Source organism: Eriocheir sinensis, unplaced genomic scaffold (assembly GCF_024679095.1).
Source record: "Eriocheir sinensis breed Jianghai 21 unplaced genomic scaffold, ASM2467909v1 Scaffold436, whole genome shotgun sequence".
Lineage (NCBI taxonomy): Eukaryota > Metazoa > Arthropoda > Malacostraca > Decapoda > Varunidae > Eriocheir > Eriocheir sinensis.
In genome coordinates this window covers 49506-121594 of record NW_026111761.1, presented here as the reverse complement: position 1 = coordinate 121594, position 72089 = coordinate 49506, and the positions used below count along the sequence as shown (strand labels likewise).

Genomic DNA, 72089 nt, shown 5'->3' with positions numbered 1-72089 from the left:
TTCATCGAACACCTCAAAAATATAATGAAAAAAATCAAGTTAGTTAGTTAAACACGAACGTTTACTACGGAAGCCATGTTGCGAATTATTTATTATATTATTTTCTTCGAAGAATTTCACCATATTGTCGCGAATGATAGTCTCAATTAACTTACAAGCAATCGATGTCAGGCTAATTGGTCGATAGTTTCCTGGATGAGACTTGTCCCCCTTTTTGAAAATTGGTGTGACATATGCTAGTTTCCAATCCGACGGAACTTTTCCAGCTGTTAAAGATTTATTGAATATGATGGAGAGCGGACAAAGTGAACTCTTCCACAGGGACGGAAAACACCTGTCTCCCATCGGGGAAGCCAGGGCCCGTATTCTACATACCGTCATAACTTCTTCTGACGGTCATAGCGGAACAAAATGGCGCATTTCAGACATAACTCCGTCAGAAACTCTTATGGTCGACCATAAACTCTTATGGACGACCATAAAATTGCGCGGGACGCTAAGGTCGGGTTCACCCTGTCATAACTCTGCTTATGACCGTCAGAAGCGCGTCAACATGGCAGCCCCACGTCAACACGCTCCCCAGCCTTTTCGAAGAAGAGACGTACTGAACGAGCTCAGCGATGCTGAGCTTATCAGGAGATACAGACTTGACAAGGAAGGTATTTTGTACGTCACTGATCTTGTGAGGGAAGCCTTGTCAAGTGACACCAAGAGGAGAAGCCCACTCACCCCGGAGATGAAGGTGATCATCACACTGCGGTATCTTGCCACGGGAAAAATGCAAATGTGTAGCAGCGACGACCTCGGCCCATCACAGCCCAGCATCAGCAGAGCCATCACCCAGACCATTGACGCCCTTGCAAACGTCAATATTCTCAAGCAGTTCATCAGCTTCCCCACCACCCAAGACGTTACTGAGGCGAACAAGGCAGACTTCCTCACCATTGCAAATTTTCCCGGGGTTATTGGTGTCGTTGATGGGACACACGTAAGGATTGTGGCACCAAAGGAGGAGGAAGACGTGTTTGTCAACCGCAAGGGATATCACAGTATTAATGTGCAGGTCATATTCGATGCCAACTATCGAATACTGGATATCCTAGCGAAGTGGCCTGGCTCAGTGCATGATGCACGTATTTTGAATGGCTGTGGAGTGGCAGAATTGTTCCGGAGAGGGCATGTGCCACCAGGTAGTCACTTGTTGGGAGACAGTGGCTATCCCAGCAAGCCATGGCTCCTGACACCTTACCTGCGACCTCTGCCTGGACCTCAGTCACGCTATAGTAGGTGAGTAGATTGTCTTTATTTTTCTTTGGGGTATCAGTATAGTTTCTTACAATAAACATGTTGAACGTGAGATCCGCTAAAAATTTTGTAGAGTTGACATGCCATGCACTACCAGGTGCAATTAGCAAACTGAGCCAATCACAACATTTACCTATTATATAGAGAGTTCGGATAATAGGTTAGGCTAAGTTTCGACTGATCGAAAAAAACTTAATTATTTAGGTTCATTTTAGAATAATAATAAAAAATGAAAATAGCAAATAAATCAGGAAAAAACTCAACCTAACCTAGATTAACTGGCAACAAAAAATACACATATTATATCAGCTTAAATAATAATTAATGATGTTAATAATAAGTACATCAGATTTAAAGAAAATAATACACCTTTGCACCTTCAAATTTAAAGAAAAAGATCTTTAAATGAAAAAAAATTGTCAGAATTTTAAAGAGTTGATTTTCCTAGTAAAAAAGTTGACCTTCAAATTTAAAAAGTTGACTTTTAAATTAAAACACTTGACTTTCAAATTGCAAAAGTTGACTCAAATTTTAAAAAATAGATTTCAATTTAAAAAATGTAATTAACCCAGTAACAGCGACGGGCCAAATTTGTGGCTTTACCGTGTACCAGCGACAGACCAAATTTGTGCCATGATATAAACCCCTCAAAATAGATGATACATAATCTGATCACAAATGCTTTGATATATATTATGAAATGGTTTGTGTGAGGGGTGATTTTTTCTCATTTTTCTCGCCTGGAGGGACCATTAACCCGTGGGCTTCGGCTATGGGAAAGCCGAGAAGTGCCCGAGAAATGACAAAATTACTCTGCATTTTGAGACTAAAAAAAGAGCATGGAATGTATATTAGAGTACTCCTCTCATAACCACAGCCACGACTCGTCAAAGCCCTAAAAAGGATCTGTCGACGTTCTCGGGTTAAGAAACATGGTCCCCGCTGCTACCGGGTTAAACTGAAAAAAAATTGTCAAGGACAGTCAAATTTAGTCAAGCAAAGTCAAATTTAGTCAAGCTAGGTATGGCAAGTAGTGAATTTACCCATAGTTAATGGAACATAAGTACTTAATATTGACTGCCATTATCATTTGTATTTTCTTTTAGGGCCCACAAACGGACACGGAGTGTTGTGGAACGAGGAATAGGACAGCTCAAGCGCCGCTTTCATGTCCTACACAGCGAGGTCCGAGTAACTCCCCCGGTGAAGGTGTGCAAGCTGATACATGTATGCGGCATGCTCCACAACATCTGCAAGGACAGGAATATTCCCATTCCTCTCGATGCGGCTCAACCTAACGCTGAAGAAGTGGATCTTGCCATGGCACAACCTGAAGGTGTGCAAGTTGTGCCACTTCCAGCTGGTCAGCGGAATGAAGGTCGCCTGTATCGAGATGAATTCTGCAACTTGCATTTCCAGTAAGTTGGATATTTTATATATATATGTTTTTCGAATTGAATCTGGGAAACACTCATTTCTTAAGAATCTGCATTATTCTGTATCATTATTATTATGAAACTACCTACTAGTTAATTTGTTTTTCGTTCTAGCAATGAAGACTGAAACCCGTTCCTCAGCACGACTGGACAAGTACATGCCAAGGTACTGTTCCACTTGCATTAATAAAGTAATCAATCTATCAATCAATTATAACCCATATTCCTTTTGTAAACATTTGCAAATTAACATTCCCCTCTTTGTTGTCAATACTCTAAAAACACTCATAGTACTCCTTCAATCTCCTTATACCTTCCACACTTACAATTACATTCCTATTCACACCCTTTACATTCATAGTTCATACACACCTTTTCATTCTTTTCTCAAGCTCCCTTCACTTCCTTCAAGAACATCTCCCTATTATTCTGAAAGTCATTTCTCACCTTCCTTCCTAGCTCTTTACACATTGCCTTTTTATTCTCCATTAGTGTTCTTTTTGCATTTTTTTTACATATTCATTTTAATCTCTTTTTCCAGTGCATTTGTACACTGTATCATTCCTGCATAAGCATAATTAAATTAGTACAACTAAGGTTTCACAATCATAGAACTATGTGCATCCTTTTCTACTTTTATTAGGTATATTATTTGTTTTTCCTTTCCTTTTCAATTTGTAACTTGATCAAAATTTGTTTAAGACGCATGGCTTCCGCTTTTTCTTTGGCAGCTGCCTCCCGTGCCCTTTCAGCTGCCTCCTGCGCCCTTGCAGCTGCCTCCTGCGCCCTTGCAGCTCCTGTGAAGGTCCGAGCACAAGCCGCCACCTCCTCTGCTGCTGCCTTCATGGCCCGTGCAGCCTCCTCCCCAGCCTGTGCAGCTGCTGCTGTAGCTCTTGAAGCTACAGCCTCCTCCTCAGCAGCTGCCACCTTTGCTTGAGCAGCTGCTGCATCATCCTCAGCTGGCACCTTCCCCCAGGCACCCCCCTCAGTCTGTGGCTGCAGGGTGGGCTCAGGCACAATTATTACTGTTGGTGCCTCAGCACCTCCCTGACCTACAATGAGCTGGCTCGCTGGCTCTGCTGCGTCTTCACTGCAAGTAATGTATAAAGTCATGAAATGGGTGTACAAATGAGCAGTTATAAACTAATGCAGATCTGCCATAGGGTATCTTTTTCCTTTCATATACTAGGGAGTAAATATGGCATAGTGTTATGGAAATGGAAGGCATACTCATACTAAATTAACGACAATCAATAAGGTCTAGAAGAGTTGCATATCTTTGAGGGGATTGATATTAAGAGGAGGATTCAATGAGTTCTCGGCCTAACAAAGAAGGAGTGGAGACAGGAGCCCGCCAATGCTGTAACATGTTGGTATAGGTTCCAACAAGTAATGCATGGGCTGGCATCCTTTCAGCATTTTCTATTGAGTTACAAGGTGACTTTTCATAAGTTATTCACCCACCATTCTTCAGGGACGGAATTTCAAAATTGAAGACGAGATTGGAGAAGTGCATCACACTCAAAGGCGGTTACGTTAAAACATAAAAAAAGTAAGTGGAGTGAACCTTTGCTCTATTTTTCCTCATTCTGAGGTAGGCCAAGAACTCATTGAATACACCTTAATTGAGAAGTACTATGAACCAAGGTAGGATTGCATCAATTGACAGAAGTTGCTGTAGCTTTGACGTTACCTGCAGGTATAGTTAACTTGAACTAAAGCCTTTAATTAAACAATCTATTCCAACAGTAAAGATATATCTCTCATATGTTCTTTCCAAGTGATGAGTTATGTTTCTAGTGTTTTGTAACATACTGGTTGAAGCAAATGACAGGCTTTTATTACTTTTGCTAAGCAGAACTGACTATATTTAAAAATGAGAAGAATAGAACTAAAGAGTGTACTTCACAAATTAAACAAATAGATACATACATGTCGACAGTCCTTTGATGTCCAAGGTCATCAATCTCCTCAAATCCCGTGATGACCTTGCTGTCTTGCCCCAAAACGTCCCCGACAAGTTCATCAATGGGGTCAAGGGGAGGGGGTGGAGGGCCGCCACCTGGGAAAAAATAAAAATTCATGTATTTTTTGTTTTTTTCCCCTTCTACTAAAGCATTACATTAGTGTCTTCTCAGAATGTAATGCTAAAGTGGATTATGACAGGTACTTTACTGAGATGTTATAAAACTTGTTTTTGTCTCCTGCCTGTAACTTGACCTCTCTCAACGAGTGTATCAAGACACCTCTCCACCCGGAATTGACCTCTCTTTTGGCTAATCTATAGTATCTTCTGTTGTGAGAGTGGCAATTAGTGGGCTTTTTTTCTACACTTTTTGTTGCCCTTGAGCCAACTCTTTGTTGTAAAACAAAATTATATAAAAAAAAAATAGCTGCTGCAACCCCACCACTATTCAAGGTTGTGTGTGTCAGAAAGGAGCATTTCTTCCTCTTTCATACTTTATCTTACAGGCATCTCTGATGAAAGAAAGTACGAGTAATAAGGGTAAGAATGGACTCTACATAATATTCATTACAAACTTAAACTGATTTACCCATATATATCAACTAAACGAAAATTTATGGCAAATAGCATCCTGTTTCTTTCAATACAAAACTATTTCAATGTGATTGATTTCCATCAAGCAGTTGTCTGTTGATGGCAACAAGTATGGGTATTGCAACATACTTCTATAAATATCCATGTTTGTATATATATATATATATATATATATATATATATATATATATATATATATATATATATATATATATATATATATATATATATATATATATATATATATATATATATATATATATATATATATATATATATATATATATATATATATATATATATATATATATATATATATATATATATATATATATATATATATATATATATATATATATATATCAGAGCTGGGCGCGTTACTGGATATCGGGTAGTCCGGTACCGCTCCTCCGCACCTCGAAACACATATAGTCCGTACCTGTACTTCCGCGCCTAAAAATTTTTCACTCGTTCCGGTACCGCACCTCCGCACCTCCGGTACCGTACCCAAAACTATTAAAGCGCGCCTGAAAAATCTAGTCCGTACCTTAAAAAAAAGAAATACAAGGCAATACTGCAGCAGCATTATTATTATCATTATTATTATTATTATTATTACCATTATTTTTGTTATCATTATTGTCATTTTAACGCATAGAATCTCCACCACCTGAAGTAAAGTAACTACTTTTACACTCATCATAATTATCATACCTCAGTACACATGCAACATCGGGCCGTAAATCTGAATGAGTGACGTCACTCAAGTGGCGGGAAAACATGCCCTGCAGCACAGACCGCGTAAACGACCGGAAGTATTACTGCAGAGCGCGGACTGTTTGTCGTTTTCATTTTTTTTATCCTTGAAAACCTCAGGTGCGGAGGTACGGACTTAAAATACTGCCGTTCCGCACCTGTTACTTCCGCACTTTTGAAAAACTTTCCGCACTTCGGACCTCCGCACCTCGTTTAAAGGTCCGCAGGTCCGGAGGAGCGGAGGTGCGGACAGAGGTACGGAAGTGCCCAGCTCTGATATATATATATATATATATACACACACACACAAGACTCATTTTAGTACCGTGCCAGTAATTCATTACCTACCAAATGAAACATCACTAGCTCTGGTTAGAAGTTAGAAGGGGGCGTCGAGGGGGGTGATGCCCCCCCCGTTAGCAGGTCGTAAAGTTCGGTTGTAGAAGTTTAAATATGCTCTCCCACCCTAAACCCTCTGCGAGATATTTTGCAGCTGCACCGTCGCCGCGGCCACCGCTAAAGGATGCTACTCTTCCGTCAATATTATCCCCTATTTTCAATAATAAATAGTAATAAATAGTCCTTGAATTGGATTTTGAAAGCATTTCCATGATTGTTGAACATTTGAAGAAAAGATTTATGAAGAGCTAGTGATGTTTCATAAGGTAGGTAATGAACATAAGAACGTTGGAGTCTGCAAGAGGCCGGTAGGCCTAAACAAGGCAGCTCCTTTGACCCTAAGCTCCCGTGTATCTAACCCCACCTAGTATCGCTGTCCATGAATTTATCTAATCTATTTTTGAATGTGACAATTGTATTGGCACTCACCACATGACTGCTAAGCCTATTCCACTCATCCACAGCCTTGTTGGTAAACCAATTTTTGCCTATGTCCCTGTTGAGTCTGAATTTATCCAGTTTAAACCCATTACTTTGTGTCCTACCCATACATACTGGCATGGTACTAAAATGAATATTTACCATATATATATATATATATATATATATATATATATATATATATATATATATATATATATATATATATATATATATATATATATATATATATATATATATATATATATATATATATTCAAAGTGCTCAGAATGAGACAAAAAATGTGTAATGGGTGTTTATCAGTTAAAGCTAATATATGAAAACTTACTTACCAGTTCCATTCCGATGATCTCGAAAGTTCTTCAGCTTCATCCTTGACTTAGAAGTGATGATGAACCATCGCTTCTTTACCTCTACGGCCGTCCTCATGGTGGAACTGTCCATTCAGGTCGGCCGTAATCTTCGTCCAGACATCGTGTTTCTTTTGGTTGGAAACACCAACCGTCTTGAAGTTCCTCTTCAAAACGTGGACTTCGTCCCTGTATAACATAGCCAGCTGGAGAGACTCGTCGTCTCCCCAGTTAGCCTTCCTTTGACGTTTAGGTTGAGGATCCATGCCGTGAGTAAACACTGCCGAACAGCTGAGAGGGCGGTACATTTGTTTACACACTTTTCAACGGGAATACGTTTCAGCGCATTTTCTCATAACGAATTTCTATTTTACCATTTCTAACTTCCCCAAAAGTCGTAATATGAGGTCAAAATAATGTAAATCAAAGAAAATGATGTCAATAATATATTATATTCCATAAATTTAAAGTTAACAAATTGTGAGCCGTGCGTTCTAGCGGCTCACGGTGTTGTTGATTTACTGCGCTATGGCCGACGACAAGAAGAAGAAGAAGAAGACTTCTGACGGTCATTCTACTGACGGTCATAAATTCTGTTAGCTATGACGGTTAGTTATGGTCGACCATAAGCACTATGTAGAATACGGGCCCAGATTCGGAAGGCTCCTAAACGACGCAGTACGTGACACCCGATCAAAAAACGACTCTCAGCCACGCCCCTCCACCCCGCCCGTGTAAATAGACGCCATGCATCGCAACAAACTCGTAACCGTGATTCCGCAAGTACCACCACCTCTATTAACAAGCCTCTAGATAACTTAAAAATCCTTAGTTTCAATGCGCGTAGCATAAAAAACAAGTTTGATTAGCTGAGATGTCTTGCTCTAACAGAAAATATTGACATAATTGCTATAACCGAAACATTTATCGACACCACATATATTGATTAAAGTCCCGAATACAACATAGATGGCTACAGACTCTTCAACAAAGATCGTGTATACCGTAGAGCCGGTGGCGTCGCCCTTTTTGTCAAAAGCTATTTGCAACCCACTGACAAAACACCAAGAGACAGTAACGTTGAACATTTGTGCGTGCGAGTAAACATTGCAAAAGTCAATTTAAATATATCTGTCACCTACAGACATCCAGGGCAATCACTCGATGACGATCTTGAAATTTACAGTGTTTTAAGGGAGTCAATAACAACGACTCACTGATATTAGGAGACTTTAACCTCCCCCATATCGACTGGGCGACACTGTCAGGTACAGAAGGCGAGCCACATAAGACCTCTTCTATTTAGAACACTGATCAGCTCTGGATCATTGGCCCGGATCTGAATCTGATCTGGATTCGCTCTGGGTAAATAGAACGCCTCTGGAAGAGCGACAGATCAAAACAAAGCGTGCGCGCACACGCACACACACACACACATACAATGGTAGGGCAGGGTCCGTGCATGCCGCAACTATTTCAAGCTTTCTTTGACCGGAGGAAAGATAGAAGAACCCAAGACAGTGACGAGGACGTTCTACCGGCAATCCTTGGCTGGACTGTGGACTCTTGCTCTTGCTGTACTAGTGACCCGTTGGAGAGTCCCGTTGGTCTTGGTCTTAGCTACAACCTACCTCGGGGTCTGGATCAGGCAGATCAGGATCCGGATCCACCAGATCACGAGAATCCAGATCTCGGTGGTAAATAGAACACGGGTTCTCTGGCCAGATCAGTGATCTAAAACGGATTCTTGTAAATAGAAGAGGTCTATAGAATGATCGAATTTTTAGAAGAAAATTATGTAAGCCAAATGGTTTCTGAACCAACTCGACAAAAAAACATACTCGACTTTGTTATAACTACCCAAGATGACCTGGTCAGTAATGTCACGGTAGGAGAACACCTCGGTTCTTGCGATCATAAATTAGTCCGCGTCGACATTAGAGCTCAAACATCAGTGACGGAAAATAAAGCAAAGGTGCCCAATTTCAAAAGAGCTAACTTCGTAGAAATCCGACAAAAACTAACAGAAATACAACTATCAGATGACGGCAACGTAGAGGAAGCCTGGCTAAGCCTTAAAAATCACTTACTCACTCAGCAGAACACATTCGTCCCCTTGTGCGAGAAGCGAAATAACACTAATAAAAGCCCACCTTGGTTTAATAGCGAAATTAAACACTCAGTCAAGGAGAGAAAATTGTCTTACAGGTTAAAGAAAGAACAAAGCACGCCCGAAAACATTAGACTTTATAACGATGCCAGGCGACGAGTAAAAATATTAGTATGTCAGGTACAGCGTAGATATGAAGAAAATATTGCAGCCAACTGTAAAAATAATCCAAAATCCTTCTTCAGTTACATAAACAACAGAAAGGCGATCAGAAGTGGAATTGGACCTTTAACAAACAGCGACGGTGCACTAGTGACTGACAGCCAACACATTGCAAACCTCTTAAACAGTTACTTTTCCTCGGTGTTTAATACTAACAATCTTCCTCCCACTACCACCAACACCAGTATTAATGTAAATCTCGAGCATGCATTGCCTAGTTTTGAAATAACAACCGATGAAGTCCTTAAAGCTCTCCAATCACTTAAAACAAATAAAAGTCCCGGACCCGATAAAGTATATCCTATACCGCTTAAAGAAACAAAGAGCAAAATAGTCTCCTCCCTCACAACCGTATTCAATATGTCCTTGCGACAAGGCATCGTCCCTTCGGATTGGAAAAAGGCTAAAGTGACACCGATTTTTAAGAAAGGAGACCAAAAAATACCAGGTAATTACAGACCCATTAGTCTAACTTCAGTTGTAGGTAAGCTACTTGAGAGCATAATTAGAGACAAAATTGTGAGTTACCTTGAAAGGCACTCATTAATTGGGGATTCACAACATGGCTTCCGTAACAAAAGTTCCTGCCTATCAAACCTATTGACCTTTTATAACGATCTCTTCTCAGTTTATGACGTAACCATATCAGTGGACGTAGTCTATCTTGATTTCCAGAAAGCGTTTGATAAAGTCCCACATCATAAATTACTTTATAAATTAAAGCAAATAGGTATTGACGGTCAAGTAAACCAATGGATCGCGAATTGATTGAGCAACAGACAAAAAAGAGTGGTGATCGATGGATTTAACTCAAGAGTGGGCGCCGGTCACTAGCGGCGTCCCTCAGGGCTCGGTATCTTGGCCCAGTGCTCTTCATTATTTACATCAACGATGTGGATGTTGGACTCAATAATCGCATTAGTAAATTTGTAGACGACACAAAGATTGGTAACTCGGTTCTCACTGACGAAGACAGGCAAAGCCTCCAAGAGGATTTGCACAAAATTTCAGCTTGGTCGGATAGATGGGAGATGCCCGTTAATGTAGACAAGTGCCAAGTCCTTCAAGCTGGAACAAGAAATAAGAAGTTCGATTACGAGATGGGCGGCGTTAAACTCACAAGCGTTCAATGCGTTAAGGACCTGGGGGGCAAAATCGCGTCAAACCTCAAATTCTCACATCAGTGTATTGACGCAGCAAATAAAGCGAACAGAATGTTGGGCTTCATGAAAAGAAACTTTTTATTCAAGAATAAAGATGTAATACCTCCGCTCTACAATAGTTTAGTCAGACCCCACTTGGAATATGCGGTACAGTTTTGGTCTCCCCACCATGCAAAGGACATTGCTAAATTAGAAGGTGTTCAGCGTCGAGCAACAAAAATTATCCCTTCCTTGCGCAACAAATCTTACGAAGAAAGGCTTTCCACTCTTAACATGTTCTCTTTTGAGAAACGTCGCCTCCGAGGAAAACTGATCGAATGTTTTAAAATACTTAATGGTTTCACGAATGTAGAGAGAACAAAATTGTTTATGATCGATGACACTCTGCGAACGAGGAACAATGGCATAAAACTCAAATATAGACAAGTAAATTCAGACTGCACCAAACTTTTCTTCACCAACGTTGTAGTGCGAGAATGGAATATGCTCCCACCTTCAGTGGTCCAGTGTAACACGATTGACTCCTTTAAAAACAAGCTCGACCGACACTTCCTTGAACTTATTAATAACTAAAGTAGAAATGGAACGTTTTGGAGCCATCTGATTAATGTAGAATCACTTAGGTTTAAGGACAGACCACCAAGTCTGGACCATGGGGTCTGTGTGGTCTGGTTTTCTTTGTAGATCTCTCTCTCTCTCTCTCTCTCTCTCTCTCTCTCTCTCTCTCTCTCTCTCTCTCTCTCTCTCTCTCTCTCTCTCTCTCTCTGCTCATTCACACCCGACCTCTGCTCATTCACACCCGACCTCTGCTGAGAGAAGGTCGTGACCTCACCCCGCTGCGCTCCACAACATCGCTAGCCCTGTGTTTACGTCGTGCTCTTGGGATTGCGTTTGCTTTCACGTGCGTTTGTGTGTTTCCGGTGTTTTTGCGTGTGATCTGGCTGTTTCCGGGTGTTCTGCGTGGGTTTCAGAGTGATTCAAGTGTGTTGTGTTTCCGGTGTTTTTGCGTGTGATTTGGCTGCTTCTAAGTGTACTGCGTGGGTTTCAGAGTGTTTTGAGTGTGCTGTTTTGTTTCCGGTATTTTTGCGTGTGATTTGGCTGTTTTTCGAGTGTTCTGCGTTTCGAGTGTGTTGTGTTTCCAGTGCTTTTGCGTGTGATTTGGCTGTTTATAGTGCTCTGCGTGGGTTTCAGAGTGTTTTGAGTGTGCTGTTGTATTTCCGGTGTTTTTGCGAGTGACTTGAGGGTGTTTAGTCGTGCTTGTGCTTGGGTGTCTGAGTGTTTCGTGTGTCCCGAGGGGGACTTTGTGTTCCCGAGTGTCTCACGCGTGATTTGGGTGTGTCGACAACCCACCCTTTGAATTCCCTGAGGATTCAATCTGCTCCTCCTCACTACACCCTCTTTAAATCCCCTTGAGGATTAACACTTCCTACACCCCTTTCCCTCACCTCACCTAAGCCCCCCCCACCCTCGCTCACCTCACATCCCTTTTGCTCCTCCTCATCCCCTAGAGGATTAGCCCTTCCTACTCCTCCCTCACCTCCACATATTTCTAAGCCCTCCCCCCCTCACTCACCTTACCTCACATCCTATTTACCCATCCCTTCACCCACCTTACCTCGCCTCTTTCTTAACCTTTCTTATTCTCACACACCTCACTCACCTCACATCCCAAATGGTTTCTGAGCCAACTCGACAAAATAATATACTCGACCTTGTTATAACGACCCAAGATAACCTAATCAGTAGTGTCACGGTAGGAGAACACCTCGGTTCTTGCGATCATAAATTAGTGCGAGTCGACATTAAAGCTCAATCATCAGTGACTGAAAATAAAGTAAAGGTGCCCAATTTCAAAAGAGCTAACTTCGTAGAAATCCGACAAAAACTAACAGAAATACAACTATCAGATGACGGCAACGTAGAGGAAGCCTGGCTAAGCCTTAAAAATCACTTACTCACTCAGCAGAACACATTCGTCCCCTTGTGCGAGAAGCGAATTAACACTAATAAAAGCCCACCGTGGTTTAATAGCGAAATTAAACAATCAGTCAGTGAGAGAAAATTGTTTTACAGGTTAAAGAAAGAACAAAGCACGCCCGAAAACATTAGACTTTATAATGATGCCAGGCGACGAGTAAAAAGACTAGTAGGTCAGGCAAAGCGTAGATATGAAGAAAATATTGCAGCCAACTGTAAAAATAATCCGGAATCTTTCTTCAGTTACATAAACAACAGAAAGGCGATCAAAAGTGGTATTGGACCTTTAACAAACAGCGACGGTGCACTAGTGACTGACAGCCAACACATTGGAAACCTCTTAAACAATTACTTTTCCTCGGTGTTTAATACTAACAGTCTTCCTCTCGCTACCACCAACACCAGTACTATTGTAAATCTCGAGCATGCATTGCTTAATTTTGAAATAACAACCGATGAAGTCCTTAAAGCTCTCCATTCACTTAAAACAAATAAAAGTCCTGGACCTGACAAAGTATATCCAACTCTGCTGAAAGAAACAAAGAGCGAAATACTCTCCTCCCTCACAACCGTATTCAATATGTCCTTGCGACAAGGCATCGTCCCTTCAGATTGGAAAAAGGCTAACGTGACACCGATTTTCAAGAAAGGAGATAAAAAAGTACCAGGCAATTACAGGCCCATTAGTCTAACTTCGGTTGTAGGTAAGCTACTTGAGGGCATAATTAGAGACAAAATTGTGAGTTACCTTGAAAGCCACTCATTGATTGGGGACTCACAACATGGCTTTCGAAACAAAAGATCCTGCCTATCAAACCTTTTAACCTTTTATAACGACCTCTTCACTGTTTATGACGTAACCAAATCACTGGACGTAGTCTATCTTGATTTCCAGAAAGCGTTTGATAAAGTCCCGCATCATAACTTACTTTACAAATTAAAGCAAATAGGTATTGACGGTCAAGTAAACCAATGGATCGCGAATTGGTTCAGCAACAGACAACAAAGAGTAGTGATTGACGGATTTAACTCAGAGTGGGCGCCTGTCACTAGTGGCGTCCCTCAGGGCTCGGTCCTTGGCCCAGTGCTCTTCATTATTTACATCAACGACGTGGATGTTGGACTCAATAACCGCATTAGTAAATTTGCAGATGACACAAAGATTGGTAACTCGGTTCTCACTGACGAAGACAGGCAAAGCCTCCAAGAGGATTTGCACAAAATTTCAGCTTGGTCGGATAGATGGGAGATGCCCTTTAACGTAGACAAGTGCCAGGTCCTTCAAGTTGGAACGGGGAATAAGAAGTTCGAATACGAAATGCGCGGCGTTAAACTCAAAAGCGTTCAATGCGTCAAAGACTTGGGGGTCAAAATCGCGTCAAACCTCAAATTCTCACAGCAATGCATCGATGCAGCAAATAAAGCGAACAGAATGTTGGGCTTCATTAAAAGAAACTTTGTATTCAAGAATAAAGATGTAATACTCCCGCTCTACAACAGTTTAGTCAGACCCCACTTGGAATATGCGGTACAGTTTGGTCCCCACCATGCAAAGGATATTGCTAAATTAGAAGGTGTTCAGCGTCGGGCAACGAAAATGATCCCTTCCTTGCGCAACAAATCCTACGAAGAAAGGCTTTCTACCCTTAACATGTTCTCTCTTGAGAAACGTCGCCTCCGAGGAAAACTGATCGAATGTTTTAAAATACTTAATGGTTTCACGAATGTAGACAGATCAACATTGTTTATGATCGATGACACTCTGCGCACGAGGAACAATGGTGTAAACTCAGATGTGAACAAGTAAATTCAGACTGCACCAATTTTTCTTCACCAACGTTGTAGTGCGAGAATGGAATAAGCTTCCACCATCAGTGGTCCAGTGTAACACGATTGACTCCTTCAAAATAAGCTCGACCGTCACTTCCTTCAAATTAATATCAACTAGATTAGAAATGCAACGTTTTGGAGTCTTCTGATTAATGTAAAATCACTTAGGTTTAAGGACAGACCACCAAGTCTGGCCCATGGGGTCTGTGTGGTCTGATTTTCTATGTAAATCTATGTAAATCTCTCTCTCTCTCTCTCTCTCTCTCTCTCTCTCTCTCTCTCTCTCTCTCTCTCTCTCTCTCTCTCTCTCTCGCGCTCTCTCTCTCTCTCTCTCTCTCTCTCTCTCTCTCTCTCTCTCTCTCTCTCTCTCTCTCTCTCTCTCTCTCTGTGTTGGCATCAGCTTTCGACTTGTCATCAGGTTCTCGAAATCCGCGAATATTTGAGAATATAAGTCTACGGATATAACAGGCAGCCTTTCAGTTGTTATTGGCAAATACAACAAAAATATAGTCATTAAGCTTGTATAGAGAGAATTTGGAATGCACGGTGCAGCTTTACCCTTTTGACCATTATCTTTATACTTTCAATTATTTCTTATGAGGTTGATGAAGTGAATAATACTTAAAACGATATTGCTTTGGAGGTTGACGATGCTGAACTTCACAAAACACCGTATCCAAAAGAAAATGAGTCCTTCTCAAAATACAATCCAAATTACAATCACGAACTCGTTCTTTGGTACTTCCTAATGGAATATTCATTTTTTTCCATAACTTGTAAACGTGTTCGTGGTTTGTGTTGTTACAGTGGTGGCGGCGTTTATTTCTTTTTTCACCGCGACGATCACCCTCATCATCAGTTGACGTTGTTGTTGACGACCACTCACTTATCAGTATTGCCACTAAAGAGTCGTATAATTCAGGACATTTCTCAAGTAGCTTCAAGTTGGGTTGTGTGACTTGAAGATGTCAACCAAGAGCAACTGTATTTCGTTAGAGTTTATCAAAACAGTTGTTGTTGTAATGGAGGAAGAACTCATGCGGGGTGATGGTGATGGTGATGGCGTTGATGATGACGGTGGTGGTGGTGGTGGTGGTGGAGCACGCTTACTAAAGAATATCACAAGTTCTGGATTTTCTTCTTGAGGTAGTGGTGGTGGTGGTGGTGGTGGTGGTGGTGGAGCACGCTAACTAAAGAATATCACAAGTTCTGGATTTTCTTCTTGAGGTAGTGGTGGTGGTGGTGGTGGTGGTGTGGTGGTGGTGGTGGTGGAGCACGCTAACTAAAGAATATCACAAGTTCTGGATTTTCTTCTTGAGGTAGTGGTGGTGGTGGTGGTGTGGTGGTGGTGTGGTGGTGGTGGTGGTGGAGCACGCTAACTAAAGAATATCACAAGTTCTGGATTTTCTTCTTGAGGTAGTGGTGGTGGTGGTGGTGTGGTGGTGGTGTGGTGGTGGTGGTGGTGGAGCACGCTAACTAAAGAATATCACAAGTTCTGGATTTTCTTCTTGAGGTAGTGGTGGTGGTGGTGGTGGTGGTGGTGGTGGTGGAGCACGCTAACTAAAGAATATCACAAGTTCTGGATTTTCTTCTTGAGGTAGTGGTGGTGGTGGTGGTGTGGTGGTGGTGGTGGTGGAGCACGCTAACTAAAGAATATCACAAGTTCTGGATTTTCTTCTTGAGGTAGTGGTGGTGGTGGTGTGGTGGTGGTGGTGGTGGAGCACGCTAACTAAAGAATATCACAAGTTCTGGATTTTCTTCTTGAGGTAGTGGTGGTGGTGATGGTGTGGTGGTGGTGTGGTGGTGGTGGTGGTGGAGCACGCTAACTAAAGAATATCACAAGTTCTGGATTTTCTTCTTGAGGTAGTGGTGGTGGTGGTGGTGGTGTGGTGGTGGTGTGGTGGTGGTGGTGGTGGAGCACGCTAACTAAAGAATATCACAAGTTCTGGATTTTCTTCTTGAGGTAGTGGTGGTGGTGATGGTGTGGTGGTGGTGTGGTGGTGGTGGTGGTGGAGCACGCTAACTAAAGAATATCACAAGTTCTGGATTTTCTTCTTGAGGTAGTGGTGGTGTGGTGGTGGTGTGGTGGTGGTGGTGGTGGAGCACGCTAACTAAAGAATATCACAAGTTCTGGATTTTCTTCTTGAGGTAGTGGTGGTGGTGGTGGTGTGGTGGTGGTGGTGGTGGAGCACGCTAACTAAAGAATATCACAAGTTCTGGATTTTCTTCTTGAGGTAGTGGTGGTGGTGATGGTGGTGTGGTGGTGGTGGTGGTGGAGCACGCTAACTAAGGAATATCACAAGTTCTGGATTTTCTTCTTGAGGTAGTGGTGGTGGTGATGGTGTGTCATCTTCGAATGATTAAGTAACTGGCGGTGGTGCTGAAGGCTGCGAACAATATTCCTCATCTTTTGTTTGTACACCGACAAATTCGCCCACAAATCTCCTCCTATTCCACACAACTTTCAGATAACACGCCAGGAAAGTCATCACATTCACTAACATCTCCACGACAGTTGCCATTGACACGCTCACCACACAAGTTTAGAATACACTCCAAATGTAAGTTGGTGGTAGTGGATGTAGTGATGGTTGATGATAATATGGCGGTGCATTATGACGACTTAATTTGTGTTGTGTTGGTTTTAAGTTCCCTGTCGATGCCACCGTCATCTCTGTCGCCAACACTGAGGTCCATAATTGTTCTGTGACGATGCTAAATATCTTATTGTGGTGGTGGTGGTGGTGGTGATTATGTGGTTGGTGCATGCGTGCTTAGTAAGCCAACCAGCCGCTACCCGTTACGATTTGAGGTGAGGCGGGACAGGACGGTATGGATCGGACGAGTCGACACAACCCACCCAGCATCTGGCGACGTTGAAACTCTAGTGTGTGAATACTAGACTTGGGGTGGTGGTGGTGGTGGTGGTGGTATTAGTCGTGCTGGTGGTCATGGTATTGTTGGGAGACATTATAGTGCACACACAGACACACGCACGCACGCGCAAGTAGTTTAACGAGATTTGAGAAGAGATTATGATAATTCTAGTGTTGCGGCTGTGCTGTGGCGGATCTTAAACTCTAAGCCTAGAGGGCGAACTTCTAATCCACTACCTTCAATAGGTTCAACAGTTATTACTACTAACAGCAAACTGCCATCACCACCTAGTCTCCAGGCTGGGCAAGTTAAGACATATAAGACAGTTCCTCAGTACATTGAACTTCCGCCGCCTCTCGTGTTTCACGCATTTCCTCAACAGCCGTTCCACGTAACGGAATGGAAACTCCGCCATTGGAAATCTAATAAAAATGCGATTCCCCGTCAGCGTACCCGGTGAAAGGTTTTCGGAAAATCCTCTGACCTGAAAGGCTTTGAAGCTTTTTAGTTAAATTTCGTGTTTTTCAACTGACAAAAAAAAGGGATTATTCAACGCTTGCCTTTTTCTAATATATCACCTACGAGATAATTCCTTCGTAGATCACGAAGAAGACTCTGGCATGTTAAATCTCTCTCTCTCTCTCTCTCTCTCTCTCTCTCTCTCTCTCTCTCTCTCTCTCTCTCTCTCTCTCTCTCTCTCTCTCTCTCTCTCTCTCTCTCTGTATATATAGATCTCTTTCCCCTCGCCTTTGTAACTGTTATTTATATATTTTTCATTATGCGATTTCGTATTCGAATGATTATCTCTCCCTCTCCCCTATGCTCTCTTTCTCCTCTCTTCTCTTTCTCCTCTCACAGACACACTGAACTCCCCACACACACACACACAAACACACACACACTCGAGCCCTACACGTCAGCCTTTCTGTAGCTTACCCGCACACTGATACAATTATAATATGGACTTCAAAATCATGATAACAATATTGTGTACTCACGTTGGCGTCGTCCCACACAGCACAACTTACCTGAAAACAAACAAGAGAGAGATATAAGAGCAACACTCCATATGAAGAGGATCGAGTCAAATGAAAGCCAAAATAAGTGAATAACTATTGAACTGGAGAAAAAGGGAAAAGGAAGAATATAAATGGATATGAAGACCATGTGAAGAAAACGTGGAAGATTTAATGGAGGACTAAAAGCAAATTATTAAATGAAGGAAAAAAAGACTTTGGAGGAAAGAAAGATAGAAAAAAAGAAAGGAAAAGGGGAAGGAGGAACACGTAGAGGAAATATGGAAGATTTAGCGAAGGAGTGAATGACGAAAAAGAAACCAATTGCAATAAGGAATAGAAACAAACAATGAACGGACAAAAGAACTGGAAAGGAAAGTGGAAATAAATAAAGAAATATTGGAAGGAAGATCACATGGAGGAAGAAAAGTGGAAGGCTAAGAGGAAAAGAGAATGTAGGAAGAGGAATGAATTGAAATGAGAGATGGAAGTAAAAAAATAATGAAGGAAAGAAATGGAGGGAAAAGTGGAAAGGAAGAGAAGGTAAATGAAAGATAGATCATGTGGAGAAACGTTTGAAGAAGGTGTGTAAAAGTAAAAAGTAAAAATAAAATTGAAATGAGGACCAGAAGAAAGAATATATGAAGGAGGACAAAGAAAATAGTGGAAACAATGGGAAGGAAGAAAGAGGAAATGTTAGGCAATGCACGGGGAATGAGGAAGGTATAGAGAGGCAGGAAGGAGGAAGGAAGGGAAGGAGGGAGGGAAAACGGAAATAATAAAGACCATATGATAGTAGAATAGTGAATGCTTACAAGGAGGGTTAAGAGTAGAGAAGGGAGGAAGGGAGGAAGGGAGGAAGGGAAGGTGTAAGTAACGAAAAGCCAGATAATAGCACAATCGTGAGTGTGTATCAGAAGGTTTAGAAAAGAGAGAGGGGGAGGCAGGAAGGAAGAGGAAGGAGGAAAATAGCAAAGGGTCACATGATAATACAAAGGTTAGTGTTGATCGGAGGGTTTGGAAAAAGAGAGGTGGGAGGAAGAGAGGGAAGGAGGGAAGGAGAAGCGAAGAGAGAAATATCACACAATCATAATAGTTCAAGTGAGTGTTTATTAAACGGTTTAGAAATAGAGAGTGGGAGGAAGGAAGGGAGGGAGGGAGGGAAGCAGGGAAAGAGAAATAACATAAATCACATATTTAAAAAAAAGTGTGATTATCAGAATGCTTGGAAATAGAAAAGGGGGAGGGGGAGGAAGACAGGAAGGGAGGGAAAAGAGCGAAATAGCAAAGTGTTATAATGATAATACTAAAGTAAGTGTTTATCAGGTCTATAAAGAGGGAGGGAGAAAGGAAAGGAGCGAGGGGAGGAAGAGGAAAGAGGAAAACAACAGAGGATAACATGATCATACCGAAAAGAGTTTATCAGAATGTTTACAATAAGAGAGAGAGAGAGAGAGAAAACTAAGGGCGGGAAGAAGTATAAACAAATAAACGATACAGAAGAGTGTATCAGAGAGCTTAGACAAAGAGAGAGCGAGAGAGAGAGATAGAGACAAAAGAAAGGAAAAGAGGGAGGAAATATGTAACAAAGGCTAACATGATAACACATAAGAGTGTATATAGAGTGCAGCTAACGTCCACACCTGACATCAGACATACATTTGTACAGGCAGAGACAGATCGTATATAGCAGAGCCCGGCGCACGCACTCACCCGCGGCTCCTAGCCCCGTGCTGAGCGTGACGGCGCCGGCAAACAGATCAAAATATCCATCATGATAAAATGCAATAACGTCTGTTTATGTCAATATTGGGGCGGCAGCAACGACAATAACTAGAACTAGAACTATACTATACTATTTTTACTACTAATATCATACCAATTCTCTCTCTCTCTCTCTCTCTCTCTCTCTCTCTCTCTCTCTCTCTCTCTCTCTCTCTCTCTCTCTCTCTCTCTCTCTTACCAACACTAAAATTACATTAAGAAACACAACACCAACAATATAAATAACAAATAACAATGAGCTGATAAAAGTAACGCAAACCACACAAAACAAACGCAATACAGTACAAGCAAACGACACAATACAATACAAACAATAAAATCGACGGGGACAACAGCGACAACTTAAACCACAAAAGCAATAATAATAATAATAATGATAATAATAACAATGGGTTCCCATAAGTGTTTTTTTTAGCTTCATGGTACAGGAGGAAGGCCGTTTGTGATGACCCTCATCACACTACCTTTGCAAATGTCAAAAACTACTACAAGAACTTTGTCAAATATGTTTGCTTACGCGCTGAAATGTTTTAACAATATGGACCAAGCCTAGTCTGAACAAGTAATATGAAAGTGGCTCTCGGGTCGAAAACTCTCGCACTGCTTATTGAAAACTTCTGAGAATACACTGACACAAAGAATCCGTATGTCTGAGATTTGTCAACGGGTGAAAATCGGAATATCTAAAATCGAGGCGTATTGACAAGTTTTCTTATGGCAAAAGTTGTGCAATATGGAAAACCTCCTTGAAGATAGCATAGTCTTCTTTAGCATAAGAGAAAACTAAAGACTTGAAACTTCAATCTTCTGAATGAGTGTAAGGAGAGATTGCCATTATGTTCATGTGCATGCGGTCAAAACTAGAATTTTTTTTGAAATGGTAGTAATGGTGGTGGTGGTTGTAGTAGTAGTCAAAGTAATGGTAGTAGACGCGGTGGCCGAGTGGTTAGCGTGCGGGCATGGTGAGCTCGGGGACCCAGGTTCGAGACCCAGCGCTACACCCTGACGCCTTTCAATCATCGCCGAGGGCGGATGAGGACTCATATGCTGTCCAGATGTTTAGTCATCCCAAACTTCAGCGACTTCGGTCATGAGGAGCACGGGGTTGGGGGGTTGGGGGGGTAGGCATGGGCCTGGCAGGAGTCATCTATCGAGGCAGTCAATATGAAGAAAATTCGCCTGCGCCACTAACGGGTTGGGGTCGTCCACGAGACCCAAGAAATGGCGTTACAGGCAGCACCAAAGTGGTAGTGGTAGGAATGGCAGCAGCAGTAATAGTAATAATGGTTGGAGCAGCAGCCGGAGAGATGAGGGAAGGTGAGTAATAGAATGGAGATGAATATAACAAGAAGAACAGTACCAGCAATACTGATAAGAACGATAGGCAGAGGGAGGAAATACAAATGTTGCAAGTCATGGTAAATCAAGACATCCTACAGCTAATAGGAGTCAGTAAACATGGAACAGGAAGAAACGTAGAAGAAAGAAAAATAAAAGAGCAAGGGAAAAGAGTGAAGGATAGTTGACAACAGACAAAGACACTCCCTTGAGAGAACTGATACATGACCAGACATAGGCACAACACGGCTTCGGAATATGAAGGGAAGCAGCCACAGCGCTCACTGGGACACACGAAGCAACAGCGCACTACACAACCCAAGAAAAACAATGAAAAAAATGAATTAATATACTAAATAAGTTGCTTTACCGTAAGATAGTCCCAATAACAGTAATAAAAGGATATCGTAATAGAAGGAACACATAATGAATACTCCGACACAGGAAAGTATATACTGGGTCTGACTTTGGGAAGAGATGGAGCTGGGAAACACATGAATGAGTCAGTAGGAAAGGAAGAAGAGAGAACTGATGGAATGATGTAGGCTCAAAAGCCTTCCTGACGCCTCACTCCTGCCTGCCGTCCCGGCGTCCCTTCTTAGTGAAACGACGCCGCCTTCTTCTTGTTTTGCCGGTACCGCTTCCTCTTCCTGGCCTTCTTCTCCTTGGGCGAGATGTTGTCTATTGCGATCGTCTTATATGTGAAGGGAAATAGGAGGTGCCACATGTAGGCCGTCGAGCCTACTTCAGTCTCCTTGTTTCTTTTCTGTTTATTTTTGTGAAACGATTTTGCTTTAGATTTTGGCGTTGAAAAGGAGCCTGCAGAGGAGGAGGAGGAGGAGTAGTGGTAGGAGGAGGAGGAGTAGTGGTAGGAGGAGGACGCGTACGAGGAGGAGGAAGCCGAAGAAGAAGAAGAGGCCGAGTAGGAAGGCTTCCTCCCCGGAGCCTTGGCCTGACTGGCCGTGCTCATTATCCGTGCGTCGTATCGGGCCCGTGAGTCGGGGTCGGAGAGCGTCTCCATCACCTGCTGCAGCTGCTGGAATTTTGTCTTGGCGTTCCGGTCATTCGGGTTCTTGTCAGGGTGAATTTTGAGGGCGAGGCGGTGGTAGGCTTTCTTGATCTCCTGCAGGGTGGCCTCGGGCTTCACGCCCAGGAGCTCGTAGTGGGTTTTGTTTGCCATTGGTCCAGGTAGTGGATACACGCGTATAGGCGTTCCATTCAGCACGTCACCTCGGTGTCGGACACGCCGTTTAGGGTAGCTCGGAGTTGACATTGCATGGTCCCGAGTCTAGAGCTGGATGGCAGACCTTTAAGGGCGCAAATCACTGCGATGCTAAGGTCTCTGTAGTCACTTTACACCAAACTAACCAAGAAGCCCCACCCACTGTTACCTTAGGGGAAGGGGGAGGGGGGGGCCTCTAGGCTAAGCCTGCGCAAGATAACTATAGGGAGAAAAAAAGCTCCGAGGTGTGCGAAGCCGTCGTCAGGACCACTATGTACAGGAGGGAGCATAGGGATACATGCAGACCACAGGAAGCCAGTCGGCGTACACACGGCGCCTCCTGGGAATGGTTGATTCACCGAGCTCCCTTCCCGGCCATAAATGTGTCTAACCTCTACTGAAAATTTTCAGTGGTGTCTGCCCATTGTGTTCTATTCACCTACCACCACCTGGTCGTGAAGTAGTTCTTTGCCATTTCCTTCCTCAACCTAAATTCATCTAATCTGTATCAGTTGTTGTTTGTTCTTTTCTCTGTGTATTTTTTTATATAAGTGTTTCATCAGGAACTCCCTTGCCAATCCCTTTAACCTATTCAGAAACCCCATTTGCATCTCCTCGAAGTCTACGCCTTTGAAAAGAATGTAAGTTAAGGTTTTCAATTGTTCTCTGCTGTAAAATATAAATCCTTGGAGCAGTTTAATCATTCATTCATTCGAGTACTGATTCGAGGGAATCTATATGCATTATGTAATGGATGCACAAAGGGAAAAAAAGGATGACTCAGGTGGGACCTAATCAACAAAAGGTAAAGTTGACAGCACACCCTACAGTGCGCGTGGCGGCGGTGCTCATCTCCGTCCCGTTGGTCCTCTGAACCTGTGGTGGATAAGAATCCATTACCCCGACACGGGCCAGTGTAACATCCGGGTTTCCACATCCTGCCTTCCCCAGCTTTCCCCAGATATTCGTTCATCGACCATCCCGAAGAGGAGGATGAACAGCTGGGTGGGCTGCACTCCGACTGCCAAGGCCGGGACTCGAGCCCTGGCCCGCAGATTTGTAGTCAGGGATGCTAACCACTGCGCCGAGGGAACGCATAACCTACTCAGTGCCAGATACAGTTATTTGATTCAGGTGTTCTTGGTGTGTCGGTTCTTGCGCTTTTTACTATAAATGTCAAGACTGTTTGCGCAGATCCTGGCAGTAATACAATGGCTGCTTTTTCTTTCTTTCCCCCTTTCTCTCGTCCGTCCACACCCATAAACACACCCACTTCGATATCTTTAATTGTCCCGTGTACTCCCCCTCCCACCCACCACCACTGCTGCCACCATGAGGAGAAGGAAGAGGAGGAGGAGGAGGAAGAGGAAACATGGAAACATGAACTAGCAGGCAGCAGAAAGCCTGTTGGCCTGCTTTCAGTGATTTAATCAATCCGTTTGCCATAGGAGTGGCATGCAGGGAAGGATTAAAGTACTTGTGTATCTACTCTTGGATACGTTCAGTTCACTCCCGATGCAGGAAAGTGGCGATCAATGCGAATCTTGAAGGAGTTGATGCTCTCTGCGCTAACCACTTCTGCAGGAAGGCTGTTCCAGTGGCGAACAACTCTATTCGAGAATTAACTCCTGCCGATGTCGGCATTGCATCGCTTTGCTTGAATTGTTTTTCCGTTGTTTCTTGTTCTCAGGTTAGTTTGTAGCGTGAAGAGTTTGGAGTGATCAACGTTGCTGAGCTTTTCCAGGTACTTGAAGACTTGTATCATGTCTCCCCGCAGTCGTCTCTTTTTCAACGTGAAGAGGTTGAGTCGCTCGAGTCGCTCTTCATAGGGATTCGTCCTCAGTGATGGTATCATTTTCGTGGCGCGGCGCTGTACTCTCTCAAGTAATTCAATGTCTTTCCTGTAATTTAGAGACCAGAATTGCACGGCGTATTCCAGGTGGGGCCTTACCAGCGAATTATACAAGGATAACATAACTCCCGGCGTCTTGTATTCGAAGTTCCTCGCTATGAACCCAAGCATTTGTATTGGCTTTCTTACAGGCGGACTTGCAGTGTGTTGTTTGTTTCAAGTCACTGCTGATGGTGACCCCGAGGTCTCTTTCCTCTTGCACTACATGTAGTGGTTCGCCACCCATGTGGTATGTGTGGTTGCTGTTTCTGGATCCGATATGCATTACTTTACATTTGGTAGTGTTGAAGAACATCTGCCATTTTTCTGACCACCGAGTGATCAGGTCCAGGTCTCTCTGAATAATTTCGCAGTCTGCCGTCGTGAGGGCCTTCCACCCACCTTTGTGTCGTCGGCAAATTTTGAAAGATTGGATTTCAATCCTAGTTCTAGGTCGTTGATATATATGATGAAGATTATGGGTCCCAGCACTGACCCTTGTGGTACTCCACTTGTGACCGGGAGCCACTCGGAGGCCTGTCCGTTGAGTACAACTCTGTTTTCTTCCAGTGAGCCAGTCTTTGATCCACGCTGTCAGGTTATCGCCTAACCCCGCCGACTTGAGTTTCCTGAGGAGTCTTTCGTGTGGGACTTTGTCAAAGGCGTTTTGAAAGTCTAGATATATAACATCACTGGGGATATGATTATCCCAGTTTTCATAGATACCTTGGAAGAAGTCCAATAAATTGGTTAAGCATGAGCGCTTATTCCTGAAACCCTGCTGAGCATCGGAAATGATGTTGCTGTCTTCAAGGAACCTAAGGAGTTTGTCTCTGATGATCTTTTCGAGGATTTTTCCCGCCACTGAGGTTAAGCTGATTGGTCTGTAGTTTAGGGCCATGCTTTTGTCTCCCTTTTTGTAGATCGGTGTTACGTTCGCTTGTTTCCAGTCTTTCGGGACTTTGTTTTGTTGTAGTGACAGATTGTAGATGGCGGTGAGTGGGTGGAGGATTTGCTGCTTGAGTTCCTTGAGTAGCCTGGGTGACAAGTCGTCGGGTCCGGTGGACTTGTTTGTCTCGAGTTTGTCTAGGTACTTTTCACATCCCGTTCGTCGATTGTACCAATTTCTAGGGAGTGATTCCCATCGGTGGGGTAGGTCTCTCTGGTACGGACTGGGTGTTCTCGACCGTGAAAACAGACGCGAAGTTTTTGTTTAGGATTTCGACCATTTGTCTGCTGTCCTGTGTTAGTACGTCACTTTGTAAGAGTAGGTAGGAAGACACCTACCGAACGGGCGTGAGCTACTCCCGGTGAGGATATATGGGAAGCGAGGAGGTGCTGAAGCCCTTCAAAGACCCTTCCCATGTCCTCACTAACCGTTTCCCTTTTGTCTCATCAGAGAGTAGTTCAGCATGCTCTCTAAAGACAGTTCCTCTCTTTTACACCAAACTACATTCACAACACACACACCTTTTCCCAAAATTCAAAATTCAAAATGACGAGAAATTACCGAGCCTCAGGTCCCCACCTGTGGGGGACCATAAATTCCCAGGAGGACTCCTCTTCTGGCTGCCGACTTGAGAGGTGTCCTGATAACTCCTCGAACCTCCTCCTTATCAATTTCTGCAACATTCGCGGTCTTCGTTCTAAATTTCATTCTGTGGAACACCTTCTCTCCTCCTCTAAACCTCACCTTCTCTTCCTCATCGAAACACAGGTTTCTGAGGCTACTGACAGCAACCTCTACTCTGTTCCCTCCTACTATCTCTATCCTAAATTTCAAACCAAAGCTGGATGTTGCGCCTACGTGCGCAACGACATCACTTGCTCTCGTGCCCACGACCTTGACTCTTCTGAATTTTCTACCATCTGGCTAAGACTTCATTGTCATTCTATTACTAAATACATCTGTGCTGTCTATCTCTCACCTAACTCTACTAACTATGTAAAATTCTTTGACTATTTGAACTCAAAAGTGAAGCATATCTTGACTCACTCTCCCTTCGCTGAATCTCAATCTTAGGAGATTTCAATGTTCACCTCCAGCTTTGGCTTTCATCCTCTTTCACTGACCAGCCTGGTGAACAAGCCTACAACTTTGCTCTCCTCAACGACCTAGAGCAGTTCGTTCAGCACCCTACTCGTATTCCCGACCGTCTTGGAGACACGCTCAACATTCTATACCTCTTCCTTACCTCTAATCCTTCTGCTTACTCTGTCAAACTGTTCTCTCCGTTGGGCTCCTCCGATCATAACCTTATTTCTGTATCCTGTCCTATCGCTCCTGTACATCCCCTGGAACCACCGAAGAGGCGATGGATGCTTCTGGCATTTTGCTTCAGCTCGGTGGGACGACTTGAGGATGTACTTTTCCATTCCCGTGGAATGATTACTGCTTCCAGGAGAGAGACCCCTCTGTGTGTGCCCAGCTCATCACAGAGGTGATTGTCTCTGGAATGGAGGCATACATTCCACGTTCTTTCTCTACTCCTCATGCTAAAAAAGCTTTGGTGTAATCATGCTTGTTCTCTTGCTATTACAGATAGAGAGACAGCTCACAAAAGGTTCCAGAGCCTTCGAACACCCTTAACTTTGACCTTTACATTTCAGCCCGGAATCGTGCGAAATCTATTCTCCGACTTACCAAAACTTCTTTTATCAATAGAAAATGTCAATAACTTGCTTTTTCTAATTCTTCCCGTGACTTCTGGCATCTAGCCAAAAATATCTCCTCCAATTTCACTTCTTCCTCTTTCCCTCCTCTCCTTAACCCTGACGGCAGCAGTGCCATCTCATCTGTCTCTAAGGCTGAACTCTTCGCTCAAACTTTCTGTAAGAACTCTACCCTGGACGATTCTGGGCATATTCCTCATGCTCATCCCTCCTCTGACTCCTTTATGCCTGTTCTTAAAATTCTTCCAAATGATGTTTTCTATGGCCTCTCTGGCCTCAACTCTCAGAAGGCTTATGGACCTGATGGAGTGCCTCCTATTGTCCTTAAAAACTGTGCTTCCGTGCTGACACCCTGCCTTGTCAAACTCTTTCGTTTCTGCCTATCAACATCTACCTTTCCTTCCTGCTGGAAGTATGCCTTTGTACAGCCTGTGCCTTTGAAGGGTGACCGTTGCAATCCCTCAAACTACCGCCCTATAGCGTTACTTTCCTGTCTATCTAAAGCTTTTGAATCAATCCTTAACCGGAAGATTCAAAGGCACCTTTCCACTTCTAACCTTCTATCTGATCGCCAGTATAGGTTCCGCAAGGGGCGTTCTACTGGTGATCTCCTACTTCTTAACTGACTCTTGGTCATCCTCTCTTAGCCGTTTCGGTGAAACCTTTGCTATTGCGCTGGACATATCAAAAGCTTTTGATAGGGTCTGGCACAAATCTTTCTTTCAAACTACCCTCCTACGCTTTCTATCCTTCTCTCTGTACCTTTCTTTCCAGTTTCCTTTCTGACCGTTCTATTTCTGCTGTGGTGGACGGTCACTGTTCTTCCCCTAAACATATTAACAGTGGTGTCCCACAGGGTTCTGTCCTATCTCCCTCTCTTTCTGTTGTTCATTGATGATCTTCTTTCCAAAACGAACTGTCCTATCCATTCTTACGCCGATGACTCCACTCTGCATTACTCAACTTCTATTAATAGAAGAGCCACTCCACAGGAACTTATCGATTCAAGGCTGGAGGCAACAGAACGCTTAGCCTCAGACCTTACTATTATTTCCGATTGGGGCAAGAGGAACCTGGTGTCCTTTAACGCCTCAAAAACACAGTTTCTCCACCGATCCACTCGACACAATCTTCCAAACAACTATCCCTGTTCTTCGACAACACTCAGCTATCAACTTCTTCAACACTAAACATTCTCGGTCTATCCTTAACTCAAAATCTCAACTTGAAACTCCATATCTCATCTCTTACTAAATCAGCTTCCTCTAGGCTGCGCGTTCTGTACCGTCTCCGCCAGTTCTTCTCCCCCGCACAGTTGCTATCCATTTACAGGAGCCTTGTCCGCCCTCGTATGGAGTACGCATCTCATGACTTTAGGCGCTCCACTCAAACAGCTCTCCTTGACAGAGTGGAGTCAAAGGCTCTTCGTCTCATCAAATCTCCTCCTCATGCTGATAGTCTTCTACCTCTCAAATTGAGCCGCCATGTTGCGTCTCTTTCTATCTTCTATCGATATTTTCATGCTGACTGCTCTTCTGAACTTGCTAACTGCATGCCTCCCCCCCTCCCGCGGCCCCGCTGCACACGTCTTTCTACTCATTCTCATCCCTATACTGTCCAAACCCCTTATGCAAGAGTCAACCAGCATCTTCACTCTTTCATCTCTTACGCTGGTAAACTCTGGAACAATCTTCCTTCATCTGTATTTCCTCCTGCCTACGACTTGAACTCTTTCAAGAGGAGGGTATCAGGACACCTCTCCTCCCGAAATTGTCCTCTCTTTTTGGACACTCCTTCGATCTCTATTCAGGAACAGTGAGTAGCGGGCTTTTTTATATAAATTTTTATTTACGCCCTTGTACTGTCTCCTTAGCTGTAAAAAAAAAAAAAAAACTTACATCTTTTAGGGGACCGATATTGCCTTTTGTCTTCTTTTTGGTTCTTATATACGTGAAGAACTTTTTCGGGTTGGACTTGGCTTCGCTCGCAATCTGCTTTTCATTGTCGCGTTTACGCTGGCGAATGAGAAGCTTTGATGGTACTGTTCGCGTGCCTCGTCAGTGCTGTTTTCCTTTAGCAAGTTGTATTTTCTGTTCTTTAAATTAATCGCCGGTCGAACTTGGGTAGTCATCCATGGTGGGCTTATGGCATTATTTGTTCTAGTCTTCATGGGAACAGTTGTTCTCTCTACCTCTAGGAGTTTGTTCTTGAAGCCGTTCCACGCGCCCCCAACAGGAGTGAGGTTCATGGGTTCCCAAATTGTCTGGGTTAGCAGCTCACGAGCGAAATTAAAATTGGATTTTTTGTAGTCTGAGATCTTGGACGTGTTTCCGGTGAGTTCATGGACTGTTCTGATCTTTAGTCGAATTAGGTGATGATCGCAACCACTCATTTTTCGCCGACCTGACATTCACGTGTGGGATCGGAATCACTCACGAGTACTAGGTCTAATAAGTTATTTTCCCTTGTCGGTTGGGTAACAATCTGAGTTAGAAAAGTGTCCTCTAACATTTCGAGCAATCTGTTACCCTCCCGATCTCCAATCATCGTGGTCCAGTCAATGTTGGAACAGTTAAAGTCCCCGATAATGACTGATTGTTTGTTTTGTGTTATGGTGGGAATTTCCTCATACACAGCTGCGTCGTCCGCTGCTTGTTGCTTTGGAGGTCTGTAAACGGTTCCAATCGTTATTTTGTTGTGCTTGCTAGTCTCCAGTTCAACACATACAGTGTCATATTTCTCTGAGTCCCCTTTGGTTATTTTCACGGCCGGGTATTTGTTCTTGACGTATCATATAACACCTCCTCCTTTCTTGTGAAGTCTGGATACTTTCGTATCCTGGAATTGAGAATTCGGTCATTAGGTGGTCAGAGATGGCCCACGTTTCGGTGATGGCAATCACGTCCGGTCTTTCTACGTCAACGTAGGTAAGTAACTCATTCCGTTTAGGTATTAAGGTCCGCGCGTTGGTGTATTTTTTTTTTTACAACAAAGGAGACAGTTCAAGGGCACACAAAAAACATTAATAAAAAAAGCCCGCTACTCGCTGCTCCCAAAAAAGAATCAAAAGAGGTGGCCGAAAGAAAGGTCAATTTCGGGAGGAGAGGTGTCCTGATACCCTCCTTTTGAAAGAGTTCAAGTCGTAGGCAGGAGGAAATACAGATGAAGGAAAATTGTTCCAGAGTTTACCATCGTGAGGGATGAAAGAGTGAAGATGCTGGTTAACTCTTGCATAAGGGGTTTAGACAGTATAGGGATGAGCATGAGTAGAAAGTCGTGTGCAGCGGGGCCGCGGGAGGGAGGCATGCAGTTAGCAAGTTCAGAAGAGCAGTCAGCGTGGAAATATCGATAGAAGATAGAAAGAGGCAACATCGCGGCGGAATTTAAGAGGTGAAAACTAGCAGTAGGAGGAGGAGAGCTGATGAGACGAAGAGCCTTAGGGTGGTATTGCTAGACGGAAGGTCGAGGACAAGTTACTTCCCATGAAGTGAAGTCGTTACTGAGAGTACTTGAAATGCCCGCCAAAATACTGGAACATGGTCGAGTGTCGAGGACACGGGTACCCCCGTGTCTTCGTCGAAATCGTGATTTAAATTGTTATCAGAATTTAGACTGAATGTAAAAATACAATAAATTATAAAATAAATTTTCGGGAAAAAAATATCCTATTAGGCAGAACACTAGTGTTTCTCTGATAACAGTACCCGTTCCGCGTTTTACAAGAATAAGGGCCGATTCAGACTATACGGTTCGTCTCCGTACGGTTCCGTTCCGTTTGCGTTCCGTCAAAATGTTGCTGTGTTCACACCATACATCTAGGATGCGGTCAGTCAGCGTGCGGCTGTTGCTCCGGCATGGCGTCAAGAAAATTTTGTGTGCAGGAGCTCACTGCAATTGCTCTTCTTTTAGATGAAGACGAGGAGGATAGAGTTAAAGCTAAGAAGAAGAGATTATGGGTACACGAGTGCCAAAGGAAAAGGAAGTCAGAGGGTGAATTTTGGACTCTGTACAAAGAATTAGACGACGATGAAACGAAGTTTTATCAGTATTTCAGAATGACTAAATCCAAGTTCAACTATTTGCTTCAAAAAGTTAACGAGGATTTGATCAAGAGCAACACCTGCCTTCAGGAGGCTATTTCACCGAGGGAGAGGTTAGCTGTTTGCTTGAGGTTAGTGGCATACTCAATTTGTTTGTAAATTAGTTTATTACACAAATCACCATGAAAACTATCAGAACACATAGCCTCAAAAAAGTTATTCCTTTCAAACTTTAAATAAAACTTTATGAACTGGCACGTAGAAAATAAATTTTAGTTCCATTTAAGCTGCTATGTTCCCATGTACTCTTTTCATGATTACCGGTAATATTTTCTTGATTTCTTATAATAATAAACATCAAGAACCATTCATAATAAAATAAAAAATGTTTCATTGCTACACACTTCAAAATAAAAAATAAAACATTTAAAGGTATGCCTTGCACGCTGTCAAGTAGCTACTTTTGCCACGAAATAGCACAAAAGAAAGTTTGTTTTTATACCATTATACTAGCATGACTGCAAGGGCTTTTCTTCATGATTACTATTATATTTACCATGATTGCTTAAAATAGTAAAGACATCCAGAATCTTTCACAATAAACTAAAGAATGTTTTTTGCCACATATTAATTGTTTATATCATTGACACTTGAAGCTGTGAACAAAATAGTAACAAAACTTACTTTACATCATGTAATACTGGGCATCTGAGCTACAAGCTGATGTGTTTCCTGGTGACTGAACTGGGACTTGAACCACTGTCTCAGTTCCTGTGTTTAATGGCACTTGGGCATCAAGTTGTTTCATTTCTAAATCAGAGACTATTGAAAGCACTTGTGTTTTACATATATTTTTATAATAAGGTGAAAATGTTTTTACCGTTGAAGCCATACTTTGGAAGAATAAGTCAATCGGGTCTGTAGGCTTTTCTTTATTCTCACTGTTGTTTTCCACTAAATATTTCATCAAAACTGATGAAGCTGTTTCAGGTGTGTTTACGTGCTTACTAGATGAACGTCTAACTGTGGCTTTACTTTTGATACAACCCTTTGCTGAGTTCACTACGTGACGTGTTTGAGATGGAATATTTTCACATTGTTCCTGTTCTGTAGCACCCAATATATCATCTTCTCTTTCGGCATTCTCTGGTTCAACGTTACTACCATCATCAAGGTTGCCCACGGTGTCTCTCTCACGTAGATAAGGTTTGACAAAAGAAATTTCGTCAGCATATCTCCATTTAGGTACGCTGACTGCTTCCTGGCCGCTCTTTGTAGTGCATCTTTTCAAATATCTCCTATACTGGTCTCTAAGTGAGTTCCATCGTAATTTGCATTCCTGACCTGAAAATGATAAGAGATCATTCAGTATTTACATACTTAAAATTTTTAGCGTTTGATACGTAGAATATCACTTCGGACATAATAATACCTATACCGGAAGAAAAAATACGCGGTACTGTATGGTCTACTACTACTACTACTACTACTACCACTACTCTCTCTCTCTCTCTCTCTCTCTCTCTCTCTCTCTCTCTCTCTCTCTCTCTCTCTCTCTCTCTGTTCAGTAACTGCATCTTTGATTTCTTCTCCAGGTTCCTGGCGACCGGCGATAGCTTTAGAACCATAGCGTTTAGCTATCGTCTTGGTCACTCTACTGTTCACAGCATTGTTCAGGAGGTCTGTGCATCTATTATCAAGAGGCTAAAAGCTGAGGTTATGCCCAAGCCTACAGAGGAGACATGGAAGAACATTGCTGCAGAGTTCTGGAATTTATGGCAATTTCCAAATTGTGTTGGTGCCATAGATGGAAAACATGTAAAGCTTCAGGCACCACCAAACAGTGGTTCACTGTTTTATAACTACAAGCATACTTTTTCTGTTGTTTTGCTTGCACTCGTGGATGCCAATTACAAATTTGTAGTGGTTGATATAGGGTCATACGGAAAGAACAGTGATGGAGGCATCTTCTCTCATTCAAAGTTCGGTGAACAGTTAGAAAAAGGCGCTCTCAACATACCCCCTCCTGCACAGCTACCTGACTCATCTTGCATGACACCTTACGTCATTGTTGGAGATGAAGCTTTCCCCTTGAAAACTTACCTCTTGAGACCTTATCCCGGCTCACAAGCCAGTGATGATGATCAGAAAAGGCTCTTTAATTTTAGGCTCTCACGTGCAAGAAGGGTTGTTGAGAACGCGTTTGGGATACTGAGCCAGAGGTTTAGAATATACCAAAGGACACTAAATTTGTTACCTGATAATGCAGATAATGTAATATTTGCAACTTGCATTTTGCACAACTACTTGCGTGACAATGCTCCTGATGTCACAAACATGAATGTCACTAATAATGGAAGCTCTTTAGAGGAAATAGCTAGACAGGGAGGAAATGCTCCACAAGGTGCATTCCTTGTACGAGAGAAATTTAGGGAATTCTTGAGCAGTCCTGCTGGTTCTCTTCCATGGGCTTAAGCATGATTGATAGATGAAGGTAGCAATTGCAGAATGTAGAAATGAATAAGAAATAGAAGCGGATATAGAATGATAAGGAATAAGATACAATTAGGCTATGATTTTGTGTAATAAAGTTTACTGTCTTACCTGATTTTTTTAATTCCTCTCCAATGGATTTCCATATCTTTTCTTTCACATAATTGTCAGTGTATTTTCTGTTGCTCATGTCATAGAGCTCCTCGTAGCCTCTGACCAATTCTATTAACTTTTCGTCGCTCATGACTGCTTCACTGCAAAGTAAACAAAAAGTTTTCACAGACTGAAGGTAAGTCGCGTCCTCTCCCCTCTGTAACCGCAACGTGACTGATACGTAACGGTGTTCACACTTGCGGCTGGAATGCGGAACGTTTCCGTTACGTATACGTTCCGTCCGTCAGAGATTTCTTCCAGACGTATCCCATACGTACGAACGGAAGCCGTACGGAAGACGGACGGAGACGGAACGTATGGTGTGAACAGCTTCATTTGATTTCAGTGTAACAATAATTAACGAACGGAAGCCGTACGGAAACGAAACGTATCTGAACCGTATAGTCTGAATCGGCCTTAAGGCGTCGTGACGACAACAAGCTCCCCCCTCCGGCCTGGCGTCACGCGGGAGAGGAAGGCTGCCGCCATTACTACAATTCATCATCCATATACAGGTAAGACCAAGCGTATTTTCCCGGCTGTGAATGATTGTTTAGTGTTTACAACTTGCTGGAAGGCTGACAGGAGGCTCGCCTTTCATCGCCATGCCGTAGCCCCAACAAAATGTATTATTACACCCGGGTGAGGGAGCTTGACAGGATGTATAATCTTATTATTCGTGCTTGGTAATACTAAGAGGTCTCCGTGGTCTAGTGGTCAGCGTGGCTGACTACTACTACGCGGCCCCGTGTCCGAATCATGACCCGAGGAGTCAGCGTGCTGCTCACCCAGCTGTTCATCCTCCCTCTCGGGCTGGTTGATAAATGGGTACCTGGGGAAACCTGGGGAAGGTAAACTGTGGTAACCCGGATGTCACACTGGCCCTGTGTCCCGGGGTGTTGGGCTCCCTCCTACCACAGGCTCACGTGTTCATGCAACGGAGAACCCACGCGCAGCTCAGCTATAGCGTGTGCCCCAACTTTACCTTAACTTTGGTAATACTACAGTGAGCCTGACGCCAGTAAACCTCAATAAGTATGAATTGTGAATGCTATGAAATAGGTCAAGGAAGCAGCCTTCATTACTGAGCCTGCCCACCCCAGCATGGCCAATATTAATATTTCACACCATTATGGGGAATAATTACATTGGCCATCTAAGCTCAAGCTTATATTCAGACAGACCTTGATGCTTAAGTTCCACTTCAAATGAAAATAATCCTTGATGAGGGTGATGACACAAAAGATTAAATATAATTTTTATTACAGAAAAAGCAGCAATGGCAGCCTACAGACACCTGCTACGTAGAGTGGCTCACGTGGGACAATGGGAAGACCTGGCCATCAGGAGGAGAACCCGTTTGTTCAGGAGCCGTAGGGATCCCTTTGAAATGTACTCGGAAGAGGAGTTCACTCAACGCTTTCGGCTCTCCAAGCAAGTCACCCTGGATCTCTTATCAAAATCCAGCACCTATTGCCAGATTCTACCAGGAAAAGAGGTAAGCTTAAAATATCATGGGTCTGAAAATAGAAAAATGCCATTCTTTACAGGTACTTTAATCAGACCTGATCAAGCTGTGGCTAGCAAGATTAATGTACTGATGCTTAACTGCAACAGGAGCCGATTCAGGAAAAAGTTTGCCGGAGGCCGATTGTTGAAAAGTCCGATGAAATTGCCTACCACACAATTTGGAATGTTCTGCGAGTTTTGTTGTTATAGCCGCAGCGCACTTCTGAGCTAGTTTCCAGTATTCGCTCAGGACCATGGGGGGGCGGCCCCTGGGTCCCCCTTTAGATCTGCCAACGAACCACAACCATAAACAGGGACAGCCCTGATAGTTCTCAAATTATACGAGGTGCCAAAGTCACAGATCCATACCCTAGTTATTCTCAGCTATGTAAAAATATGTCTACATATATGTCTATGATTTTTTTGTCAAATTATCATTCTTAAGGAATAAATGTTTATTTCATATTTCCTAGCGATAGAGTTTAGGTCAAAGCAAACAATTCAGTTCAACATATCTTTTGACACACTTTTCTAACATGAGTTTCTGTTGTCAGCCATAATTTCTGTGGGGGGTGGGGGCTACAGCCCCTCCAATGTTTTTCAATCAGCCTTAAAATGCCCCTAAAAGTGCCTATTTACAAAATATTCCCTCACCTGCACATCCTTGCTTCGATCGCTACCCTCTTCCCCCGCCCACCTCATGAAACTATGATGCCTTATAGACCCCTGCAAAAATCTGCAAAAATTATGGGCTTGGTTATTGATTGGTTGAAAAGTAGGATAAGGCAGTCATCCACATTCTCAGTGAAAGTAAGGTGAAGGTAGGGGCACATACTATAGTTGCACATGGCCTGAGTGCTGACCTCTGTCACATTAGCACTATAGCCTGTGGTGGATATGAACCCATTACCCCAAAAGAGAGGGCAGGTGTAACATCTGGGTTACCACAGGTTTCCACAGGTACCCATTAATTTGACAGGCACAAGAGGGAGAATGAACAGTTGGGTGAGGTGCACACCGACTGGGATTTGAACCTAGATCTGTGGATTTGTAGCTTGGCACGATAACCACATCACCATGGAGGTGCAGTCATCAGGAATTATTATTATTGCTATTGTTGTTATTATTATTATTATTATTATTATTATTATTATTATTATTATTATTATTATTATTATTATTTATTGTTATTATAATTATAATTATTATTATTTTCATTATTATTAATTAATTTATTATTATTATTATTATATATTTTTTTATAATTATACATAATTATTATTATTTTCATTATTATTAATTAATTTATTATTATTATTATTATTATTATTATTATTATTATTATTATTATTATTATTATTATTTACTGTTATAATTATTGTTATTATTTTCATTATTATTAATTAATTTATTATTATTATCATTATTATTATTATTATTATTATTATTATTATTATTATTATTATTATTATTATTATTACTATTATTTATTATTATTGTTATAATTATTATTATTATCATTATTATTATTATTATTATTATTATTATTATTATTATCACTATTATTATTATTATTATTATTATTATTATTATTATTATTATTATTATTATTATTATTATTTTTGTTATTATTATTAGCATTATTATTTTCATTATTATTATTATTATTATTATTATTATTAATATTATCATTATTATTATTATTAATATTATCATTATTATTATTATTAATATTATTATCAGCCTGTTTCCGGATGTCAGGAGTATACTGGGCCCTGGGAGAACCTTCTTTTCTCTTGTAGGTACACACCATCCCGAAACAAAACAGAAGTGTGTACCATTTATGTAGCTGTGGTCTCTTGTACCCCATTATGGTGGTCTCAATTACCCCATGTTATATAAAGATCAATACAAAGTAAACATTAACATTGATCACCTCCACATTGGCTGTATACTTACATAGGATGCCTGGCTACAGATCACAGAAATTGGACTTGGCTGAGGGACACGGCTTGTGTACAGCACACCTTAGCGTTACTGGGTCACATTCCTCGAATATACATACACAAATGAATAGGAATGAGGGGTACTTGTGGAATGAGTGAAAAGATGTGGTTTACATTTTCAGATCTTATGTACTTGAATGTCTACAAAACAGAAGTTAACAAAACAGTCCGACCTATTATTTTTTTTTTTGTTTAATTTTTAAAAGAAATTTCCTTAGCTGGTCTCAGTTGCCCCAGGTGGTCGCAATAGCCCCGTTCTATGGTGTGTGTATATATATATATATATATATATATATATATATATATATATATATATATATATATTTATATATATATATATATATATATATATATATATATATATATATATATATTCTGATAAATATTTCTTTCTTACAGGGCTTCCAATCCCACCACGTCTCCAGCTGCTGGTAACCCTCCGCTACTATGCCACTGGGAGCTTCCAGCTTGACATGGGGGATTGCTGTGACATGTCGCTGCCCAGTGTATCTACCTGTGTCAAGACTGTGACCAGTGCAATCTGCCAGCTAGCAGGGGACTACATAAAGTTCCCCAGTCCTGCTGAAGAACAGGATGTCATGCGACAATTTGCCGAGGTAGCTGCCATGCCAGGAGTTATTGGATGTGTAGATGGTGTACACATCCCAATCATCAGTCCAGGTGGAGAAGATGCAGAACTTTACCGCTGCAGGAAAGGCTTTTTTTCATTGAATATAATGGGGGTCTGCAACTCATCCATGCTCTTCACAAATCTGGTCGTGAACTGGCAAGGTAGTGCACATGATGCCCGCATCTTCAGTGAGTCTGTTTTGTGTGCTACTCTGGAGGAAGGGCAGTACAGAGGATACTTGTTGGGGGATTCGGGCTATGCCTGTAAAAGCTACCTTTTAACTCCCATTCGAATTCCTCGTACTGTTAAGGAGAGGCATTACAATGCCTCTCACATCAAAACAAGGAACCTGATCGAGAGAACGTTCGGGATTTGGAAGAAAAGATTTGCTATTCTCTCAAAGCCAATGAGAACAGCACTCTCAACATCAAAAAAAATTGTGACTGCATGTGCCATCCTGCACAATATTGCAATCCTCAACAAACTCCCCATTGACATGCCAGAAGAAGAACTTGAGCCCATCAACATAGACATACTTGCAGATTATGATGTAGGCACTGGAAATGCTCGCAGAGCTTCCATTGTTGAGAGATTCTTTTAGATCTTCTGTGGATGTCAAAATGTACACCATTGAGTGCTGGCAATGGAACCCAGGCTTCTGGATAGGAGTCAGGGCAGCAAGCCAACCGAGCCATCGATGATTTAAAAGTTCTCCGTCTAGTCCAAGACCTACACTGCCCATGGTGCCTCACACAGCCTAACACACCAGAACATTTCCTGCTCCACTGCCCAAGATTCCACTCCTCCACACCAACCTCAAATTAAGCATCCCTAACCAGACTCAACATCCACAGGCCAACTTTACATAGAAGGCCTGCTGGGCAGCGACACCCTCAGCCCCAACACTGCCTTCCAAGCCCTCAAGTCTATGCAGACCTTCCTACAGAAGTCCTGGCAACTCAATAGGATCTAACCCCTCCTGCTGACACATCGACAGAATAACAACATCCGCTAACATTTCCCACTGATGGGGCTCAGGAGGCAGTGGTCCCACAGCCTAACCAGCCCCATAAAACACCCCAGAAAAAGATGATCCCAGAGGCCACTTCTCTGGCACTGTATCTGACATCCTCGCCCCCACTGTGGATATGCAGGAAAGGTGACTTCGCCCACACTCATGGTGGCTGGAAATGCTTTTATTTAACCCACAGTAGCACATGCGGTGCTATATATATTAGAGGAACTGCAATAACACATTGAAAATTCAGTAATCTACATGACAAAATTTTTCACTATTATTGCAGTTTTCTAATGTAAATATATACTACAGGTGGCATTATGGGTTGACTAAAAGCGATTAAAAGCGTTTCCAGCTACCATGAGTGTGAGCGAGGTCACTTTCCTTCATATCCACAGTAGGGGCCAGGGTGTCAGGTATAGTGCTGCATAAGTGGCCCTTGGCATGGTGACCTCAGTAGCTCAGTTGGGTTGATTTATACACAGATAGCCCAGGTTTGATCTTTTTTTTTCCCAGCCTATAGTGCTTTTAGGCTTTCTTGAGAGACCTGGATGGTAGTCGGCCCTAGCCCGTCATGATGCAGGCAAGTGTTTTATAGTGGCGCCGTCTTTTCTTGGTGTGGTGGTTGGTCACAGTGGTGTACATTTTGAGATCTTTATTGTAGTTTCTCTAATAATAAGTTATGTCTGTTCAGAAAATGAAAATAGCTTGTAAGATTTTGCATAAATATTTTCCGATCAAAATTTACAGTCTCTTTAATTTGTTCATTTCCTGCCTGAAGCCTATACGTACATAATCATGATATAAATAAATGAACAAAAATATTTATCAAACATCACTGAATATAATGTATTTCCTACTACAACTACTACTACTAACACTAGTTAATGTTGGCAATATATGCTAAAATGCTGATGATACAGAGATTGGCAGAGTAATTGAGTCGGATCGGGTCGCTAGTATTCTCCAGGATGAACTAGACAGATTGCGTGAATGGGCAGGGAAGTGGCAGATGGAGTTCAATGTCTGGAAGTGCAAAGAATGGGCTAATCACTCTGACGTAATATTCTTGATGTATAAATAAAAACCCACACTGGCAGACGATAGTTATATTTTTAACTAAACAGTTTCGGTGGACACTGCCACCATCTTCAGTGGTGTAAAGAAAGACCACTGAAGATGGTGGCAGTGTTGGTTTTTATTTATACATCTGGAAGTGCAGTACTCTGAGTGTATATGGGAACAACCCTCATAATTATTGGTTAAATGACACTCCCTAAGAAGATCAAGGTGTGAGAGGAATTCAGGATCTTGATGACCTCTGATCTCCATCTAAGAGCACAATGCATTCATCCTAGATATTGTGCAAATAGGGTATTGGGATTCATTTCAAGGAGAGTAAGCAACAAGTGCTGATGTCATCAAGCTATATTTAGCATTAGTTAGATCTTATCATGATAATGTGTTTTTTTCTGGTCACCTTCATAATTGTAGAATGGGTATCAAAATGTTAGAATTGGTACAGTGGAGGATGACAAAGATGATTTACGGGTTAAAAAACTTGACATATGAGGAGACTCGAACAGTTAATTAAACTTGCATTTTCTAGAGAGGCAAAGGGTGCAAGGAGACTTGATCGAAGTTTATAAATGGATGAAGGGCTTTAATAAGGGGGATATTTATAAGGTTCTGATGGTAAGAGAGCTGGGTAGGACATGTAATAATGGGTTTAAATTTGATAAATTCAGATTCCACAGGGTCATAGGCAAAAAATACTTTACCAACAAGAGAATGAGTGGAACAGGCCTGGCCTTCATGTTATGAGAGTCAATAAGATGAACACATTAATAAAATGTTTAGATAAATTCATAGGTAGTGATGTTGGGGGGAGCTTACATGCTAACGGTGAAGAAGACTGGTGGTGGCCCTCCTCAATCACCTCCCAAGCTTTCCGAAGAACACGAGGCCGTTGCCTCCATGATTTCTGGAGAACTCAGTATGGGCGAGTGTGTCCTTGACACTCTTACAATACAAGATGGGCATGCAGTTGATGAGGCAGGCAATCCCATCATGGATGTTACTCTCCGGCATTCCCCAAACTGTCCAAAAATTTGGCTTTGCAGGTGTCTGCTGCCTCACGGATATGATGCCAAGTCTCCGTGAAGACATCTAGCTGCCGCTGCAACACCTCCCTGTGAAACTGGTACAGTTTCATCTGTTGGTCGTGCTCCTCTGGTCTGTTGAAGAAGGAGTTGGTGATACTCATCCTGCTGCTTCCGACAGGCCTGGTACTCTGCATCAAATTTCCTCCTCTGCCGTGGGGCAGCAGAAGAGGAGGCCACATTACATGTAAATGTAGTTAGTGATGGTGCAGTGGATGCAGAGGATGAAGCTTCTGGCTGGAAAGATGTAGAAGCACTAGGAGGTGCAGGTGCTTCAGCACATTCAGCGGCAGAAGTAGCAGAGGGGACCTCTGTCGGTGGCAGTTTTCCACTCACAGCTGTGAAATAATACAATGCATTATCAGTCATACTTATACATGAAAGATGATGTGACTCGGGAAATTTCTTCCTTCAATAACAATGTTAGCTTCTTTTCTTATAATACTTGAAAAAACACTACCCCATCAATAAAGGCACCAGAGGGAATTTGATATCTATTGCATTTATAGTTATTTAAATTTAATCCTAGACTGGGCCCCTCAGAGCTTGTTCCCAGAAATGAGTAACTTATCTATCTATATCTATATCTATCTATCTATCTCTCTCTCTCTCTCTCTCTCTCTCTCTCTCTCTCTCTCTCTCTCTCTCTCTCTCTATATATATATATATATATATATATATATATATATATATATATATATATATATAAAAATATATAAATATATATATATATATATATATATATATATATATATATATATATTTTTTTTTTTTGCATATCTTTTAACCTAAACCAGTGTATCAAAAAGTGAAAATTGATGATGAGAATAACAATGATAGTATTTATATGCAGCACCAGAACAAGAATGCAGAAAGCTGGATAATATAATGTGATATACTTTCAAGCAATGATTAACTTACTGAAAGTAACATCCATGATGGGAGTGCCTGCCTCATCCACTGGATGCCCATCTTGAATGGCAAGAGTGTCAAAGACATCCTCGCCCATGTTGAGTTCTCCAGAGATCATGGAGGCAACAGTCTCATGTTCTTCTGTAAACTTGGGAGGTGATGGAGGAGGGGCACCACCAGTCCTCTTCACCTTCAGCTTGTAGGCTCTCTCTTCCTTTTTCACACTGCAATGAAACATGATTTTAATAACAATAATATATCAAAGGCATACTGAATTGTAAACCCTTTAACAATACACCTCTGCAATGCAGTGGTTCGAGTCCCTAACAATGAATCTGCGGGCCTGGGCAGTTGGCATGCAGCCACCCAGCCGTTCATCCTTCCTTTCACCCGGGTACCTGGGGCCACCAGGGAAAGTAAACTGTGGTAACCCAGATGTTACACTGGTACTGTATCTGGTTTATGGGTTGTCTCATGACAGGCTCAAAGGATCAATGGGATGGAGATGAGCACTGCCACCACCAGCAGCTATAGCGTGTGCTCCCAACTTAACCTTTTCCTTTACCTTTTTTTACCCTTTGACCAAATATAGTAAAGAGCATTGGAAACAACTTGTTGTACCAAAATTGATATTAGTGTTGCAGATTTAATATTCTAGTGCCTATTAATATTAATAGTGTTTGCATTAAAGATACATTGCTATTCAATTAGGTTGATAACATGGGATTATTTTAGTTTGAATATAGCTCTTAACTAACAAAGCAAGAATTAATGGGTTGCTATTTGATCAGCAATGGTATAATATTATCATATGTAAGAGCTACACCTGCTCTATGCTTATTGCTATTATAAAAGTATTAATTTCTTTTTGCCTTACAAATAACATGTAATAACAATGAAAAATAACTATAGCCTATTTTTAATGCATTATGATTATTTTGGATCTGGAGAACACATTATTAGTGTAATCTGTGTCTCAAAAGGTGAAAAGTTGATCATTTTAATCATCACCCAAACACTGGAGTGGATAGGTATTTATCAAAGGGGGGCACATCTGAGTATGGGAGGGCACTAGACAAGTGAAGCTCCGCGGCATTCTGATGCCACACAGAATGTTACAAGGGCACATTCTAAGATCATATTAATGGTGGGTATAAAGGCATGGTCGATGGGGTGCAGTATGTTAATTCTCAGGGGAGGGAGTGGCATGACCCCAGTTGCTTCGCAACCGCACGCTGAGGTGGAAGCATTTTCCCGTGACCCCGTGATGCAAGAACTATATTGTAATTCACAGTAAGAGCATTTATTATTTTATTGCTAAATTGAGGCAGCGACGCCGCGCTGTCTGTGCTGGTGGTGTTTTGAATCTCCCGCTAACAATACATGTTCCAACACTATTCACCACCCCATAGTAACTTTATTCTGATGGAATGTCCACCGACACCTCCTACATAATGCAACCACATACTCATACGTGAAACATGCTGCCTGTCATCAGAACGGGGTGAATTGTCTTGCCTAGTTGGCTGTTACAACCACTAAGTTAAAGCGAGAATAATATATACCAAACTATACTACCAATACATATTATAATAGCGGTTATTTTTTTAGATACGATGGCAAAATATAATTGTTTAGTCGGTCATCATATGAAACTGGCAATATAATTAAGCAAGCTGTATAGTATTTGCCTTTATCTTTCCAATGATATGCCGAATATTTGCTACAATGCATAGTTACAGAGGTGTGGAGGTGAAAATAGACCTCACCCCCCTTGCCCAACAGCGCACAGGGGTCATGACGCGTTGCGCACTGAAAGGATCGAGGAGAGGAGGACCTAAGAAGCGATACAAAGCGATACTGGTCAAAAGGTTAACTATATACAACGTAAAATCAATGCACCTCATTTACTTACTTCAATTTGATGCGGTTGAAACTTCTTTTCAATTGTTGAACTGATCGCGGCTCCAGATCAGGGTGCATGGCGTTGAAGTTTTTGGCGATCTCATCCCACGCCAAGTTCTTCTTGTGCTGGACCGCAGTGCTGGTTGACCTATCTTGAAGGACAGGCCTTCCCTCCACTAGCTGCACCAGGACTCTCCCCTGCCTTGATGACAGTGGTGCAGCGCGGTCCATCGTCGATCAGCTTGGCGTGTGCGCGCGTTGTTGTGATGGCGGAATATGCATTCATATCGGCACTCTGCATTATCTTTTTCATTTTTCTTTTTTTCATAATTGTTTAATTTGAATTTGTATCTTAAATGCTATTATTTTTAAAAGAGTACTTCCTTATAATTTCTTATATGTATGACTGCTGAAATAAAAGTTTATGCACTGCACCTCGTCTTCTTCCATTAATTACGGCTATATCTAGCTTTTCTGTTTTGTTTATCTCTAAATTTATAATTTTCTCTTAATGTAGTCCCGATATGAAACATGATTTTTGAAAAAAAATGGAAATCGGGCCGGTGTGGCCAGCTGATGCCGATCAGGCGTACCAACACCCAGATGCAGCCAGATGCAGCGGGGGCTGCTGGCGGGCTGGTCTCTCAATACGGTCGAGGGACGAAGTAACTTTGCCTACCTACATGGTCGAGCGACAGGAAAGGACGCTAGCCTTCGCGTCTAACAATACCACCCTAAGTGTGTGTTGGATTTACAGATATAGTAGCTTATAATATTTATATCATCCCGGCTCTCCCTTTTGTACTGTGCTCAATAATATTAAGAATTATTCGTTTGAAGCAGCATAGTTGAGGTTGACCGTAGACTCATTTTACATTATTCACCCCTACAATATTCGTTTTCTTTGTTGTTGTTTAGTAGAAAATGGGCTTTCGATGGTAGGCTATGAAGATAAGTGAGAAATAATACCACTAATAATTATACCATACCACAACCCCTACAACCCATCAACCACCACTATAACTACCACCACACTAAATACCACCTTCTTTAACCCACTGTTCCTTACCTCACAACCCTTACTACCACTATACTACCACCACAACCACAACCACCCACTGAGACCAATAGGATATAACTATCACTACCTTCTTTAGCCTACTGCTCCACTCCTCACACCACTAACCACCCACACCCACCTACTACCACTTCCACTACTACCACAACCACTACCACACACACGCCTAAGATCACTACAACCATCACCACCCTCTATATAGCATACGATTAACTAACTAACTAACTAATTAACCCCGCCACTACTGATACTACCACCACCACAACCACTCACCCACTTAATTACCACCTCTACAACTACCACATACCCTCTTTAATTAAGGGTGCGGCCACACTACACGCGGTTTGCTGGGAGGGTAGAGGGTAGCGGGCACAGATCGAGTTAAATATATGAAGGAAGGAAGATATGAGAAGTAAGGAGAAAATAAGAAGAAATGTGAAGAAACACACACACACACACACACACACACACACACACACACACACACACACACACACACACACACACACACACACACACACACACACACACACACACACACACACACACACACATCGCCCTCGGCTCTAACACTGTTCCTCTCGCCACTACAGGAAGAGACTGTCAAGCTCTGCGCGACTTCCGTCAAGGCCGGAGCGTCTGTAGGAATCGAGTACGTGGAGGCGTTCCCGGGGGACTTCGTGAAGACGACCGCCGCCGCCACCACCACCACGACTACTCCTACACCTACCACCACTTCTACTACTCCACCCACCACCACCACTACTCCACCCACCACCACTTCTACTACTCCACCCACCACCACCACTACTCCACCCACCACCACTTCTACTACTCCACCCACCACCACTTCTACTACTCCACCCACCACCACTTCTACTACTCCACCCACCACCACCACTACTACTCCACCCACCACCACTTCTACTACTCCACCCACCACCACCACTACTCCACCCACCACCACTTCTACTACTCCACCCACCACCACTTCTACTACTCCACCCACCACCACTTCTACTACTCCACCCACCACCACTTCTACTACTCCACCCACCACCACTTCTACTACTCCACCCACCACCACTTCTACTACTCCACCCACCACCACTTCTACTACTCCACCCACCACCACTTCTACTACTCCACCCACCACCACGACTACTACTCCACCCACCACCACTTCTACTACTCCACCCACCACCACTTCTACTACTCCACCCACCACCACTTCTACTACTCCACCCACCACCACGACTACTACTCCACCCACCACCACTTCTACTACTCCACCCACCACCACTTCTACTACTCCACCCACCACCACCACTACTACTCCACCCACCACTTCTACTACTCCACCCACCACCACTTCTACTACTCCACCCACCACCACTTCTACTACTCCACCCACCACCACTTCTACTACTCCACCCACCACCACTTCTACTACTCCACCCACCACCACGACTACTACTCCACCCACCACCACTTCTACTACTCCACCCACCACCACGACTACTACTCCACCCACCACCACTTCTACTACTCCACCCACCACCACTTCTACTACTCCACCCACCACCACTTCTACTACTCCACCCACCACCACCACTACTCCTACACCCACCACCACTTCTACTACTCCACCCACCACCACTTCTACTACTCCACCCACCACCACTTCTACTACTCCACCCACCACCACCACCCACTACCACCACCACTACTCCACCCACAACCACCACTACTACACCCACCCACCACCACCACTACTCCTACACCTACCACCACTACTGCTACACCCACCACCACCACTACCACACCCACTACCACCTCCACTACTACAATACCAACTACCACTACTACTGCACCCACCACCACCACCACCACCACCACTACAACACCGACACCCACCACCACTACATCAACTGCAACTTTACCCCCTACAATAACAACTAGCACCACCACAACCTTAGCAACCCCCACCATCGACACCACCACAGACACGACCTCTCTTGACCCCGCCACGACTACAAGTGATGACTATTGGACGACTACAGAGGACGATGACTCAGTGGTGACCCTTCCTGACGGTGACAACAACAGCATCTTGGGCCTGTCCATGTTTGAGTTCATCGTCGTCCTTCTCTCCTCCTTCCTCCTCCTCCTCGTCCTCTTCACTTGCTTCCTCATGCTGATTTTCAAGAGGAAGAGGAGGATCTACGTCAGAGTGAGTTCTTCTGTACTTTGGTTCCTCTTGAAGACTTTGAGGTTCATGGCTTTTGGAGTGTAGCAAAATCCTTCGTAGCATTCATGAAGTCAGTCATTTTTTCATCAATTAGAAACTTTACTTACATTTCCCTCAGTTTTCAAGAGGAAGATCTACGGCAGAGTTTGTTTTTACTTCACTTACTCCTAAAGACTTTGTGGTCCATGTTTTTTTGGAGTGTATATAAAGATTTTCCGTAATATTCACAGAAGCCAGTCAGTCAGTTCGTCAATAATAACAAACTTTCCCTTTTCAGTAGTCAGTGTTTCCGTAACGATATGATTTTGAGGTTCATGTTTTTTGAGTTGTCTAAAGATCTTCCGTACCATTCATGAAAGCCACCTAGTCATTTCATCAATAATAACAACCTTTCCTCTTCTTATCGTTATCACTATTCCGGTAGCGACATGGTTACTCTAGTGTTCTGAGCCTCAAAAGCCGCTGTTGTGAGAGTTGGTAATCCTCCTATGCCAACACTTCCTTTACGTGTGTTCAGAAAGCAATCACATCCCTTTTCTTTTCCCGTAGCGACATGGTTACTCTAGTGTCCTAAGCCTCAAAAAACACTGTTGTGAGAGTTGGTAATCCTCCTATGCCAACACCTCCTTCACGTATGTTCAGAAAGCAATCACATCCTCTTCTTTTGGCACCCAGTTTTTCCTCATTTCCAGGTTGTCACATAGAGTTGCCAGTCCTGCACCAACACTACTGGCAGGTCTGTTCAGAAAGCAATCACAACCCTTTTTCTTTTGGCACCCAGTTTTTCCTCATTTCCAGGTTGTCACATAGAGTTGCTAGTCCTGCACCAACACTACTGGCACGTCTGTTCATAAAGCAATCACATCCCTTTTCATTCTCTAACCAGTTTTCCTCACTCCTCCAGGTTGTCCCTTACACACCACGCGCAGCTCCTATGAAATTCCCTCGCACACCTTTGCCTCAAGTAATACCCACGTCGGAGCTCATCCCGAGGCCAATACTACGGCATACCTCACTTAGCAACGACAGGAAGCCTCGGTCCGTCAGCTGGGAGTACGGTGGAGAGCCCGGCGGAGGGAGGTGGGACGCAGACAACCACAACCCAACACCCCAACGGCACTACATCACCCTCGACGCCCAGCCAGTCCGCCACGACCCTGGGGATGTCTATAGCATCTCCCAAGGCTTCGACTCCTGGGGGAATGACATGCAGAGACCCCAGGAGCCTACCAATGCCCTCTGGCGAGACGCTCCCTGGGCAGATAATAACATATACGAGTGGCGTCGATAATTTGATAATTAGGAATGTTTTATTCTTTCACAATTCTATGCCCTCTCACATATATTTGATGTGACTTTCGTAAGAGTTGTGGGAATTTCCATCCGGGTAGTTGATGACCCTGGTGCTAGTTTGACCATTCTTCTGTACCGTGAACCTAAAAAGACACCCATGAGAACCTGATTGATCTCCTTCGGCCTCTGGAAATAGGTGATGTAAGAGGAGGACGCGTCTGAGCATACCGTGGGCATTCCCATGGGTAGTTTTGTGACCCTGGTGGTAGTTTGACCCTTCTTTTGTACCGTGAACCTAAGAAGACACCCATGAGAACCTGATTGATCTCCTCTTCGGCCTCTGGAAATAGGTGATGTAAGAGGAGGACGCGTCTGAGCATACCGTGGGCATTTCCATGGGTAGTTTTGTGACCCTGGTGGTAGTTTGACCCTTCTTTTGTACCGTGAACCTAAAAAGACACCCATGAGAACCGGATTAATCTCCTTTTCGGCTTCTGGAAATAGGTGATGTGAGAGGAGGAATCGTCTGAGCATACCGTGGGCATTTCCATGGGTAGTTTTGTGACCCTGGTGGTAGTTTGACCCTTCTTTTGTACCGTGAACCTAAAAAGACACCCATGAGAACCTGATTAATCTCCTTTTCGGCCTCTGGAAATAGGTGATATGAGAGGAGGAATCGTCTGAGCATGCCGACCTTCTTATGCTGAACCTAAAGACTCCTATCACTTGCAGAAAACAAGAAAACAAGCCATGCATGTTCGAAGCCAGCAGAACGAGTAGCACGAATGACATATATACCACACTACCAAAAACAGGATGCATATGAAGTGAAAGAAACATGGACTTGAAGACAAAAGAAGCCAAGTTTAGTAAGGCTTCCATATTCCTCCTTTCCAACTAGAGGATTCACGGCAAACGCAAAAAAAAAAAAAAGAAAAAAAAAAAACGTTTGAGGTTCCCGATTCTTTACGAGAGTGTTCATATTAAATGGAAAACACGACTGCTTAAGAAAATGTCACCTAAATAGCTATTGCTACGTAAGATTGCCACCGATAAAAACAACCGTATGAGGAATTAGTCACCAAAACACACTTGTGACACCGTTGGAAAAATGTGTGAGAATAGAAACTAAAAAAACAACAGCTTAAAACTCCTGAATCAGTCATTAACACGTAGGAATGACACCACCAACACGATATTCCTACTTTTCAACAAACAAGACAAAAACAGTGTACTTGGAAAATGTACTTGGAAAATGTACTTGGTAAATGTCATGTCTTGGTTAAATGTCATGTACTTGGAAAATGTCACTTCAATATGAGTAGAATATCGTGAGTTTTAGAAGTAGTTAACCTTCCTGAAGTGACTCGTTACAAAGTCGTCATTTTGTGTTTGACGTGTAAACTCGAGGAAACGAGGAAAATGAATTAGTTTGAAGGTGGACTGCTGTGAATCCTTTTGAGGGAAGAAGACTGATGTGCGTCCTGAGAAACTTACATATCAAACATTATATAGACTAAATAACTACCATGAGTAAAAATGCTAGAATAACAAACATATTTTTAGCATCATACATTTTCCCACACGTACAAGACAGGACATGAAACGGTACACTATTTTTTTTTTTTTACAACAAAGGAGACAGCTCAAGGGCACAAAAAAGGAAATAATAATAAAAAAGCCCACTACTCGCTGCTCCTAACTATTTTTTTTTATTCAGAAACACATACTATTAAAGGATGCAAAGATTTATATGTATTAGAGCCATGCACAAACTGTAGAAATGTTTAGGTTTACAAAATCATTCGGATCATTGTAATTTTTTTTAAAGAATATTCATTTATGCTATTAATGATGTGGTGTGTGTGTGTGTGTGTGTGTGTGTGTGTGTGTGTGTGTGTGTGTTTATTTATTCGCATTCAAGTATCTATGTTTAACAGAAGCTAAATAAAGTAGACAGCAAAAATACCTCAATATAATAAGCCGGTCAAATGAGTAGAAAGTCAGTTCAGCAAAACAACAACAACAACAACAACAACAACAACAACAACAACAAAAACGATTTTAAATACCACCACCACCACCACCAACAACAACAACAACAACAACAACAACAGCCGTAAGTCACCTTAAACACCATAGATTCCACATGCCTCTATAGTTAATACCAACATACCAGTGCCTTACGCAACAACAACAACAACAATAATAATAATAATAATAATAATAATAATAATAATAATAATAATAATAATAATATGGATAACAAAATGAAGAACAAGAGCAAGAACAAGAAAAATAAGAAGACGAAGAAAAAAAAAAAAAACTAACAATAACAGAAACAACAATAACCAACAGCAACAAAACAAATCATATCGAAAAACAAAAACAAAAAACACACACATAGAAAAACAATCCCCAGAACACGTCACAAACAGGAAACGAACAAAACAGAAGTGGGTGACATTCCAACTCCAATCCCTTATAAAACCCTTCCTTAATGATCGGCTGTCGAACACTAATAAATACAGATAAGATAAAGAAAAGGGCACGTGAGCCTTTCCCCCACGACCAGGTGTTGAGCTAATAAATCCTCAGGTAATTCAGGTAACCCTTATCTTCGCTTACACCTGAGACGAACGCAAGAACTTAAGCACCTACGCATGTTATATTCTTACGTCAATGTGTGTTGTTTTGCTCTCTCTCTCTCCCAACGTTGTCCAGTGTCGCGGCATTTAGACATCATTTTGGTTATTATCCTAAAAACGACACAATCTCAACACTATGACCATATTAGATTATCCAGCCATTTAATTAAATTAATTGAAAGGTATTAAGTAGCTGACATATGAGAGGAAGCGAGAAGTCTTGAGAGTGTGTGGCAGATATATGGGGCGGTGCTGACCCACATAGGCCTACACCCCACCGGCCAGTTTCAAATGGAAATACTACAGTACCTTTAGGATAAATTTACTGATAGATAGAAAGGTTTTAAGAAACGTGAGAAATACAGCGCGGTTTGGTGCAAGATGTTCCGGGCTCGAAGATAAATTGTACCAGACCTTTGGCCCGAAGAACCGCCGGTGACCGAGAGAGCCTGCCAGGGTTGAGGAAGCCTGGGGGAGGGGGGGGGGGTAGAATGGGAGGCCGACGATAGGGGAGTTACGTCGGGGGGAAGGATGGGAGAACGCAGGATGAGGATGGGGAGGCCGACGATAGGGGAGTTACGTCGGGGGGAAGGATGGGGAGGGAAAAGATGAGGATAGGGAGGCCGACGATAGGGGAGTTTCGCCGGGGGAATGATGGGAGGGGAAGGATGGGAAGGGGAGGGGTGGATTCCTCAACAGGAACGAGCTCAGTAGAGCATATCGTGGTCATTATTGTAGATAGCCCTCGTCAGTGTCACAGATTCCGTCGACTGGAACGTGCTCAATACTGTAATCCAAGTCATCTGTATCCTTGGCCTCCTCGACGGGAACGAGTGACGTTTGAAGATTGGGCTCGTCATCTGCAGGACCGACTTCCTCAGATTCATGGGCGGCATGTCCTCCATTTTCAACGTTGGGGATGACCATCTCTTTAACAAGGTCGTTATTTTCTTCCATGAAGATGTCCAGCGCTTTCACAAGGTCGTCATTTTCTTCCATGAAGATGTCCAGCACTTTGATAAGGTCGTCATTTTCTTCACTGGAGAAGGCCAGCGCTTTGACAAAGTTGTCATTTTCTTCCTTGGAGAGGGCCACCGCTTTGACAAGGTCGTTAATTTCATCCATGGAAATGGCCAACGCTTTTACAAGCTCGTCATCTTCAGCCTTGGGGATGGCCAGCGCTTTTACAAGCTCGTTATCTTCAGCCTTGCAGATATCATGCGCTTGTGCAAGTTCGTCATCTTCAGCCTTGCAGATATCCAGCGCTTTTACAAGGTCGTCATCATCAGCCTTGCAGATATCCAGCGCTTGTACAAGGTCGTCATCATCAGCCTTGCAGATATCCAGCGCTTTTACAAGTTCGTCATCTTCAGCCTTGCAGATATCCAGCGCTTTTACAAGGTCGTCATCATCAGCCTTGCAGATATCCAGCGCTTGTACAAGGTCGTCATCTTCAGCCTTGCAGATATCCAGCGCTTTTACAAGGTCGTCATCTTCAGCCTTGCAGATATCCAGCGCTTGTACAAGGTCGTCATCTTCAGCCTTGCAGATATCCAGCGCTTGTACAAGGTCGTCATCTTCAGCCTTGCAGATATCCAGCGCTTGTACAAGGTCGTCATCTTCAGCCTTGCAGATATCCAGCGCTATTACAAGGTCGTCATCTTCAGCCTTGCAGATATCCAGCGCTTGTACAAGGTCGTCATCTTCAGCCTTGCAGATATCCAGCGCTTGTACAAGGTCGTCATCTTCAGCCTTGCAGATATCCAGCGCTTGTGCAAGGTCGTCATCTTCAGCCTTGCAGATATCCAGCGCTTGTGCAAGGTCGTCATCTTCAGCCTTGCAGATATCCAGCGCTTGTACAAGGTCGTCATCTTCAGCCTTGCAGATATCCAGCGCTTGTGCAAGGTCGTCATCTTCAGCCTTGCAGATATCCAGCGCTTGTACAAGGTCGTCATCTTCAGCCTTGCAGATATCCAGCGCTGTTACAAGGTCGTCATCTTCAGCCTTGCAGATATCCAGCGCTTTTACAAGGTCGTCATCTTCAGCCTTGCAGATATCCAGCGCTTGTACAAGGTCGTCATCTTCAGCCTTGCAGATATCCAGCGCTTTTACAAGGTCGTCATCATCAGCCTTGCAGATATCCAGCGCTTTTACAAGGTCGTCATCATCAGCCTTGCAGATATCCAGCGCTTGTGCAAGGTCGTCATCTTCAGCCTTGCAGATATCCAGCGCTTGTGCAAGGTCGTCATCTTCAGCCTTGCAGATATCCAGCGCTTGTGCAAGGTCGTCATCTTCAGCCTTGCAGATATCCAGCGCTTGTACAAGGTCGTCATCTTCAGCCTTGCAGATATCCAGCGCTTGTACAAGGTCGTCATCTTCAGCCTTGCAGATATCCAGCGCTTGTACAAGGTCGTCATCTTCAGCCTTGCAGATATCCAGCGCTTGTGCAAGCTCGTCATCTTCAGCCTTGCAGATATCCAGCGCTTGTGCAAGGTCGTCATCTTCAGCCTTGCAGATATCCAGCGCTTGTACAAGGTCGTCATCTTCAGCCTTGCAGATGTCCAGCGCTTTTACAAGGTCGTCATCTTCAGCCTTGGGGATTGCCAGCGCTTTTACAAGGTCGTCATCATCACCCTTGCAGATGGCCAGCGCTTTTACAAGGTCGTCATCTACAGCCTTGCAGATGGCCAGCGCTTTTACAAGGTCGTCATCATCACCCTTGCAGATGGCCAGCGCTTTTACAAGGTCGTCATCTTCAGCCTTGAAGATGGCCAGCGCTTTTACAAGTTCGTCATTCTTTTCCATGAAGATGTTCAGCGTTTTGACAAGGTCGTTAATTTCATCCATGGAGATGGCCAACGCCTTAACAAAGTCGTCATTTTCTTTCTTGGACATGGCCAGCGCTTTGAAAAGGTTGTTATTTTCTTCCATGAAGATGTCCAGCGCTTTTACAATGTCGTTATTTTCATCCTTGGAAATGTCCAGCGCTCTGACAAGATCGTTATTTTCAGCCTTGGATATGGCCAGCGCCTTGACAATGTCGATATTTTCATCCATTGAAAAGTCCAGCGCTCTGACAAGATCGTTATTTTCAGCCTTGGATATGGCCAGCGCCTTGACAATATCGTTATTTTCATTCTTGGAAATGTCCAGCGCTCTGACAAGATCGTTATTTTCAGCCTTGGATATGGCCAGCGCATTGACAATGTCGTTATTTTCATCCTTGGAAATGTCCAGCGCTCTGACAAGATCGTTATTTTCATCCTTGGATATGGCCAGCACTTTGATAAGGTCGTTATTTTCATCCTTGGAAATGTCCAGCGCTCTGACAAGATCGTTATTTTCAGCCTTGGATATGGCCAGCGCCTTGGCAATTTCGTTATTTTCATCCTTGGAAATGTCCAGCGCTCTGACAAGATCGGTATTTTCAGCCTTGGATATGGCCAGGGCTCTGACAAGATCGTTATTTTCATCCTTGGAAATGTCCAGCGCTCTGACAAGATCGTTATTTTCATCCTTGGAAATGTCCAGCGCTTTGATAAGGTCGTTATTTTCATGCTTGGAGATTTACAGCGCTTTGATAAGGTCGATATTTTCATCCTTGGAAATGTCCAACGCTCTGACAAGATCGTTATTTTCAACCTTGGAGATTTCCAGCGCTTTGATAAGGTCGATACTTTCATCCTTGGAAATGTCCAGCGCTCTGACAAGATCGTTATTTTCAGTCTTGGAGATTTCCAGCGCTTTGATAAGGTCGATACTTTCATCCTTGGAAATGTCCAGCGCTCTGACAAGATCGTTATTTTCAGCCTTGGATATGGCCAGCGCTTTGATAAGGTCGTTATTTTCTTGCCGGGAGAAAGACACGACTTTTTGCTGCCTGTCAATTTCATTCCTAGCGTTAGACAGATCACTAAGCAGGCCGTGGTTTTCTTCCTGGAATAAGGACACGAATTTTCGGAGCCTGTGAATTATTTTTCCAGCGTTAGATAAGTCACTGAGCAGGACGCTTTTCGCGTCGCTATAAGTGAAGGTCATTGATCAGGCCGCTGTTTTCTTCCTCCAGCGCTAATCTTTGCTGCTCTTTCTCTCCAAGCCGTTTCTTGAGCCAGCACCGCCCTGTGCAGGACGCTGGCTTCATCTATGGCCTGAAGTAGAAGGACGGACAAGAGGGCGTTTTGTCTTTTTAGGTCCTGCAACGCCAGCTGACTCCGCTCTTGTTCGGCCAGCAGATCAGCAATCACCCAGGCCTTGTGGGCCCCGAGCTGTCCCGCCGGGGGTTCTCCCTCCACAGGCCCGGCGGCGCGCAGCCCTTCGGCTGGCGGGGTTGTAGGGCCGAGCCCGGTGTACTTCAGAAGCAGATTGGTGGCCAAGGCCCACCACACCAGTGCCAGAACAACGTCAATTCTCATCGTGGTGATGATAATTGAAATACGTCTGAATATAAAATAAGTGCAGAAGTGAGAGACAACGAGGGAAAGCGAAAGTGAGCTGAGAGCCGGACGGCAACGGCAGCAGGAAAAGAGGGCAGCAGAAGTGTGTCCCGCCTCTTCCTCCTCCTTGCCGTGTTACCTAACTTATTAAGGATGGCGAATGCATGACGAGAGAGAGAGTTAGTAATTCTGTTAGTTATTCATTCATTCATTCAGTCAGTCAGTAAGGGTTTTTCAGTCACCGCCGAGTGGCCTAAGACTACCCACATGCTGTCCAGAAGACCACCCATCAACCCGGACTCTAAAAGGAACCGTCCAGTGAATCAAGAATGAGCTCCGGGGAGCAGCAAGAGCCAAGCATAACTGGCACCACTATAAAATTTCTTGCGCCATGACGGGCTTGGGCTATAGGCGGGGATGTAAAGAAAAAAAAAATCCTAATCAGTCAGTTCGTCAGCCAATCAGTCATTTGTCACTAATAATTTTCCTTTCCTTACCTTTCCAGTAACTTCCCTGAGCGTCGCCTCCCGCCGGGCTTCACCTCCGCAGCCCAGGTAAGTAGCCAATTAACGCCGTCGATAACTTACTTAGATATTCAGCGGCCCCAGAAAAATGTGTGTGGTGAAGATTTTTTTATTTTAATGTACGGAAGTTGCGTGTTGCCCTCTCTCTTTCCCGTCCCCCTTTTTATTACACCACAATGGCCGTAGTGTGTAATGATGTGTTTAAGAGTACTGACAATTACCTGCGTTAAAATGATCAAAAGGGATGCAGGAAATGTTACAGTGCCCGAGGTGGTTAGGGAAAAGTCAAAGTGATCAAGGGAAGGTGAAAGCGGTCAAGTGACGGTCAAAGTACTCGTGACGGTCAAATTGCTCGTGACGGTCAATGTGGTCAGAAATTTCAAAACGGTCAAAGGTCAAGCCAATCCACCGTCAGACCTCTTGACAGCACTCGCCGTTGTTCAGCATTCTGCCACCAAGGTATGAGAAATTTTCCAAGATCTCAATTTCGTCACCACACGCATGGACAGACTGTACCGTTTCATCCAGCAAGCCTCCAAACACCTGCACCTTGGTAGTGGCTCAGAATATCTTGAGTCCCCTTTGCTTCGCCTCCTCGTTCAGTCCCGCGAGAGCCATCACCAGAATCTTCAGCGACTCAGCCAGGATTACTGCATCATCGCCAAATTAAGGTCAGTGGTCATGGTATTAAGTTCAAAATTAGTCATACGGAATCGTTTGTAGGGGTTAATATCGTCATGTCTGTTTCTCTTTCGGTAGGGATGACTAGATATTTATGTTTTTGGCCGATTTTATTTGCTAGATTAATTCATGAAAGGTTCGCTCCCATTACCTAACTATCACCCCTCATCTGCCTCCTTGCACATGGTGGGGGAGGAGGCAGAGATGAGGGTTGGGTTACCGAGGTTTATGGTAACATGTTTTTACGGTACTGTCAATGAGACCAGTTTTTAATGCTTTATGAAATGTTACACTGAATTGGTATCGTATAGTATCATAGATAACCATATTGCGTTATTATTGTAAGGGTTGAATCATGGCTATGGACGGTTATTTTCAGTATTTAGTGTTTAATGATAGCTATTTTTATGGAGTTTTTAGCATTTCGATTCAGCATAACGAGATATATAGCTTGCGTTCATTGTCTTCTTCCTTAAGTTACTATCTGTATGCTTGTCGACTCACATCTGCTAAAGACTTTCCATGCATAATTTGACTTATTTTCAACCCCTTCATTATTATCCTCCTCCTCCTCCTCCTCCTCTTCCTCCTCTATCTCATTCCCATTCATCCTCTATTAATCAATTTTTTTTCTCAATTCTATTACGTCTTCCTTCGTCATATTATCAACCCAACCTACTTATCCTCATCTACTACTACTACTACTACTACTACTACTACTAATAATAATAATAATAATAATAATAATAATAACAATGATAATAATAATAATAATGATAATAATATAAGGATAACAAAATGAAGAACAAGAACAAGAACAAGAAAAAGAAAAGACGAAGAAAAAGAAAAGAAAACAGTAACAATAACAGAAACAACAATAACCAACAGCAACAAAACAAATCATATCGAAAAAAAAAAAAAAAACATAAAAAACAATCCCCAGAACACGTCACAAACAGGGAACGAACAAAACAGAAGTAGGTGACATTCCAACCCCAATCCCTTATAAAACCCTTCCTTAATGAGCGGCTGTCGAACACTAATAAATACAGATAAGATAAAGAAAAGGGCACATGAGCCTTTCCCCACGACCAGGTGTTGAGCTAATAAATCCCCAGGCAATTCAGGTAACCCTTATCTTCCCTTACACCAGAGACGAACGCAAGAACTTAAGCACCTACGCATGTTATATTCCTACGTCAATGTGTGTTGTTTTGCTCTCTCTCTCTCTCTCTCTCTCTCTCTCTCTCTAAATGACCCAAGAAAGTTTCAAGACGGAGAAACACAAATGAGGAGCTTGTGCGAGTGGAAACAAGGACACAATAGCAATAAGACCGCAGGAAGTTCCATGAGAGATAGGAAAGGCGTGGGGAGCTTGGAGGAGACTGAAGAACAATTGCAAAAAGACCATTAAGGGAGTTTCATGAGAGTTTGGAAGGGCGTGGCGATCGAGCTTTATTGGAAACTGAATAACATGACCTAAGGGAGTATCAAGGAAGAGGTTGTACTTACCAAAGAGGGATGTTGGTGGAGGCTTTCCTGGGGCGATGGTGACCCTGTTCATGGTTGTCAAGAGGAGGTTGAATTTGCGTGTAATGAACCTGGAAGAAAAATAAAAATAAGGTTAAGTTGGGTTTAGAGTGATAGATTTTAGTGCGATTTCTAGGTTATGATATCATGTGACACTATAGGAAGATATTATAATTTGTTGGTGGTTTGATAAATAAAAAGAAAGGCAATGAACGGAGAGAAATGCTTTTGTAATCTACGTACCAATGGAATAATCGCACAGTGTTGGTAAAATGAAACGAAACAAAAAAGGAATAAGTAGGAAGATAAACAAATTGGATACAAATAAATAAACTAGTAAATAAATAAGAAGCAAATAAATAAGAATAATAAGAATAAATGAATAAGATGAAGCAAATAAAAGGAAAAATGAATGAATAAGTTGCAAATCAGAGGATGAAAGGAAAACGGGTAGGCTATTAGTGACGGTCAAGAAGGTTATCAAACGAAGATAAATAAATAGGATGCAAATAAATAAATAAATAAGAGGTAAATAAATAAGAATAATAAGAATAAATAAATAAGATGAAGCAAATAAAATGAAGAATGAATGAATGTTACAAATCAGAGGAGGAAAGGCAAAAGGGTAGGCTATATGTCTGACGGGCAAGAATTAAGGTTATCAAACAAACATATCTGTCGAGTATGATGGTAAAGCTTTATCAAAATTACTCTTTAATCACTCGTTTATGAGCGGGTTAACTTAATAAACATGGTATACCTAATAAAAATAATAAATGTAGTAGATACATAAGCGTGGATTCATTTTCCAAGTATTTGACCCTTTCAGTTAAAAAAAAATGTCGATAGATATATTCTAATACATTCCATATATCCTTCTCGGTATATTAAGTGTGTGTTGGATTTACAGATATAGTAGCTTATAATATTTGTATCATCCTGGCTCTCCTTTTGTACTGTGCTCAATAATATTAAGAATTTGTCGTTTGAATCAGCATAGTTGATGTTGACCGTAGACTAATTTTACCTTAGTCACCCCTACTAGATATTTTTTATTTGTTGTTTTTTTTTAGTAAATGGGTTTTCGATGGTAGGCTATGAAAATAAGTGAGAAATAATACCACTAATAATTATACCATACCACAACCCTACAACCCATCAACCACCACTATAACTACCACCACACTAAATACCACCTTCTTTAACCCACTGTTCCTTACCTCACAACCCTTACTACCACTATACTACCACCACAACCACAACCACCCACTGAGACCAATATATAACTATCACTACCTTCTTTAGCCTACTGCTCCACTCCTCACACCACTAACCACCCACACCCACCTACTACCACTTCCACTACTACCACAACCACTACCACACACACGCCTAAGATCACTACAACCATCACCACCCTCTATATAGCATACGATTAACTAACTAACTAACTAATTAACCCCGCCACTACTGATACTACCACCACCACAACCACTCACCCACTTAATTACCACCTCTACAACTACCACATACCCTCTTTAATTAAGGGTTCGGCCACACTACACGCGGTTTGCTGGGAGGGTAGAGGGTAGCGGGCACAGATCGAGTTAAATATATGAAGGAAGGAAGATATGAGAAGTAAGGAGAAAATAAGAAGAAATGTGAAACACACACACACACACACACACACACACACACACACACACACACACACACACACACACACACACACACTTCTACACACACACACACACACACACTGTCTACTACTCACACCCACCACCACTTCTACTACTCCACCCACCACCACCACTACTCCACCCACCACCACTTCTACTACTCCACCCACCACCACCACTACTCCACCCACCACCACTTCTACTACTCCACCCACCACCACCACTACTCCACCCACCACCACTTCTACTACTCCACCCACCACCACTTCTACTACTCCACCCACCACCACTTCTACTACTCCACCCACCACCACTTCTACTACTCCACCCACCACCACTTCTACTACTCCACCCACCACCACTTCTACTACTCCACCCACCACCACTTCTACTACTCCACCCACCACCACGACTACTACTCCACCCACCACCACTTCTACTACTCCACCCACCACCACTTCTACTACTCCACCCACCACCACTTCTACTACTCCACCCACCACCACTTCTACTACTCCACCCACCACCACTTCTACTACTCCACCCACCACCACGACTACTACTCCACCCACCACCACTTCTACTACTCCACCCACCACCACTTCTACTACTCCACCCACCACCACGACTACTACTCCACCCACCACCACTTCTACTACTCCACCCACCACCACTTCTACTACTCCACCCACCACCACTTCTACTACTCCACCCACCACCACTTCTACTACTCCACCCACCACCACTTCTACTACTCCACCCACCACCACCACTACTCCTACACCAACCACCACTTCTACTACTCCACCCACCACCACTTCTACTACTCCACCCACCACCACCACTTCTACTACTCCACCCACCACCACTTCTACTACTCCACCCACCACCACCACTACTCCACCCACCACCACCACCACTTCTACTACTCCACCCACCACCACCACTACTCCTACACCTACCACCACTACTGCTACACCCACCACCACCACTACCACACCCACTACCACCTCCACTACTACAATACCAACTACCACTACTACTGCACCCACCACCACCACCACTACTCCTACACCTACCACCACTACTGCTACACCCACCACCACCACTACCACACCCAGTACCACCTCCGCTAATACAATACCAACTACCACTACTACTGCACCCACCACCACCACCACCACTACAACACCGACACCCACCACCACTACATCAACTGCAACTTTACCCCCTACAATAACAACTAGCACCACCACAACCTTAGCAACCCCCACCATCGACACCACCACAGACACGACCTCTCTTGACCCCGCCACGACTACAAGTGATGACTATTGGACGACTACAGAGGACGATGACTCAGTGGTGACCCTTCCTGACGGTGACAACAACAGCATCTTGGGCCTGTCCATGTTTGAGTTCATCGTCGTCCTTCTCTCCTCCTTCCTCCTCCTCCTCGTCCTCTTCACTTGCTTCCTCATGCTGATTTTCAAGAGGAAGAGGAGGATCTACGTCAGAGTGAGTTCTTCTGTACTTTGGTTCCTCTTGAAGACTTTGAGGTTCATGGCTTTTGGAGTGTAGCAAAATCCTTCGTAGCATTCATGAAGTCAGTCATTTTTCATCAATTAGAAACTTTACTTACATTTCCCTCAGTTTTCAAGAGGAAGATCTACGGCAGAGTTTGTTTTTACTTCACTTACTCCTAAAGACTTTGTGGTCCATGTTTTTTTGGAGTGTATATAAAGATTTTCCGTAATATTCACAGAAGCCAGTCAGTCAGTTCGTCAATAATAACAAACTTTCCCTTTTCAGTAGTCAGTGTTTCCGTAACGATATGATTTTGAGGTTCATGTTTTTTGAGTTGTCTAAAGATCTTCCGTACCATTCATGAAAGCCACCTAGTCATTTCATCAATAATAACAACCTTTCCTCTTCTTATCGTTATCACTATTCCGGTAGCGACATGGTTACTCTAGTGTTCTGAGCCTCAAAAGCCGCTGTTGTGAGAGTTGGTAATCCTCCTATGCCAACACTTCCTTTACGTGTGTTCAGAAAGCAATCACATCCCTTTTCTTTTCCCGTAGCGACATGGTTACTCTAGTGTCCTAAGCCTCAAAAAACACTGTTGTGAGAGTTGGTAATCCTCCTATGCCAACACCTCCTTCACGTGTGTTCAGAAAGCAATCACATCCCTTTTCTTTTGGCACCCAGTTTTTCCTCATTTCCAGGTTGTCACATAGAGTTGCCAGTCCTGCACCAACACTACTGGCACGTCTGTTCAGAAAGCAATCACAACCCTTTTTCTTTTGGCACCCAGTTTTTCCTCATTTCCAGGTTGTCACATAGAGTTGCCAGTCCTGCACCAACACTACTGGCACGTCTGTTCATAAAGCAATCACATCCCTTTTCTTTCTCTAACCAGTTTTCCTCACTCCTCCAGGTTGTCCCTTACACACCACGCGCAGCTCCTATGAAATTCCTCGCACACCTTTTGCCTCAAGTAATACCCACGTCGGAGCTCATCCCGAGGCCAATACTACGGCATACCTCACTTAGCAACGACAGGAAGCCTCGGTCCGTCAGCTGGGAGTACGGTGGAGAGCCCGGGGGAGGGAGGTGGGACGCAGGCAACCACAACCCAACACCCCAACGGCACTACATCACCCTCGACGCCCAGCCAGTCCGCCACGACCCTGGGGATGTCTATAGCATCTCCCAAGGCTTCGACTCCTGGGGGAATGACATGCAGAGACCCCAGGAGCCTACCAATGCCTCTGGCGAGACGCTCCTGGGCAGATAATAACATATACGAGTGGCGCTGATAATGTGATACTTAGGAAGGTGGTAGTTTGACCAGTCTTCTGTACCGTGAACATAATAAGACACCCATGAGAACCTGATTGATCTCCTCCTCGGCCTCTGGAAATAGGTGATGTAAGAGGAGAACGCGTCTGAGCATACCGTGGGCATTCCCATGGGTAGTTTTGTGACCCTGGTGGTAGTTTGACCCTTCTTTTGTACCGTGAACCTAAGAAGACACCCATGAGAACCTGATTGATCTCCTCTTCGGCCTCTGGAAATAGTTGATGTAAGAGGAGGACGCGTCTGAGCATACCGTGGGCATTTCCATGGGTAGTTTTGTGACCCTGGTGGTAGTTTGACCATTCTTTTGTACCGTGAACCTAAAAAGACACCCATGAGAACCGGATTGATCTCCTCTTCGGCTTCTGGAAATAGGTGATGTGAGAGGAGGACGCGTCTGAGCATACCGTGGGCATTTCCATGGGTAGTTTTGTGACCCTGGTGGTAGTTTGACCATTCTTCTGTACCGTGAACCTAAAAAGACACCCATGAGAACCTGATTAATCTCCTTTTCGGCCTCTGGAAATAGGTGATGTGAGAGGAGGAATCGTCTGAGCATGCCGACCTTCTTATGCTGAACCTAAAGACTCCTATCACTTGCAGAAAACAAGAAAACAAGCCATGCATGTTCGAAGCCAGCAGAACGAGTAGCACGACTGACATATATACCACGCTGCCAAAAACAGGATGCATATGAAGTGAAAGAAACATGGACTTGAAGACAAAAGAAGCCAAGTTTAGTAAGGCTTCCATATTCTTCCTTTCCAACGCGAGGATTCACGGCAAACGAAAAAAAAGAAAAAAAAAAAAAACGTTTGAGGTTCCCGATTCTTTACGAGAGTGTTCATATTAAATGGAAAACACGACTGCTTAAGAAAATGTCACCTAAATAGCTATTGCTACGTAAGATTGCCACCGATAAAAACAACCGTATGAGGAATTAGTCACCAAAACACACTTGTGACACCGTTGGAAAAATGTGTGAGAATAGAAACTAAAAAAACAACAGCTTAAAACTCCTGAATCAGTCATTAACACGTAGGAATGACACCACCAACACGATATTCCTACTTTTCAACAAACAAGACAAAAACAGTGTACTTGGAAAATGTACTTGGAAAATGTACTTGGTAAATGTCATGTCTTGGTTAAATGTCATGTACTTGGAAAATGCCACTTCAATATGAGTAGAATATCGTGAGTTTTAGAAGAAGTAAATCTTCCTGAAGTGACTCGTTACAAAATCGTCATTTTGTGTTTGACGTGTGAACTCGAGGAAACGAAGAAAATGAATTAGTTTGAAGGTGGACTGCTGTGAATCCTTTTGAGGGAAGAAGACTGATGTGCGTCCTGAGAAACTTACATATCAAACATTATATAGACTAAATAACTACCATGAGTAAAAATGCTAGAATAACAAACATATTTTTAGCATCATACATTTTCCCACACGTACAAGACAGGACATGAAACGGTACACTATTTTTTTTTTACAACAAAGGAGACAGCTCAAGGGCACAAAAAAGGAAACAATAATAAAAAAGCCCACTATTCGCTGCTCCTAACTATTTTTTTATTCAGAAACACATACTATTAAAGGATGCAAAGATTTATATGTATTAGAGCCATGCACAAACTGTAGAAATGTTTAGGTTTACAAAATCATTCGGATCATTGTAATTTTTTTTAAAGAATATTCATTTATGCTATTAATGATGTGGTGTGTGTGTGTGTGTGTGTGTGTGTGTGTGTGTGTGTGTGTGTGTTTATTTATTCGCATTCAAGTATCTATGTTTAACAGAAACTAAATAAAGTAGACAGCAAAAATACCTCAAGTTAATAAGCCGGTCAAATGAGTAGAAAGTCAGTTCAGCAAAACAACAACAACAACAAAAAACAAAAACAAAAACGATTCTTAATACCACCACCACCACCACCAACAACAACAACAACAACAGCCGTAAGTCACCTTAATACACCACAGATTCCACATGCCTCTATAGTTAATACCAACATACCAGTGCCTTACGCAACAACAACAACAACAACAACAACAACAAGAACAGCAACAACAACAATAATAATAATAATAATAATAATAATAATAATAATAATAATAATAATAATAATAATAATATGGATAACAAAATGAAGAACAAGAACAAGAAGAACAAGAGCAAGAACAAGAAAAATAAGAAGACGAAAAAAAAAAAAAAAACTAACAATAACAGAAACAACAATATCCAACAGCAACAAAACAAATCATATCGAAAAAAACAAAAAACACACACATAGAAAAACAATCCCCAGAACACGTCACAAACAGGAAACGAACAAAACAGAAGTGGGTGACATTCCAACTCCAATCCCTTATAAAACCCTTCCTTAATGAGCGGCTGTCGAACACTAATAAATACAGATAAGATAAAGAAAAGGGCACGTGAGCCTTTCCCCCACGACCAGGTGTTGAGCTAATAAATCCTCAGGTAATTCAGGTAACCCTTATCTTCGCTTACACCTGAGACGAACGCAAGAACTTAAGCACCTACGCATGTTATATTCTTACGTCAATGTGTGTTGTTTTGCTCTCTCTCTCTCTCTCTCTCTCTCTCCCAACGTTGTCCAGTGTCGCGGTATTTATACATCATTTTTGTTATTATCCTAAAAACGACACAATCTCAACACTATGACCATATTAGATTATCCAGCCATTTAATTAAATTAATTGAAAGGTATTAAGTAGCTGACATATGAGAGGAAGCGAGAAGTCTTGAGAGTGTGTGGCAGATATATGGGGCGGTGCTGACCCACATAGGCCTACACCCCACCGGCCAGTTTCAAATGGAAATACTACAGTACCTTTAGGATAAATTTACTGATAGATAGAAAGGTTTTAAGAAACGTGAGAAATACAGCGCGGTTTGGTGCAAGATGTTCCGGGCTCGAAGATAAATTGTACCAGACCTTTGGCCCGAAGAACCGCCGGTGACCGAGAGAGCCTGCCAGGGTTGAGGAAGCCTGGGGGGGGGGGTAGAATGGGAGGCCGACGATAGGGGAGTTACGTCGGGGGGAAGGATGGGGAGAACGAAGGATGAGGATGGGAGGCCGACGATAGGGGAGTTACGTCGGGGGAAGGATGGGAGGGAAAAGATGAGGATAGGGAGGCCGACGATAGGGGAGTTACGCCGGGGGGAATGATGGGGAGGGGGAAGGATGGGGAGGGGGAGGGGTGGATTCCTCAACAGGAACGAGCTCAGTAGAGGATATCGTGGTCATTATTGTAGATAGCCCTCGTCAGTGTCACAGATTCCGTCGACTGGAACGTGCTCAATACTGTAATCCAAGTCATCTGTATCCTTGGCCTCCTCGACGGGAACGAGTGACGTTTGAAGATTGGGCTCGTCATCTGCAGGACCGACTTCCTCAGATTCATGGGCGGCATGTCCTCCATTTTCAACGTTGGGGATAACCAGCTCTTTAACAAGGTCGTTATTTTCTTCCATGAAGATGTCCAGCGCTTTCACAAGGTCGTCATTTTCTTCCATGAAGATGTCCAGCACTTTGATAAGGTCGTCATTTTCTTCACTGGAGAAGGCCAGCGCTTTGACAAAGTTGTCATTTTCTTCCTTGGAGAGGGCCACCGCTTTGACAAGGTCGTTAATTTCATCCATGGAAATGGCCAACGCTTTTACAAGCTCGTCATCTTCAGCCTTGGGGATGGCCAGCGCTTTTACAAGCTCGTCATCTTCAGCCTTGGGGATGTCCAGCGCTTTTACAAGCTCGTCATCTTCAGCCTTGCAGATATCCAGCGCTTTTACAAGTTCGTCATCTTCAGCCTTGCAGATATCCAGCGCTTTTACAAGTTCGTCATCTTCAGCCTTGCAGATATTCAGCGCTTTTACAAGTTCGTCATCTTCAGCCTTGCAGATATCCAGCGCTTTTACAAGTTCGTCATCTTCAGCCTTGCAGATATCCAGCGCTTTTACAAGCTCGTCATCTTCAGCCTTGCAGATATCCAGCGCTTTACAAGCTCGTCATCATCAGCCTTGCAGATATCCAGCGCTTTTACAAGTTTGTCATCTTCAGCCTTGCAGATATCCAGCGCTTTTACAAGCTCGTCATCTTCAGCCTTGCAGATATCCAGCGCTTTTACAAGTTCGTCATCATCAGCCTTGGTATTGGCCAACGCTTTTACAAGCTCGTTATCTTCAGCCTTGCAGATATCATGCGCTTGTGCAAGTTCGTCATCTTCAGCCTTGCAGATATCCAGCGCTTTTACAAGGTCGTCATCATCAGCCTTGCAGATATCCAGCGCTTGTACAAGTTCGTCATCTTCAGCCTTGCAGATATCCAGCGCTTGTACAAGTTCGTCATCTTCAGCCTTGCAGATATCCAGCGCTTTTACAAGGTCGTCATCTTCAGCCTTGCAGATATCCAGCGCTTGTACAAGGTCGTCATCTTCAGCCTTGCAGATATCCAGCGCTTGTACAAGGTCGTCATCTTCAGCCTTGCAGATATCCAGCGCTTTTACACGGTCGTCATCTTCAGCCTTGCAGATATCCAGCGCTTTTACAAGGTCGTCATCTTCAGCCTTGCAGATATCCAGCGCTTGTACAAGTTCGTCATCTTCAGCCTTGCAGATATCCAGCGCTTGTACAAGGTCGTCATCTTCAGCCTTGCAGATATCCAGCGCTTGTACAAGTTCGTTATCTTCAGCCTTGCAGATATCCAGCGCTTGTACAAGTTCGTCATCTTCAGCCTTGCAGATATCCAGCGCTTTTACAAGTTCGTTATCTTCAGCCTTGCAGATATCCAGCGCTTTTACAAGTTCGTTATCTTCAGCCTTGCAGATATCCAGCGCTTTTACAAGTTCGTCATCTTCAGCCTTGCAGATATCCAGCGCTTGTACAAGGTCGTCATCTTCAGCCTTGCAGATGTCCAGCGCTTTTACGAGTTCGTCATCATCAGCCTTGCAGATGTCCAGCGCTTGTACAAGGTCGTCATCTTCAGCCTTGGGGATGGCCAGCGCTTTTACAAGGTCGTCATCATCACCCTTGCAGATGGCCAGCGCTTTTACAAGGTCGTCATCTTCAGCCTTGAAGATGGCCAGCGCTTTTACAAGTTCGTCATTCTTTTCCATGAAGATGTTCAGCGTTTTGACAAGGTCGTTAATTTCATCCATGGAGATGGCCAACGCCTTAACAAAGTCGTCATTTTCTTTCTTGGACATGGCCAGCGCTTTGAAAAGGTTGTTATTTTCTTCCATGAAGATGTCCAGCGCTTTTACAAGGTCGTTATTTTTATCCCTGGAAATGGCCAGCGCTTTGACAATGTCGTTATTTTCATCCTTGGAAATGTCCAGCGCTGTGACAATTTCGTTATTTTCAGCCTTGATATGGCCAGCGCCTTGACAATGTCGATATTTTCATCCTTGGAAATGTCCAGCGCTCTGACAAGATCGTTATTTTCATCCTTGGATATGGCCAGCGCCTTGACAATGTCGTTATTTTCATCCTTGGAAATGTCCAGCGCTCTGACAAGATCGTTATTTTCAGCCTTGGATATGGCCAGCGCCTTGACAATTTCGTTATTTTCATCCTTGGAAATGTCCAGCGCTCTGACAAGATCGTTATTTTCATCCTTGGATATGGCCAGCGCTCTGACAAGATCGTTATTTTCATCCTTGGAAATGTCCAGCGCTCTGACAAGATCGTTATTTTCAGCCTTGGAAATGTCCAGCGCTCTGACAAGATCGTTATTTTCAGCCTTGGAGATTTCCAGCGCTTTGATAAGGTCGATATTTTCATCCTTGGAAATGTCCAGCGCTCTGACAAGATCGTTATTTTCAGCCTTGGAGATTTCCAGCGCTTTGATAAGGTCGATACTTTCATCCTTGGAAATGTCCAGCGCTCTGACAAGATCGTTATTTTCAGCCTTGGAGATTTCCAGCGCTTTGATAAGGTCGATACTTTCATCCTTGGAAATGTCCAGCGCTCTGACAAGATCGTTATTTTCAGCCTTGGATATGGCCAGCGCTTTGATAAGGTCGTTATTTTCTTGCCGGGAGAAAGACACGACTTTTTGCTGCCTGTCAATTTCATTCCTAGCGTTAGACAGATCACTGAGCAGGCCGTGGTTTTCTTCCTGGAATAAGGACACGAATTTTCGGAGCCTGTGAATTATTTTTCCAGCGTTAGACAAGTCACTGAGCAGGACGCTATTTTCGTGTCGCGATAAGTGCAGGTCATTGATCAGGCCGCTGTTTTCTTCCTCCAGCGCTAATCTTTGCTGCTCTTTCTCTCTCCAAGCCGTTTCTTGAGCCAGCACCGCCCTGTGCAGGACGCTGGCTTCATCTATGGCCTGAAGTAGAAGGACGGACAAGAGGGCGTTTTGTCTTTTTAGGTCCTGCAACGCCAGCTGACTCCGCTCTTGTTCGGCCAGCAGATCAGCAATCACCCAGGCCTTGTGGGCCCCGAGCTGTCCCGCCGGGGGTCCTCCCTCCACAGGCCTGGCGGCGCGCAGCCCTTCGGCTGGCGGGGTTGTGGGGCCGAGCCCGGTGTACTCCAGAAGCAGATTGGTGGCCAAGGCCCACCACACCAGTGCCAGAACAACGTCAATTCTCATCGTGGTGATGATAATTGAAATACGTCTGAATGTAAATAAGTGCAGAAGTGAGAGACAACGAGGGAAAGCGAAAGTGAGCTGAGAGCCGGACGGCAACGGCAGCAGGAAAAGAGGGCAGCAGAAGTGTGTCCCGCCTCTTCCTCCTCCTTGCCGTGTTACCCAACTTATTAAGGATGGCGAATGCATGACGAGAGAGAGAGTTAGTAATTCTGTTAGTTATTCATTCATTCATTCAGTCAGTCAGTAAGGCTTTTTCAGTCACCGCCGAGTGGCCTAAGACTACCCACATGCTGTCCAGAAGACCACCCATCAACCCGGACTCTAAAAGGAACCGTCCAGTGAATCAAGAATGAGCTCCGGGGAGCAGCAAGAGCCAAGCATAACTGGCGCCACTATAAAATTTCTTGCGCCATGACGGGCTTGGGCTATAGGCGGGGATGTAAAGAAAAAAAAAAATCCTAATCAGTCAGTTCGTCAGCCAATCAGTCATTTGTCACTAATAATTTTCCTTTCCTTACCTTTCCAGTAACTTCCCTGAGCGTCGCCTCCCGCCGGGCTTCACCTCCGCAGCCCAGGTAAGTACCCAATTAACGCCGTCGATAACTTACTTAGATATTCAGCGGCCCCAGAAAAATGTGTGTGGTGAAGATTTTTTTATTTTAATGTACGGAAGTTGCGCGTTGCCCTCTCTCTTTCCGTCCCCCTTTTTATTACACCACAATGGCCGTAGTGTGTAATGATGTGTTTAAGAGTACTGACAATTACCTGCGTTAAAATGATCAAAAGGGATGCAGGAAATGTTACAGTGCCCGAGGTGATTAGGGAAAAGTCAAAGTGATCAAGGGAAGGTGAAAGCGGTCAAGTGACGGTCAAAGTGCTCGTGGCGGTCAAATTGCTCGTGACGGTCAATATGGTCAGAAATTTCAAAACGGTCAAAGGTCAAGCCAATCCACCGTCAGACCTCTTGACAGCACTCGCCGTTGTTCAGCATTCTGCCACCAAGGTATGAGAAATTTTCCAAGATCTCAATTTCGTCACCACACGCATGGACAGACTGTACCGTTTCATCCAGCAAGCCTCCAAACACCTGCACCTTGGTAGTGGCTCAGAATATCTTGAGTCCCCTTTGCTTCGCCTCCTCGTTCAGTCCCGCGAGAGCCATCACCAGAACCTTCAGCGACTCAGCCAGGATTACTGCATCATCGCCAAATTAGGGTCAGTGGTCATGGTATTAAGTTCAAAATTAGTCATACGGAATCGTTTTTAGGAGTTAATATCGTCATGTCTGTTTCTCTTTTCGGTAGGGATGACTAGATATTTATGTTTTTGGCCGATTTTATTTGCTAGATTAATTCATGAAAGGTTCGCTCCCATTACCTAACTATCACCCCTCATCTGCCTCCTTGCACATGGTGGGGGAGGAGGCAGAGATGAGGGTTGGGTTACCGAGGTTTATGGTAACATGTTTTTACGGTACTGTCAATGAGACCAGTTTTTAATGCTTTATGAAATGTTACACTGAATTGGTATCGTATAGTATCATAGATAACCATATTGCGTTATTATTGTAAGGGTTGAATCATGGCTATGGACGGTTATTTTCAGTATTTAGTGTTTAATGATAGCTATTTTTATGGAGTTTTTAGCATTTCGGTTCAGCATAACGAGATATATAGCTTGCGTTCATTGTCTTCTTCCTTTAGTTACTATCTGTATGCTTGTCGACTCACATCTGCTAAAGACTTTCCATGCATAATTTGCCTTATTTTCAACCCCTTCATTATTATCCTCCTCCTCCTCCTCTATCTCATTCCCATTCATCCTCTATTAATCAATTTTTTTTCTCAATTCTATTACGTCTTCCTTCGTCATAATTATCAACCCAACCTACTTATCCTCATCTAATACTACTACTACTACTACTACTAATAATAATAATAATAATAATAATAATAATAATAATAATAACAATGATAATAATAATAATAATGATAATAATATAAGGATAACAAAATGAAGAACAAGAACAAGAACAAGAAAAAGAATAGACGAAGAAAAAGAAAAGAAAACAGTAACAATAACAGAAACAACAATAACCAACAGCAACAAAACAAATCATATCGAAAAAAAAAAAAAAAAAAAACACATAAAAAACAATCCCCAGAACACGTCACAAACAGGGAACGAACAAAACAGAAGTAGGTGACATTCCAACCCCAATCCCTTATAAAACCCTTCCTTAATTCAGGTAAGCCTTATCTTCCCTTACACCAGAGACGAACGCAAGAACTTAAGCACCTACGCA

General features: G+C 43.1%; 2 protein-coding genes and 2 long non-coding RNA genes across 4 annotated transcripts; 3 read left to right on the top strand and 1 right to left on the bottom strand.

The window, feature by feature from the left end:
* Positions 1 to 2654: 2654 nt before the first annotated feature.
* LOC126992304 (uncharacterized) lies at positions 2655 to 3616 on the top strand. The gene is made up of 3 exons (XR_007746461.1): positions 2655 to 2723; positions 2856 to 2907; positions 3473 to 3616. It is a non-coding gene; the product is annotated as an uncharacterized LOC126992304 (long non-coding RNA).
* Positions 3361 to 7824, bottom strand: LOC126992303 (uncharacterized). Its single transcript, XR_007746460.1, has 3 exons — positions 7231 to 7824; positions 4674 to 4803; positions 3361 to 3831 (listed from the first exon to the last, which is right to left on the bottom strand). It is a non-coding gene; the product is annotated as an uncharacterized LOC126992303 (long non-coding RNA).
* Positions 7825 to 37945: 30121 nt separating this feature from the next.
* On the top strand, positions 37946 to 38979 carry LOC126992302 (putative nuclease HARBI1; the record flags this gene model as incomplete). The annotated part of the gene is made up of 1 exon (XM_050850964.1): positions 37946 to 38979. A coding segment is annotated over one exon (840 nt), but the record flags the coding sequence as incomplete, so codon positions are not given.
* An 8042-nt stretch (positions 38980 to 47021) lies between these two features.
* LOC126992301 (uncharacterized) lies at positions 47022 to 48801 on the top strand. The gene is made up of 2 exons (XM_050850963.1): positions 47022 to 47492; positions 48415 to 48801. The coding sequence occupies exons 1-2, from the start codon at positions 47385 to 47387 to the stop codon at positions 48799 to 48801; spliced, it is 495 nt and encodes a 164-aa protein (XP_050706920.1). The 5' UTR covers positions 47022 to 47384.
* Positions 48802 to 72089: the final 23288 nt, after the last annotated feature.

Excerpts from the sequence above, each read along its gene's own strand:
- LOC126992301 (XM_050850963.1), top strand. The coding sequence starts at position 47,385 with ATGTTTGAGTTCATCGTCGTCCTTCTCTCCTCCTTCCTCCTCCTCCTC. Across the intron at positions 47,493-48,414 it reads AGAGGAGGATCTACGTCAGA|GTTGTCCCTTACACACCACG; the intron begins GTGAGTTCTTCT and ends TCACTCCTCCAG.